Below are 72,089 nucleotides of genomic sequence, written 5' to 3'. Positions count from 1 at the left end.
AGTCGTGGCCAAAAGTTTTGAGAATGACACAAATATTAATTTTCACAAAGTCTGCTGCCTCAGTTTGTGTGATGGCAATTTGCATATACTCCAGAATGTTATGAAGAGTGATGAGATGAATTGCAATTAATTGCAAAGTCCCTCTTTGCCATGCAAATGACCTGAATCCCCCAAAAACATTTCCACTGCATTTCAGCCCTGCCACAAAAGGACCAGCTGACATCATTTCAGTGATTCTCTCGTTAACACAGGTGTGAGTGTTGACAAGGACAAGACTGGCGATCACTCTGTCATGCAGATTGAGTTCAAATAACAGTCTGGAAGCTTCAAAAGGAGGGTGGTGCTTGGAATCATTGTTCTTCCTCTGTCAACCATGGTTACCTGCAAGGAAACACGTGCTGTCATCATTGCTTTGCACAAAAAGGGCTTCACAGGCAAGGATATTGCTGCCAGTAAGATCGCACCTAAATCAACCATTTATCGGATCATCAAGAACTTCAAGGAGAGTGGTTCAATTGTTGTGAAGAAGGCTTCAGGGCGCCCAAGAAGGTCCAGCAAGCGCCAGGACCGTCTCCTGGAGTTGATTCAGCTGTGGGATCAGGGCACCACCAGTACAGAGCTTGCTCAGGAATGGCAGCAGTCTGCACGCACAGTGAGGCGAAGACCTTTGGAGGATGGCCTGGTGTCAAGAAGGGCAGCAAAGAAGCCACTTCTCTCCTGGAAAAACATCAGGGACAGAATGATATTCTGCAAAAGGTACAGGGAATGGTCTGCTGAGGACTGGGGTAAAGTCATTTTCTCTGATGAATCCCCTTTCCGATTGTTTGGGGCATCCGCAAAAAAGCTTGTCCAGAAAAGACAAGGTGAGCGCTACCATCAGTCCTGTGTCATGCCAACAGTAAAGCATCCTGAGACCATTCATGTGTGGATTTGCTTTTCAGCCAAGGGAGTGGGCTCACTCACAATTTTGCCTAACACAGCCATGAATAAAGAATGGTACCAACACATCCTCTGAGATCAACTTCTCCCAACCATCCAGGAACAGTTTGGAGATGATTAATGCCTTTTCCAGCATGATGGAGCACCTTGCCATAAGGAAAAAGTGATAACTAAGTGGCTTGGGGAACAAAACATCTATATTTTGGGTCCATGGCCAGGAAACTCCCCAGACCTTAATCCCATTGAGAATTTGTGGTCACTCCTCAAGAGGCGGGTGGACAAACAAAAACCCACAAATTCTGACAAACTCCAAGCATTGATTATGCAAGAATGGGCTGCCATCAGTCAGGATGTGGCCCAGAAGTTAATTGACAGCATGTCAGGGCGGATTGCAGAGGTCTTGAAAAAGAAGGGTCAACACTGCAAATATTGACTCTTTGCATCAACTTCATGTAATTGCCAATAAAAGCCTTTGACACTTATGAAATGCTTGTAATTATACTTCAGTATTCCATAGTAACATCTGACAAAAATATCTAAAGACACTGAAGCAGCAAACTTTGTGGAAATTAATATTTGTGTAATTCTCAAAACTTTTGGCCAAGACTGTATGTTTAGTTCGTAGATGGAAAGTGAGATTTAAAATATACACGAAAAAAAACGAAAACAGACTATTTAAAGACTAATTAACACGGGACAAGACAAACACACGTCCTACTGCTACGCCATCTTGGATTGCTGTCAGTGGAGGCTGGTGGGAGGAGTTATAGAAGGACGGGCTCATTCTAAAGGCTGGAATGGAATTAATGGAACGGTATCAAACACATCAAACATATGAAAACAACGCGTTTGACTCTGTTCCATTAATTCCATTTCAGCCATTACCATCAGACAGTCCTCCTATAACTCGTCCCACCAGCCTCCACTGATGGCTGTACTGTTGCTATAAAAGGAAGCTATAGAATTACATTTATTAATGTCTACATTCATTTTTGACATGTTTATTATATTATAGACACCTTAATGCAGACTTTTAAATTATATTATATGAGCAAAACAGTACAATAAAAAAATACATACATTTTTTTTTTTTTGAGTGTAATAATGTTACAGTGACTACTACAACAACAACAAAAAACACTTAAATATATTTAATTTTGTCTTGAAACATTTAATTAAAATACTATAGAATGCCATTCATTCCAATGGAGGACTGTTCCTACTAGGGAGTGCCAATACGGCTGACCGATTTGACCTAACAGAAGTTGATTTATAAGAGAATTACCTTGATATGCCTGGATAAAACAATGACATTATAAACGAAAGTCTCTTAAATAGTGGACTTAATGTTTTTTTGTTTTTCTTCTGATAGGAATATTTTTCATAACAGGTGCAAGGCAGGTGTGTTACCTGCTCACATAACCTGTAGCCACTTCAGGGGAAGACTGGGATAATTCGGCCCTAGAATTTTATCCACACCAGACCACATCACTGCACACGCCGCAAACTCATTATCACCGGTGCCACTAGCTTTACAGTTGGTGGCAGCAGCCCATGATTTGTTGGACCCATATCGTGAGTTGGCTCAACATCTTATAAAGTAATTCAGAAGTTGTTTCATCTAACACGTCCAAGCAGGATATTTTGACATCCGAATCCAATGATAGTCATGCATTTTGGGTTGATGTGTAGACAATAGTTGCTATATTTTACTGTCCAAATTAAGGTGACCATATTCTGGGAATTAAAATCGGATAGAAAAAATTGTCTATCTAGTAATTTTACAATCACCCAAGTTTGGTAGCCTATGCTGTTGGATGAACTTTCTGGCCATGGGCATTGTGGTTCATGCGATGGTTTGTATTGTATTACTCATCACCACACAAGCAAACGAGTTTGGTACAGGGATAGATTTTTACATGCCAAATCTCATTGGATACAGCGTTTGATTATTGAAATACTGTCTTAAAAGCAACTTCAGAGTTGCTTTTTTCCTTATGAAGGCTAATCAGGGACGTCTGGTCATCCTAGTCAAAATAGAACTCCAGAATTTCCAGATTTTTTTTGTTTCAATAGAGATTAATTACATACATCTTTATGTGCACTAACTAATATCATAGGCTAATTAATTTGGGGTTCAACACCTGAGGAAGTGGAAACTCAAAACCCATTGCTAACTTTAAATATAATACCCACTGCCAGTAGTCATGTGGCCTTTAGGGCTATGCCCTCGCAATGGCCAGTCCACATTTCACGCGCACAACTCCATATCTCAAAGCCATATCAAATATAAAATAGTTGCTATTCAGCTGAATATTGAGAAATACAAATTATACCTACAGAAAGCTGAGACCCTCATCTCTTCGACAAGGACAAGCGGGCGAAGCTTTCAAAGCTGTGTTTTCCCGTGATGACATTTTGGAATGTTAGAGGAGAGCGGCTTGCTCATCACATCAGCAGGGCCCAGCAAGGGCACAGGAGCAGGGCAGACACTTTCATTACAGGAATCATGAGGATAATGCACTTCTGTTTGACCAAATAATGGTTTTAGCCACCCAAAAAATGGGACGTTTTGAGTGAAGTCACAATGTAGAATGTGCTCTTTCTCATGTACAGTGGCTTTTGAAATTATTCATCCCCCTTAGCATTATTCCTATTTTGTTGCCTTACAACCTGGAATTAAAATGTATTTTTGGGGGGGTTGTATCATTTGATTTACACAACATGCCTACCACTTTGAAGATGCAAAATAAGTTTTATTGTGATACAAACAAGAAATAAGACAAAAAAAACTGAAATCTTGAGCGGGCATAACTATTCACCCCCCAAAGTCAATACTTTGTAGAGCCACCTTTTGCAGCAATTACAGCTGCAAGTTTCTTGGGGTATGTCTTTATAAGTATGGCACATCTAGCCACTGGGATTTTTGCCCATTCTTCAAAGCAAAACTGCTCCAGCTCCTTCAAGGTGGATGGGTTCCGCTGGTGTACAGCAATCTTTAAGTGATATGCCACAGATTCTCAATTAGATTGAGGTCTGGGCTTTGACTAGGCCATTCCAAGACATTTAAATGTTTTCCCTTAAACCACTCGAGTGTAGCTTTAGCAGTATGCTTAGGGTCATTGTCCTGCTGGAAGGTGAACCTCCGTCCCAGTCTCAAATTTCTGGAAGACTGAAACAGGTTTCCCTCAAGAATTTCCCTGTATTTAGCTCCATCCATCATTCCTTAAATTCTGACCAGTCCTTGCTGATGGAAAAACACCCTCACAGCATGATGCTGCCACCACCATGCTTTATTTAACTAATTATGTGACTTCTGAAGGTAATTGGTGGCTACAGATCGTTTTTAGCGGCTTCATAGCAAAGGCGTGAATACATATGCACGCACCATTTTTCTGTTAATTTTTTTATTTATTTTTTACCATTTTGTGTATGTCCATTACATGAAATCCAAATAAAAATCCATTTAAATTACAGGTTGTAAATCAACAAAATAGGGAAAATGCCAAGGGGGGTGAATACCTTTGCAAGGCACTGTATAGGCTACCTTTCTGTTAATTTAAAAAAAATGTACTATCCATGATGTTGTCTGTCTAACTGATGAGAGAGTCGGAGCAGGTCTCTTTGCTGATGTCGCATTTGACATTGAATCTGTCTTTGCGTGACCTCAGCTCAGCCTATCAGAAAAACCGTTCCGGCCCATCTTGGTCGGGGGGCCGGCTGTTGCCCACTGATCAGCCAAAGGCTCATTATAGATTAGTATGGCCATGTCACCTTTCTCATTATTTTATTTAGTATATCATTGTTTGTGTGTGTGTGTCAACTTTGACCAGACCACCCAACAACAAAAATGCCCAGCCCATCTGGCATTTTCCAGAATTTCCAGATGGCTAATCCGCCCCTGAGCCATTCTGATCCACTTTCACTATCAGTGACAGACTGATACTATTGATAAGACTATACAGTGGAAAGGAAGGCTGGGTTTCACTGAAACCTGTCATTGCAATGTTAAAACAGTTTGCCAATTACAACCAGACGTCCGCTTCTAGCATGGTGTTATCACCTCCCCAAACAGAAAAAAATACATTTAAAATACATTTTGTTTTTATTTATTAATTCATTAAATTTGTATTAATTTAAAATACATTTTTGGAACATACTGTATGTCAAAATGTTCCGAATTGGTCAAATAATATATTTTAAATATATTAGCATTGTATTTGTGTAAAAATGTATTTTAATTAAATATATTTAATAAGAAATACAGGGCCTTCAGAAAGTATTCAGAACCCTTGACTTTTTACACATGTTGTTACGTTACAGCCTTATTCTGAAATGAATCCTTGTAGTTAGATGTTTTAGTATTTGATATTGTTGCCGTAATTAATTGTTATAAAGTTTGCTAGTTAGCGTAGCCTCATGCTAAGCGATTGTGTAGAATTGTGTAACATTTATTTTTACACTACTATACAGGGTAATCTGTTGCTATGTGTTGGACAACACACATACAATTTGATGGTTTTACATGCTAGAATGCATACCTTTTGCACTATTTGTAAGTGAAATGCCTTTATTTTGGTACAGATACTAATTCATTGAATAGCAATATCTATATGTACTGTTAAAGAGACTGAATATAAGATATAAAAGTATGTGAATTAATATTTTTTTATGTAGATATTTCTCTATTGATAATGAGTACTGTGAATTAAAAGAATTCTACAAAACAATTGTTATGAACCAGAATTGACCCTTGACACTTGTGGATAAAACAATAAATAATAATAATAATTCTTCAAGCTCTGTCAAATTGGTTGTTGATCAGTGCTAGACAATCATTTTCAGGTTTTGATATAGATTTTCAAGCCGATTTAAGTCAAAACTGTATTCACAGTCTTCTTGGTAAGCAACTCCAGTGTAGATTTGGCCTTGCGTCTTAGGTTATTGTCCTGCTGAAAGGTGAGTTTGTCACACTCTGATCTGTTTCACCTGTCCTTGTGATTGTCTACACCCCCTCCAGGTGTCGCTTATTTTCCCCAGTGTATTTATCCCCGTGTTTCCTGTCTCTCTGTGCCAGTTTGTCTTGTATGTTCCAAGTCAACCAGTGATTTTTCCCTTACTCCTGCCTTTGCTATTGTCCTTTTTCTAGGCCAACCCGGTATTGACCCTTGACTGTTCTGGACTCTGTACCCAGCTACCTGACCATTCTGCCTGCCTTGACCTATACCTTGTCTGCCACTCTGTACCTCCTGGACGTCCTGAACTGGTTTTGACCTTTGACCTGTCCACGACCATTCTCTTTCCTACTCCTTTTTGGATTATTAAACATCTTAAACTCCAACCATCTGCCTCCTATGTCTGCATCTGGGTCTCACCTTGTGTCATAATAGACTTCATCTCCCAGTGTCTGCATCTGGGTCTCGCCTTGTGTCATAATAGACTTCATCTCCCAGTGTCTGCATCTGGGTCTCGCCTTGTGTCATAATAGACTTCATCTCCCAGTGTCTGCTAAACCAGGTTAACCTCTAGGATTTTGCCTGTGCTTAGCTCCATTTAGTTGATTTTTTATCCTGAAAACTTCCCCAGTCCTTAACGATTACAGTCATACCCATAACATGATGGAGCCACCATTATGCTTGAACATTTGGAGAGTGGAACTCAGTAATGTGTTGTATTGGATTTGTCCCAAACATAACACTTAGTATTCAGGACCAAAAGTTAATTGCTTTACCACATTTTTTGCAGTATTACTTTAGTGCCTTGTTTAAAAACAGGATGCATGTTTTAGAATATATATATTTTTGTCAATTAGGTTACTATTGTGGCATAACTACAATGTTGTTGATCTATCCTCAGTTTAAACTCAGTGACTGTTTTAATGGCACGATTGGCCTCCTGGTGAATTCCATGAGAAGTTTCCTTCCTCTCTGACATCTGCGTTAGGAAGGACGCCTGTATCTTTGTAGTGGCTGGGTGTATTGATTCACCATCCAAAGTCTAACTTCACCATGCTTAAAGGGATAATCAATGTCTGCTTTTTTTTTTACCCATCTACCAAATAGGTGCCCTTTGTGAGGCATTGGAAAACCTCCCTGGTTTTTGTGGTTGAATCTGTGTTTGAAATGCACCTTACATATGTATGCGTAAGGTACAGTATGTGTGAGTACAGAGATGAGGTAGTCTTTCAAAATCGTGTTAAACACAATTATTGCACACCGAGTGAGTGAATACAACTTATTATGTGACTTGGGTTAGGGGAAGACGCAACAAAAGCTATTCACCAGCGAAAAGACACTGAAGGCTGGTATTCAGCACAAATACAACAAAGGCCAGTCAGCAGCACAAACACAACGCAGGCTGGTCACCATTGAAAACAAAACGAAGGCTGGTCGCCATTGAAAACAAAACGAAGGCTGGTCACCATTGAAAACAAAACGAAGGCTGGTCGCCATTGAAAACAAAACGAAGGCTGGTCGCCATTGAAAACAAAACGAAGGCTGGTCGCCATTGAAAACAAAACGAAGGCTGGTCACCATTGAAAACAAAACGAAGGCTGGTCGCCATTGAAAACAAAACGAAGGCTGGTCACCATTGAAAACAAAACGAAGGCTGGTCACCAGTGAAAAGACAATGAAGCATGTTCACCAATGAAAAAACAATGAAGGCTGGTCACCAGTGAAAACAACCAAGGCGAGACACCAACGCAAATACATTGAAGGCTGATCAACATCAAAAACTAAGGCTGGTCACCAGCACAAATACAACAAAGGCTGGTTACCAGCAAAAACACAAATGCTGATCACCAACACAAACACAACGAAGGCTAGTCACCAGCAAAAACACAATGAAGTCTTGTCAACAGCGAAAACAAAACAAAGGCTGGTCACCAGCACAAACATAACAAAGACTGGTCACAGGCGAAAACACATCGAAGGCTGGTCACCAGTGAAAACAAAACGAAAGCTGGTCACCAGTGAAAACACATCGAAGGCTGGTCACCAGTGAAAACAACCAAGGCTAGTCACCAACGCAAGTACAACGAAGGCTGGTCACCAGCACAAATGCAACAAAGGCTGGTTACCAGCAAAAACACAACAAATGCTGATCACCAGCGAAAACACAATGAAGCCTGGTCACCAGTGAAAACACATTGTAGGCTGGTCACCAGTGAAAACACAATGCTGGTAACCAGCACAAACACAACAAGTGCTGATTATCAGCGAAAACACAATGAAGGCTGGTCACCAGTGAAAACACACACAATGCTGGTCACCAGCACAAACACAACAAATGCGGATCACCAGCAAAAACACAATGAAGGCTGGTCACCAGCGAAAACACAATGAAGGCTGGTCACCATCGAAAGCAAAACAAAGGTTGGTCACCAGTGAAAACACAACGAAGGCCACACACAAATCAAATCAAATGTTATTTGTCACATGCGGCGAATACGAGTGTAGACTTAACCGTGAAATGTTGCTTATGAGCCCTTCCGGTACGATGACGAATAAAAAGAAAATAATTGTTAACACAAGAGGAATAAAATACACAAGAATGGACCTATATGGGGCCTCCCGGGTGGCGCAGTGGTCTAGGGCACTGCGCCAGCTGTGCCACCAGAGACTCTGGGTTTGCGCCCAGGCTCTGTCGCAGCTGGCCGCGACAGGGAGGCACATGGGGCGACACACAATTGGCCTAGCGTCGTTAGGGAGTGTTTGGCCGGTAGGGATATCCTTGTCTCATCACGCACTAGCGACTCCTGTGGCAGGCCGGGCGCAGTGCACGCTAACCAGGTTGCCAGGTGCACAGTGTTTCCTCCGACACATTGGTGCGGCTGGCTTCCGGGTTGGATGCGCGCTGTGTTAAGAAGCAGTCCGGCTTGGTTGGGTTGTGTTTCAGAGGATGCATGGCTTTCAACCTTCGTCTCCCAAGCCCGTACGGGAGTTGTAGCGATAAGATAGTAACTACTAAAAAATTGGATACCACGAAAAGGGGGTTAACATTTTTTTTTTAAAGAATGGACCTACAGGGAGTGCCAGTACTAGATCAATGTAGAGCTATATACAGGGAGTACCAGATCAATGTAGAGCTATATACAGGGAGTACCAGATCAATGTAGAGCTATATACAGGGAATACCAGATCAATGTAGAGCTATATACAGGGAATACCAGATCAATGTAGAGCTATATACAGGGAGTACCAGATCAATGTGGGTCTATATAAAGGGAGTACCAGTACTAGATCAATGTAGAGCTATATACAGGGAGTACCAGATCAACGTAGAGCTATATACAGGGAGTACCAGATCAATGTGGGTCTATATAAAGGGAGTACCAGTACTAGATCAATGTAGAGCTATATACAGGGAGTACCAGATCAATGCGGGTCTATATAAAGGGAGTACCAGTACCAGATCAATGTGGAGTTATATATTTTTTAAGCTAGTTGAGAACAAGTTCTCATTTACAACTTTACAACTGTTTGAGGTTGTAGACAGGTGTCTTTTATACTGATAACAAGTTCAAACAGGTGCCATTAATACAGGTAACGATTGGAGGACAGAGGAGCCGCTTAAAGAAGAAGTTACAGGTCTGTGAGAGCCAGAAATCTTGCTTGTTTGTAGGTGACCAAATACTTATTTTCCACCATAATTTGCAAAGAAATTCATTAAAAATCCTACAATATGATTTTCTGGATTTTTTTTCTCATTTTGTCTGTCATAGTTGAAGTGTACCTATGATGAAAATTACAGGCCTCTCTCATCTTTTTAAGTTGGAGAACTTGCACAATTGGTGGCTGACTAAATACTTTTTTGCCCCACTGTATATACAGGAATTACCAAAACCAGATCAACGTGGAGTTATGTACAGGGAGTACCAGTACCAGATCAATGTGGAGCTATATACAGGAAGTACCAGTACCAGATAAATGTGGAGCTATGTACAGGGAGTACCAGTACCAGATCAATGTGGAGTTATATACAGGAAGTACCAATACCAGATCAATGTGGAGCTATATACAGGGAGTACCAGATCAATGGGGAGTTATATACAGGGAGTACCAGGTCAATGTGGAGGTATATACAGGGAGTACCAGATCAATGTGGTGGTATATACAGGGAGTACCAGTACCAGATCAAAGTGCAGAGGTACAATGTAATTGAGGTAGATATGTCTATGAAGGCAGGGTAAAGTGACTAGGCATCAGGGTAGATTATAATAAGAGTAAAATAAAGAACGGAGTAGCAGCAGCATGTTGAATAGTGTAAAGGTGTGTGTGTTTGTGTTGTGTCGGTATACGTATGTAGTGTATGTGTGTGGGTTTTGTGTGAGATTACCATTGTAGTGTGTGTGTGTGTCTAGTATGTATTGCATATATCATCTTGTGAGTGTGTAATTTCATTGAAATGACATAGAAACAACATTGATTCAACCTGTCTGTGCCTAGTGGGTAGGGTCAGTGCAGATAGACTGTGAAACCATTAATGAACTATTTAGCAGTATTATGGCTTGGTGGTAGAAGCTATCTTGGAGCCTGTTGTTCCGAGAGCAGATGCTCCCGTCCGTACCTTTCGTCAGATGGTAGCAAAGTGAATAGTCTATGGCTTGGGTGGCTGGATTCTTTGGCAATTTTTCAGGCCTTCCTCTGACACCGCATGATATGGAGGTCCTGAATGGCAGGGAGCTTGGCCCCAGTGACGTACTGGGCTGCCCGCACCACCCTCTGGAGCACTCGAGGGTGGTTCATTTACCATACCAAGTGGTGATACAGCCAATCAAGATGCTCTCGATGGTGCAGCTGTAGAACTTTTTGAGGATCTGAGGGCTCATGCCAAATCTTTTCAGACTCCTGAGGGGGAAGAGGCGTCGTAGTGCCCTCTACACGACTGTGTGGAATATGTTAAGTCCTAAGCTCCGTTGATATGGATGGGGGCGTCCTCATGTAGATTGTGTTTATTCACACTTTCAAAAATGAAAATACGAGTTTTCACTTCAAAGTAAAAAATGGCCTGGACTAAATTTTAAAACATGTAAATGAATTTCGTTGGAAGCAATTATTGTCCTTTACTCTGTAATGTATCTCACCTGTGGTGCCTTTCAGGTGCCTACGGGTGCCTACAGGGTCTTTCAGGTGCCTACGGTGCCTACAGGGTCTTTCAGGTGCCTACGGGTGCCTACAGGGTCTTTCAGGTGCCTACGGGTGCCTACGGTGCCTACTGGTGCCTACAGGGTCTTTCAGGTGCCTACGGGTGCCTACAGGGTCTTTCAGGTGCCTACGGGTGCCTACAGGGCCTTTCAGGTGCCTACGGGTGCCTACAGGGTCTTTCAGGTGCCTACGGGTGCCTACAGGGCCTTTCAGGTGCCTACGGGTGCCTACAGGGTCTTTCAGGTGCCTACGGGTGCCTACAGGGTCTTTCAGGTGCCTACGGGTGCCTACAGGGTCTCACCTGTGGTGCCTTTCAGGTGCCTACGGTGCCTACGGGTGCCTACAGGGTCTTTCAGGTGCCTACGGGTGCCTACAGGGTCTTTCAGGTGCCTACGGGTGCCTACAGGGTCTTTCAGGTGCCTACGGGTGCCTACGGTGCCTACGGGTGCCTACAGGGTCTTTCAGGTGCCTACGGGTGCCTACAGGGTCTTTCAGGTGCCTACGGGCACCTGTGGTGCCTTTCAGGTGCCTACGGGTGCCTACAGGGTAAAACATTGCCATTCAACCAGTTTTGAAAGAAAAAACTAAACATTCTGCTCAATTGCACTCTATTATAAAACACAAGGGTGCCAATATATCAGACCTCAACTGTATTCTCAGGCTAAAAATACTTTCAATGGAGATTCAACATTGAGCGTGCCAGTCCAGGAGTACGCTTAATCTGGGCCGTGGAAATCAACACAGACAAACATCATTCATATTATTTTTATTGGGCCATCGGGAAAAATGTTGATTTTCCATCTGAGCAATAATCGTTGCACACACACACACACACGCACACGCACACGCACACACACACACACACACACACACACACACACACACACACACACACACACACACACACACACACACACACACAGAGATCAGGGATTTGGTCAGTCTGAGAGAGCAGAGCTGCAGCTAATGAGATGACAAGATGCTAATCCATAGGGCTAATGCTAATGCTACAGCTCTAAGTCACACACACACACGGCCACCTGCTCATCTTGGGCTCAGAGAGAGAGTTAGAGAGCGAGACAGAAGAGAGGAAGTGATAGAATGAGTGTGAGAGAGGAAAGAAGGGAATGAAGGAGAGGTGTATAAGAGGAGGAGCAGTATGAAGCAGGTAGTCAGGTGCGGAAGAGAGGTGTATAAGAGGAGGAGCAGTATGAAGCAGGTAGAGTCAGGTGCGGAAGAGAAGTGTATAAGAGGAGGAGCAGTATGAAGCAAGTGGAGTCAGGTGTGGAGGAGAAGAGCAGTAGAGTACAACAGGACTCATAAAGGTAAGACACTATAGAGTATATCCCATGGTTGGGAAAGAGTGAGTTTTCGTGAGTACAGGTTGATTTCCACGGCCCAGATTAACCGTACTCCTGGACTAGATGGCACGCTCAATATTGACTCTCCATTGAAAGTATCTTAGACCAGGAATACAGTTGTGGTCAAATATTTTGACACCCTTGTATTTTAAAATGAAATGGCTCCTGAGTGGCGCAGCGGTCTGAGGCACTGCATCTCAGTGCTAGAGGCGTTACTACAGACCCTGGTTCAATTCTAGGCTATACCACAACCAGCCGTGATTGGGAGTCCCATAGGGCGGCGCACAATTGGCCCAGCGCCGTCCGGGTTAGGCAGTCATTTTAAATAAGAATTTGTTCTTAACTGACTTGCCTGGTTAAATTGAGCAGAATGTTTAGTTTTTTCTTTCAAAACTGGTTGAATGGCGGTGTTTTACCCCGTAGGCACCTGAAACGTACCACAGGTGAGACACATTACACAGTAAAGGACAATAAGTTCTTCCAAACAAATGTATTTGAATTTTTTTACATTTAGTTTGAAAGGTTTTTACTTTGAAGTGAAAAATCTTAATTTCAATTAAAAAATATATATTTTCTTGGTCCTGTGCAGTTGTAAATCAAACAAAGTTTTTAAATGTCAACTTATTTTAAAATAAATAGTGAACCAAGCAAGGGTACCAATATATTTAACCTCATCTTTAGGTTTAATCTGTGTGTGGGAAACTGGCCTAAAGCATTTGTAAGGTGAGGTCAGTTTGTGCGAGAGAGACAGGAGACAGAGGGGATGTGTGGGTTTGATTGAGGACAAATTTGGATGTGTGTTGTGTGTGTTTTTCTCTCCAATAGCAGGCAGTTTGACTGGATTTTTGAAAGCTTCTCAGCTATCTGGAAGGTTTAATACACCCACAAACACACTGTCTGGCACAGACACAGGACACAGGACACAAGACACAGGACACAGGACACAAGACACAAGACACAAGACACAAGACACAGGACACAGGACACAGGACACAGGACACAGGACAAACACTCAGTAGGCGTGGTCATGTGGCTTTGTACTTTTTCAACTCATCGCTAACTCAAATCATAGGATCCAGAGAGATAAACTTAGTTGAATTGTTTTCCATGAGCCTATTGTTATTCTCCTCTTCTGCTGGTCCATGCTGGTCAGTGCTTGTTGGATGCTGTTCAAGGTGGTTTGACTAGCATTGTTTAATGCTGGGCATACACTACACAACTTCTAAAATCTTAACTTAGACGTGCTCACATTTCCCCATTTCATTCTGTTTATCCTCAACCCCAGGACGTGGTTGCTCACATTTCCCCATTTCATTCTGTTTATCCTCAACCCCAGGACGTGGGTGCTCACATTTCCCCATTTCATTCTGTTTATCCTCAACCCCAGGACGTGGGTGCTCACATTACACAATGATTTTCTAGTTGAACCTGCCCTGCGTTTCTTGGTTGTCATGTGAACAAAAATGCAAACAGTAAGCTGCTTTATTAGTGTGCAGACATTATTATTGTGGAAAAAAAAGCTAAAACTCAACTCTGGACATGTTAGTTGGATATGAGGGTCTAGGTGGTCAAGCTGATCTGACCAGCATGGTCTAGCTGGCAGACCAGCCTTCCTTGTGTTTTTGCTGGCAGACCAGCCTTCCTTGTGTTTTTGCTGGTGACCAGCCTTCGTTGTGTTTTTGCTGGTGACTAGCCTTCACTGTGTTTTTGCTGGTGACCAGCCTTCACTGTGTTTTTGCTGGTGACCAGCCTTCACTGTGTTTTTGCTGGTGACCAGCCTTCCTTGTGTTTTTGCTGGTGACCAGCCTTCACTGTGTTTTTGCTGGTGACTAGCCTTCACTGTGTTTTTGCTGGTGACCAGCCTTCGTTGTGTTTTTGCTGGTGACTAGCCTTCACTGTGTTTTTGCTGGTGACCAGCCTTCACTGTGTTTTTGCTGGTGACCAGCCTTCCTTGTGTTTTTGCTGGTGACCAGCCTTCACTGTGTTTTTGCTGGTGACCAGCCTTCGTTGTGTTTTTGCTGGTGACTAGCCTTCACTGTGTTTTTGCTGGTGACTAGCCTTCACTGTGTTTTTGCTGGTGACCAGCTTTCCTTGTGTTTTTGCTGGTGACTAGCCTTCACTGTGTTTTGGACACTGGAGACCAGCATAAGCTAAAGAAAACCCAACATCAAGTCACAAACTGGCTAGCAAAGTGATGTATAATTACAATTGAAATCCTAAAGTGGATCTCCATAATCTGCATTTAGAATGGCTGCCACAGTTTGAAAGGTACATGAATGAGACTACCTAAACTGGAACAACCATTTCAGTAACGGGTGTAATAAATCCAACTACAGATGGGATTGGTTTAGAAAAATGTACGTTATTTATATTTTTGTGGCATAACATCCAAAGCCTTGTTTCGCCGAACAACCACCTGATTGCTTTGGTATTGGTTTCGGGTCAAATACAAAAATGCTACTCTGCGCACGTGCTATGGGGTATCATCTATAATAATTTGGCTGCTCTAAATTATTTTGACCAGCAGGTGCCACTAGCGTACACTGTGTTGATCAGTATCGAGTAATGAATCTATTTTCAACGCAATTGGTTGGAAAGCCTTAACTGTTGGAAGCTTGGCTTCCCCATCACTAGTGAATGGGCAAGAAAAAAATATTGAAGTGCCTCTGAACGAGGTAGTAAATGCCAGGCGCACCGGTTTGAGTGTGTCAAGAACTGCAATGCTGCTGTGTTTTTCATGCTCAACAGTTTCCAGTGTGTATCAAGAATGGTCCACCACCCAAGGACACCCAGCCAATTGACACAACTTGGCACAACCACAACCAAAAACACAGCGGCTAGTCACCAGCGAAAACACAACGAAGGCTGTTCCCCAGGGAAAAGACAATGAAGGGAGAGAGAGGAAGAGAGAGAGACAGAAGGGAGAGGAAGTGGCCACCTGTTAGGGCTAAATTATCTCTTAACTCTAACTCAATCCTAAATTTTACTAAATAATCTAATAATCTGGACCCTGTAATCTTATTACCGGAAGTTAATCTGTCTGTGTCTGTGTGTGTGTGTTTGTGTGTTACGAGAGAGTAAGAGAAGAGTCAGGGAGCATCTGACAGGAAGGGTTTATGAAAGAAGAGAAAGACAGGGAGTAGAGGGAAAGAAATTAAAGAAAGAAAGAATTAATCTGAGTAGAACAAACAACCAGGCCACTGCTGGAAGACGCATTGATTGATCCCTTCTTCCCATTTGTCAGTGTTGTTGCCATGGCGAGGCGCTGGCGTCCGTCGTCGGACCACTTCCCCCCTGCCAGCTGCCATTTTGGGTCAACAGGTGGATTCAGGACAAAGACAAATGAAGGGGGAGAAGAAGAGGAAGAACGCTCGCCCATCTACTCTCTCTCCAAGAGCTCCATGGACATAGTCATGGCAACCGGACACCAGCATCTGCTAGACCCGGCCTGGGCAAAACTGGAGCTGAGACATAGCGCCAGCCATAACACACAAACACCAAAGCTCATACAGCAGCAGCCATACAGACAACACACACCCTCACACACGTCTCAAAACATACACGGATCTCCCCTTGGCAACGAGCGTGTGGAGAGTTGGAGTGTGTGTAGTGGCATTGTGTGTAGTGGTGGCAGCACGCCAGAGACGGTCATGTGGAAGGGAAGGGCCTCCCGCCCCTGGATTATAACTGAGGAGAGCCCCTGCATCCCATACTTCACTCGCTGCTCCAAACTGGCGTCAGAGTCTCAGTCTTCCTCACCCCTAACTGTAACCTCACCCTTTACCTCACCCCTAAACACACCCACACACGCCACAACACTACAATCATGCCACCCCCTACAATACATACCATCACACCTAACTGTAGACACACCCCATCAGACACACACACCCTCACCTGTGTCCTCACCCCTACCTTTAATATCCTCCCTACCCACAACTCCACCTTTAACCTCACCTCTACCCTCACCCCTACCTGTAACCTCACCTCTACCCTCACCCCTACCCTCACCTGTAACCTCACCCCTACCTGTAACCTCACCCCTACCCTCACCTGTAACCTCACCCCTACCCTCACCCCTACCCTCACCTGTAACCTCACCCCTACCCTCACCTGTAACCTCACCTCTACCCTCACCCCTACCTGTAACCTCACCCCTACCTGTAACCTCACCTGTAACCTCACCCCTAGCCTCATCCCTGACACATAAAGGATGCCCACCAAATCCTTACACAGACGAGGCTCGTTCCCCCCACAAGCATTCCTCTTCCCCCTACCCCTTCCCTTCTCCTTCTTGTAGAGCTCAAGGTGAGGAAGGTCTAGTGGAGAGGGGCAACAATGAGCTGGTGTCACCCCAGCCAGGGTGCACCAGTGAGGGGACATGCTATGGAGAGAAGCCCCCTATCCTGAATGCAAAACCCAGTCCCAGTCCTAACAACAACACACATCCCCTGGGTGTTAGCCTGGGCAGCCCTGTACAGCAGCAAGATGTGGTGATGGACCCTTGGGTGTTTTTCCCGAGCCCACCATCTCACCTGGCGTTGTCATGGTTACAGAGGCGCACTTGTCCATCTGACCGAGGTCAGAGGTCGGTGGCTTTAGTCTCCTCCCTCAGTGACTCGCGATTGTACGGCTGCCACCGCTGCTGCTATAACTCTGCCCACTCAGGAGTCATGAACTTGATGACGTCATCACCCCAGGGGTCAGGGTTCAAGGATGAGGGGACGATGACATCACAGAGGGAGCTGGTTGAGGTAGGGGTGCAAGCGGGGTCACCTCTAGGGTCAAAGTTCAACTTTAGATCAAAGTCCTTCCAGAGCTCCATAAAGGATCATGGGTCGGACAGTAATCTGGGGTCCCCCCCTCGGTCCCACTCCTACATTGGCTACAACTCTTATCTAGGTTCACAGTCAATCTTGGGGTCCCCTCCAGGGTCAAGGTTGAACCTGAGGTCATCGCTTGGCTCCCACTCCAACCTGATGTTGCCTTCTTCCAGTATGTTCTGTCTGGACAGCCCTGGAGAGGAGAGTGAGGAGGAGGTGAAGTGGGAGGAGAGCAGCTCTCCCCCGCTGGGGGAGATGGGGAGGAGGAGGTCCTGTCTGAAGGTGGTGGTACAGGAGGAGGAGAGGAGGAGGAGTAGAGAGAGGGATCACAGCAAGAGGAGGAGTAGTATGAAACAGGTGCAGTGGGATGAAGATGGACTGACCTGGGATGTTTACGGAGCCTCCCTGGACCCAGAGGTGCTCAGCTCAGCCTTACAGGTGTGTGTGGGTGTGTGTGTGTGTGTGTGTGTGTGTGTGTGTGTGTGTGTTAACCCTGTGTGGTTTCCATCCCTACAGATGTATGTGTGTGTGTGTAGCTTGACTATTCAGGTGATGGTTTCTATATGTTAAAAATGTTTCTCTAATCTTATTGTGTCTTCCAGAAACACCTACAACTCCTGACCAGGACAGACAGCACAAACACAGAAACCACTTCCAAGACCAAACCCAAGTCAAGGGTTAAGATCATGTCTAAGACCAAGAACCCTCCCATGGAAACCACTACCACGTCAACCCCTGTTATGACAACCAAGCTCAAGACCGCTTCCATGGAAACCGCTACCACGTCAACCCCTGTCACTAACAAAAGAAAGGCCAGTTTCATGGCAACTTCCCCAATGGCAACCCTTGTCACACCCTTATCGATTAATAGCATGGCGACTGCTGCTATAGAGACTGAGACTGACACTAAAGGAGAGGAAGACAGAGAGGGAGATAGAAAGCAAGGAGCGGTAGAGAGAAGGAGATGTACAGAGAGAAGCAGAGGGAGAAAGAAAGGGAGAGAGAGAAGGAGAGGTAAAGAGAGGAGAGGAGGAGGGAGAAGGTAGAGAGGAGGAGGGGACACCGGTGCTGTCTCGTAAGTCGTCGTCCCGTGAGAGTGGGCGGCGCAGAAAGAAGAGTGGAGGAGTGATCAGGTCACTAAAGCGATGCATTCGCTCCTCAAACCCCAATGACTAACACTGGAAGCACACCCAGAAGGTGGACATTCTCCTATTATAAGACTAACCGATGACTGCATAGGACTAACACAGGGGGTTGGTGGGGTTCAGTCTGAAAGGGAAAAGAGCCATCGTATAGCCCCAACACTGGAGTCCATCTGTATTGCCCTAACACTGGACTACATCTGTAAATACCTAACACTGGAGTCCATCTGTAAATACCTAACACTGGACTACATCTGTAAATACCTAACACTGGAGTCCATCTGTAAATACCTAACACTGGAGTCCATCTGTATTGCCCTAACACTGGACTACATCTGTATTGCCCTAACACTGGACTACATCTGTAAATACCTAACACTGGAGTCCATCTGTATTGCCCTAACACTGGAGTCCATCTGTATTGCCCTAACACTGGACTACATCTGTAAATAACTAACACTGGAGTCCATCTGTAAATATCTAACACTGGAGTCCATCTGTATTGCCCTAACACTGGAGTCCATCTGTAAATACCTAACACTGGAGTCCATCTGTATTGCCCTAACACTGGAGTCCATCTGTATTGCCCTAACACTGGAGTCCATCTGTATTGGCCTAACACTGGAGTCCATCTGTAAATACCTAACACTGGAGTCCATCTGTATTGCCCTAACACTGGACTACATCTGTAAATACCTAACACTGGAGTCCATCTGTAAATACCTAACACTGGAGTCCATCTGTAAATACCTAACACTGGAGTCCATCTGTAAATACCTAACACTGGAGTCCATCTGTATTGCCCTAACACTGGACTACATCTGTAAATACCTAACACTGGAGTCCATCTGTAAATACCTAACACTGGAGTCCATCTGTATTGCCCTAACACTGGAGTCCATCTGTATTGCCCTAACACTGGACTAAATACCTAACACTGGAGTCCATCTGTAAATACCTAACACTGGAGTCCATCTGTATTGCCCTAACACTGGAGTCCATCTGTATTGCCCTAACACTGGACTACATCTGTAAATACCTAACACTGGAGTCCATCTGTATTGCCCTAACACTGGACTACATCTGTAAATACCTAACACTGGAGTCCATCTGTATTGCCCTAACACTGGACTACATCTGTAAATACCTAACACTGGAGTCCATCTGTATTGCCCTAACACTGGACTACATCTGTAAATACCTAACACTGGAGTCCATCTGTAAATACCTAACACTGGAGTCCATCTGTAAATACCTAACACTGGAGTCCATCTGTAAATACCTAACACTGGAGTCCATCTGTATTGCCCTAACACTGGAGTCCATCTGTATTGGCCTAACACTGGAGTCCATCTGTATTGGCCTAACACTGGAGTCCATCTGTAAATACCTAACACTGGAGTCCATCTGTAAATACCTAACACTGGAGTCCATCTGTATTGCCCTAACACTGGACTACATCTGTAAATACCTAACACTGGAGTCCATCTGTATTGCCCTAACACTGGAGTCCATCTGTAAATACCTAACACTGGAGTCCATCTGTAAATACCTAACACTGGACTACATCTGTATTGCCCTAACACTGGACTACATCTGTATTGCCCTAACACTGGACTACATCTGTAAATACCTAACACTGGAGTCCATCTGTAAATACCTAACACTGGAGTCCATCTGTATTGCCCTAACACTGGAGTCCATCTGTATTGCCCTAAAACTGGAGTCCATCTGTATTGCCCTAACACTGGAGTCCATCTGTATTGCCCTAACACTGGAGTCCATCTGTATTGCCCTAACACTGGAGTCCATCTGTATTGCCCTAACATTGGAGTCCATCTGTATAAACCTGGACTCCGTACTGATGTAGTGTAGTTTTTAGCTACTTAATATTTTTGTTGTTACCTCAAACAAAATGTATTTCTGTTGGTATTCAAATGCATCTGCCAGTAGGTAAAACAAGTTTAGGCTTTTTAATAGAAGATATACTACTTGGGTTCAGGGCTGCAATAACAGGTCCAGGATTCATTGTTTTGTTATTGATCAGTTACTGCCTAACTGCAGAGTATTACAATACGTGTGGGAATGTGAATGTATGGATGCTATGGTTGATTGTAAAGAATCTCCAATGGAAGAAAAAAACTGTCATGTATTAAATAATCTGGTCAAAACAACTATTGTCACTTTCATATGTATACTCTATGTATTCTCTATGTATTCTCTGCACTATACGTATACAGCACACTCCCTCACCCTCTCAAAATAAACACACAGGCACTCACAGACCGTGTGTAAACTTGGTGAACCATGGTGGTGTGAGTGAGTCTATACTATATATGTTCAGTTCATTCAGGCCCTGTGTAGTGCCACTGTTCAGATGAGCAGGCACATTCCCTGTCTTTCACCGTAGTGAAGGCCTGAAAACTCACCTCGCTAGCTGCTTCTACTGTTGTCATATCTCACTGTTCACGAACAAACACGGTAGTTGTATGTATCATGTAGAGTAACAAAGCTCTCGCTCTCTCTCTTTTTACATCATGCCCCCTGTGGGATGAAAGTGGTACAGTCTTTGGCCTAGTTGCAGGCCAAACTTATATAGGATGACTTCATCCATCCACAGCCCTAGGGAGGTTTGGATGACTTTAATGTAACGTATTTCCAATAAAGTGGTTTTGTATTTTATTGGATAGGTTACAGAGGTTAACTGGTGCCGATTTATAGTTAAGTAAATGTTTAGATAAGTAAAAGTAAGCCTTGTGAGGGAGATTATTTAAGCAATAAGGCCCGGGGAGATGTAGTGCATGGACAATATACCACGGCTAAAGGCTGTTCTTAGGCACGATGCAACGCGGAGTTATAAACTGGTTACCAACGTAATGAAAGCAGTAAAAATAAGTGTTTTGTCATACCCATGGTATACGGTCTAATATACCATTTCTGTCAGCCAATCAGCATTCAGGGCTCAAACCTCCCAGTTTATAATTACAAGTAATGGGGTATAATAGCTTGTAGGCATGAATGGGTAGAGTGATGATCTGATCAATTGTGTGTGTGTTTATGGGGGTAGGGGGTGGGGTTTGGAGGGGGTACAGGTAAGGTCATCTAGAGATCACCGGGTCACGTGACACAGGATCAGGGGGTGGGCTGATGGGGGAGTGATATGCGTCATGGGGTGAGTGGCGAGTACAGCTGTGTTTGACCTACATGTTTGTCCTATGTCTGCGGCCAAGGGAGCGTGTTGTGCCTGTGTGTATGTATTCATGCATGCGCATGTATGAATGTGTGTGTGTGTGCGTGAATGTGTGTGTGTGTGTTGAAAGTGCTGATGGGCCTCCCAGAAGCCCCTGGTTGCAGGAGAACAATCCAACGCTGGGGCTTTGTGGTCCTTTTTGTCCTTGGGGTAAGGGGTGTGTGTGTGTGTGTGTGTGTGTGTGTGTGTGTGTGTGTGTGTGTGTGTGTGCATATTAGTTTTGAGTGTGTGTATGTGTATATGACTGAGTTTGTCCAGTGCTGTATAAATAGTGAGCTGTGGGCACGAGGCAGTGATTCTGCTGGAGATGGTTGATGTTCCAGGACCTCCGCTCCTATCTCTGCTGCTGCTGTTGAGTGTGTCGGCTCTGCCTGCCGGCGCATACACTCTGACCCCCGGCAGACTGCCCCAGGCCCAGCACAAAGTCCTGCAACTAGGTGAGCCAGAAACACACAGTCATCTTAACAGCGACTACACCTCGCTCTCGTTTATTCAGTGTGATCTCAACCCTTTCTACTTGGGCCAATAACTAAAACGAAGTCAAACATTAAAAAATATATATAATTCTAATTGTTCTGACCTGTGATAGTCACAAAGGCTGTTTACACAAGCAGCCCAATTATGGGCAAAAGAGCCGATCTGATTGGTCAATAGACCAATTAATGGGAAAAGTATCAGAATTGGGGTGCCTGTGTAAACGCAGCCATAGTCTCTGATCTCTTATATTCTTAAACTGGCCCACAGACTTTGATGTGGCTGATCTAGGATCAGTATTAGTCTGACTGTACTGACAGTTCATGTGTATTTTATCTCCTATAGACTGGCCTAAGGACTGTGGCATGGCACACTACAAACCCAACATGGCTGAACGGATCGTCTCTGGCAACGAGGCCAGACCTCACTCCTGGCCATGGCAGGTCTCCCTACAGGTAATCAATCAACAAATCAACCAATAAATATACTTCTACCTGCTAACTTCAGGAAATCTTACTTAGGGACTAAGTGAAAATTTTACTTGAAAGTAACTAATTTCCAAATAATGTTGTTGACTAGTCCTATACTCCTATGTGGCCAAAGCAGAAATTAGAGAAAAAACCCCACCTCAAACTTCCATCTCAAACCAACGTTTCAAAAATGCTAGCTATTTCCTCTTAGAAACCAGGTAATTTGGCTCCTGGATGCTGATTGGCTTAAAGCTGTGGATTCCCCCACACGACGCAACATGGAGTGCCTGGATACAGCCCTTAGCCGTGGTATATTGGCCATATACCACAAACCCCTGAGGTGTGTTATTGCTATTAAAAACTTTTTACCAACCTAATTAGAGCAGTAAAAATAAATGTTTTGTCATACCCGTGCTATACGTTTTGATATACCACAGCTGTCAGCTAATCAGCGTTCAGGGCTCGAACCACCCAGTTTATACCACCCAGTTTACATAAACTGTGTATTTTGATCCCTGAATGCTGATAGGCTGACAGCCTTGGTATATCAGACCGTATACCACAGGTATGACAAAACATTTATTTGTACTGCCCTAATTACACTGGTAACCAGTTTATAATAGCAATAAGGCACCTTGGGGGTTTGTAGTATATGGCCAATATACCACGGCTAAGGGCTGTATCCAGGCACTCCCCATTGCATCGTGACTAAGAACACACCCACTTGGATCTTATTGCTTAAATATACCACGGGTATAATGCAAAAAGACTTGTTTACTGTTATATTTATGCTGGTAAATGGTTTATAAAAGCAATAAGGAAGCACACCTCCTCGGGCCTTGCTTAGATAGAGCATGATGTCATGTTGGCTCATTGGCTGAGCTGACCAATCAGCGGCCTACTCGCATGAATATTTTTAATGACTGGTATACGCCCACACCATTCTGTCGTCGGGGTACGCCCACACCATTCTGTCGTCGGGGTACGCCCACACCATTCTGTCGTCGGGGTACGCCCAAATCATTCTGTCGTCGGGGTACGCCCAAATCATTCTGTCGTCGGGGTACGCCCACACCATTCTGTCGTCGGGGTACGCCCACACCATTCTGTCGTCGGGGTACGCCCAAATCATTCTGTCGTCAGGGTACGCCCAAATCATTCTGTCGTCGGGGTACGCCCAAATCATTCTGTCGTCGGGGTACGCCCACACCATTCTGTCGTCGGGGTACGCCCAAATCATTCTGTCGTCGGGGTACGCCCAAATCATTCTGTCGTCGGGGTACGCCCAAATCATTCTGTCGTCGGGGTACGCCCAAATCATTCTGTCGTCGGGGTACGCCCACACCATTCTGTTGTTGGGGTACGCCCACACCATTCTGTTGTTGGGGTACGCCCACACCATTCTGTTGTTGGGGTACGCCCACACCATTCTGTTGTTGGGGTATGCACACACCATTCTGTTGTTGGGGTATGCACACACCATTCTGTTGTTGGGGTATGCACACACCATTCCAACACGGAAAGGCTGCTTTTAAAAAATACTTAATTGCCATTTTTTTGGAAGGAAGATTATTTCACTCATATTGTAATTAAATCCAGGTCATATTTCATAGAAATCTGGAAACACTGAACAGGAAGGTCTTGCTTGTGGGTTAATGGTACCTGTGTGTCTCAGGTTCGTCCCAGAGGCAGTAAGCACTACATCCACGTCTGTGGCGGAACACTCATCCACAAGAACTGGGTCCTCACCGCTGCCCACTGCTTCCAGAAGTAAGACCAGTTAGACAGTACAGACACACACCGACTCCCTAAGTAAGATTAGCCATTTCAATAATGTTGTGTGCTACCACTCATGAACCTGAGCTAGAAATAACCCCTAGGAGTGCTCTAGTCTCTAACCCCTACACTAAAACTCAGTTAAGACGAGAGTCAAAACACCTTGAGAAAACGTCAACGATTAGTAGACTACTAGATTACCTGTGTGGATTGTGACAGTTTCAGTCTGAACCCTGTGTGAACTCAGTTACCCACCATGCTGTGTGTCTCAGGGGTAAAGCCGAGGATGCTGGGAGTTGGAGGATCGTCCTGGGGAAGCATCGGCTGAAACGTTCGGAGACGCCCGAGAGGACTATCCCGGTGAAGAGGATCTACCGTCACGAGCACTTCCGTTACCCCACGCACAGCGAGCTGGACTATGACATCGCCCTGGTCAAGGCTGCCACCGACATCGTGCCCAACAACCACATACGCTACGCATGCCTGCCGCGCAAACAGATCAACCTAAAGCCTGGACAATACTGCTGGGTGACCGGTTGGGGAGACACCCGGGGTAAGGTGGAATGAGAGGGGGAGGCACTCGGGGTAAGGTGGAATGAGAAGGGGAGGCACAAGGGTGGAGGTGGGAGGCTGGAGGGAGACGATAACCACTTATGTGAGAACTAAGAGTAGTAACGAGAATGTTACTCAAAGGTAATCCTGTGGTGTTTCCCTGTCTGTGTATCAGGTGGGAAGGAGAACGTGTCTCTGGCTGAGGCTCTGAACCAGGCCCGTCTGCCTATCATCGACTTCAAGACCTGCCGTCAGAAGAAGTTCTGGGGAGACCGCGTCAGGGACTCCATGATCTGTGCCGGCTTCAGAGACACAGAAGGACCACCTGCTGCCTGCCAGGTAGAAAGGGAAGGAGGAGAGAGCAAGAGGGAGATGGGGATAGAGAGGGAGGGTGGGAGGAGAGAGCAAGAGGGAGATGGGGACAGAGGGAGGAGAGAGCAAGAGGGAGATGGGGACAGAGAGGGAGGGTGGGAGGAGAGAGCAAGAGGGAGATGGGGACAGAGGGAGGAGGGAGCAAGAGGGAGATGGGGACAGAGAGGGAGGGTAGGAGGAGGGAGCAAGAGGGAGATGGGGACAGAGAGGGAGGGTAGGAGGAGGGAGCAAGAGGGAGATGGGGACAGAGAGGGAGGGTAGGAGGAGGGAGCAAGAGGGAGATGGAGACAGAGAGGGAGGGTAGGAGGAGGGAGCAAGAGGGAGATGGGGACAGAGAGGGAGGGTGGGAGGAGGGAGCAATAGGGAGATGGGGATAGAGAGGGAGGGTAGGAGGAGGGAGCAAGAGGGAGATGGGGACAGAGAGGGAGGGTGGGAGGAGGGAGCAAGAGACAGAGGGAGGGAAGGAAAGACCCAAAAGGGAGGAAGAAATACATACTTGTACTTTGTATTAACATCGGAATGTGATCTAACAATGTCCCTACCCCCTCTCCTCTCAGGGTGACTCAGGGGGTCCTCTGCTGTGCCAGCTGGGGCGTGACAGGTGGGAGGTGCACGGTGTGGTGAGCTTCGGCCCCATTGGCTGCACCGTGGAGAACAAGCCCAGCGTGTTCACCCGCACCGCCAACTACATCCCCTGGATCGAGGCTACCCGCATCAGAGACTTCTTCCTGCACTAGACCACACTCACACATAACCTTACAACCCCTCTGCACCCATCAAACTATAGCATTGTTTTTTGGGGAGAGATACCATATTGCAGTTTGTTTCGTAATCACACTGATGTCAATGATTCAGTGTTGTTCCATGTCCATAACCTATCAATTTTGTCTCGAGCATTCTGTCCTGCTAAATGTAACATTCAGAATCATGTTATCCCATTTTAAATGGTGCATATTTGCAATTTGTATGGCACTTATGACACCTTGACCACCACCCTGTCCCCAACCACTGCTCCACTTCCTGGTTGTACTCTTTCCTGACTACATTTCCCGCCATGCACCCAATAAAATGTGCAGAAAAAGCAGAACATTGTGAAGCTCTTCTTTCTGATGTAGAACACTGTGGTTATTAGTTTAGCTTACTGACCGATAGTGTGGCTGAGTTTGTGGCAGGTGAATTCAAACCCAGTCAGACAGAATGGCATATCCCTCCCCTACAGGCTTTCACCATGTAAACAGCATGAGCACAACTGACAAAGAGCCAGGGCAACACATTCGCATTTCCAATGTTTGTTGTATTGTTCTTACAGTGGGATTAACAGGCAAGGCGACACAGATAATACACACTTCCAGTACTGTTTGGAGGCAACTTATTAAACAGGCCAGCATCAAGCACAACTAACAGGAAAATAGCACTCACTATGAATAGCTGCATTAGAACAGTACTGATTGTAAGGCCTTGGCAGGGTGTGTGTTGGGAAAGTTTCTCATTGCTCTTTAGTTTGAAGAGTCTTGTGATTTGTATCTGAAGGACGACAACCAACATCAAGAGACAGGACTACATTCATGGTTTCCAGCAGCTTTCTGATCAGGTCTAAGACCAGTGTGGCAGAGGTGGTTCAATGAACCATGCTTAGATGGTGATTAACCTTGCCTGAGAAGACTTGCTTTAGCTCTCTGTACTAACCACCAGGCTTTACAATAGGGAGCTAATAGTCATTACATCTTAAAGGGCTAATTCCACCGCTTTTCAACCTCCTATCCATCATCAAAACAATGTCTACATATGTGAAAACAGTGTTTCTAGGATCTGTGGTTTCAAAGAACGTCCTAAAAAAGCAGACATCACAGGGTAAGATTAAAACCTACAGGTTTCTAGTCCAAGGCAGGCTATGTTCCTGCTCCCCAAGTCACTGCAAATCTGTGTTTGAAAATCACTTTTGATGTTATCAGGTAGAACTTTTTAAACTTCACATTTCTTTTCTACAAAACGTAGAAATGCGCCGTTTTCACAAAACGTTGACACGTATTGTGTTGGAGAAAATGAAAATTAGCTTGAAAAGTGGAGGAGTTGCCCTTTAAATACCCGGTCGGTAACACCAGCAGAGGTCTTCAAATACATCCATCATTCCTTCGCCCCTCCTCGAAGTAATCACTGATCGGACATTTAATTTTTTATATTTATCCTTTATTTAACCAGGTAAGTCCGTTAAGAACAAGTTTTTATTTGCAATGATGGCCTACCCCCGGGCCAATCCTGGACGACGCTGGGCCAATTGTGCACCGCCCTATGGGACTCCCAATCCCGGCCAGATGTGATACAGCCTAGATTCAAACCAGGGACTGTAGTGACGCCTCTTGCACTGAGATGCAGTACCTTAGACCGCTGCACCACTCGGGAGGGCGTGACTGTATAGGTGTAAACAGATTTGCATTGTTTCCATCGCTCCAGTCATGTCAGATCAGTGACTACTTCACAGGGAGGGAGGAGGCATGTAAAAAGTATTACAACAGGGCCCCAGTCTCCCTCTGCTTAGTAAATACTCTTAACATGTCTCTCTCTCTCTCTTCCCGGCTACTAGACGCAGCATTCAATAATATAACAAAAGATACATTTCTAAAATCAGTTCCCAATACAATAACACATGAACCCCTTGGAAATAGCTTTTCAGATCTATGGGGGGTGAGAGGGGAGGTACCCCAAAGGGACTGGGCTGTCACCGGGTGGGCGGGGCAGCAGGGGAAGTTGTGACAGAGAGACAGAGGGGTGTTTCTCAGAGGTCATTTTGTCCATGGTTTACCGACACCTCAGTCCTTCTTCCAATATCCCAGAACCCCTTATAAAAAAAAAAATGTTAAAAAAAATTGGGAAGTGAACAGGGGGCTGTTGATATGTGTGGGAGGGGTTTGACTACTGGCACACTATTCCCTGAGGATCTGGAGGGAGGGAAGAGGGTGCCATTTTGGATGAAACCAAACAGACAGGGACGTGTTCAGTAGAGACTTGAAGAGGAGCCGCCTCTGATATGGTCCCAGTTGCTGTAGAGAGCATAGGCACCGGACAAGGCTAACCCCACCAGACCACCACGCGCCACTCCCTTCAGCCCTCCTGAAACACAACACACAATAAGATGAGTGAGACAGACCATGGTGTTTACACGGCTCTATATCAGCACACAAGACACACGAACGTAGACTAATCACAGACAGGGCACACACACACCTACCTGTGGATTTGAAGAGCATGCCTGTGAGTGTCCCAGCAGCCACAGTGTTGATATCATCCTCTGCTCCTCTAGCCTTCTCTATGGCAACGCCAAATACACTGTACAACAATGCTGCACACACACACACACACACACAATGGTTAATACAACAATACTAAGGACAGAAGACCCTGACACCTGGATAGCATGGTGATGAAGAAGAGATGAGGAGGAGAGAGGAAGATGTGAGTGCTCACCAACAGAGCCCAGTGTGTTGGCCCACGATGCACCTTGTCTGGTCACCATGTTGAGAATCCTGCGGTCAAGGTCAATCAGAGAGCAGTATATAGAGCACCATTTTATTATTTTACCTTTATTTAACTAGGCAAGAACAAATTCTTATTTTCAATGACGGCCTAGGAACAGTGGGTTAACTGTCTGTTCAGGGGCAGAACAAAAGATTTGTACCTTGTCAGCTCAGGAATTTGAACTTTCGGTTACTAGTCCAACACTCTAACCACAAGGCTACCCTGCCGCCACCATACGATATAGCATTTCTATTAGCATGACTAAGACCCGCCTCCAACGTGATAACACTAAAGTCACATACTACTGGAGGAACATAGTGGTGCTTACTGGACGTTGCGAGGTTTAGTCCAGCCCATTTCTCTTGTATCCTTCAACCCCATCCTCAGACCATTCACTGTCCCAAACGCAGCTCCTAGAGACGGAGAGAATCAGATACGAGCCGAACCAGCAGACAACATAACTTAATCTGGGAGAGGGAGGTGAAAGGGACAGAGAGGGGAGTGAAAGGGACCGAAAGAAGAGATGAAAGAGGGAGAGACAGAGAAACGGGGGGAGGGAGTATGCATCTCACCTGTGATGCAGCAGCCCCCAATGGTGAAAAAGGCCAGTTCAAACCTCCCCCTGGTTTTGCTGGCCCCGGTGGGCAGAATGAACTCATCTGTGTCCTGGAACAAACACAGGTTAACATCTGTGATCTTAGTCTACATGTCATTGGGAATGTCACAATTCAATTCTACATTTATTGATTGAGGTCAAATGTATGCTACTAGCTAACTAGAATATCTTACCTGTACGAGGTAGCGGGGGTCGACATTGAGATAAGGTGACAGGGGGCTCATTCCGGTCACTGTGTAGAAAATTGGACAATTCAACAGTTGCATGTTCAACATAAACCTTAACCAACTCTGTGATGTCAACTTGTCTAGCTAACACTAGTTAGCATGCTAGCTAGGTACATGCATAAATTGGTAAGAGCACTTACATGGGACACCGGCGAGTTCTGTGTTGGAGTATTCGCTTCCGCCAAAGAGACTCCCGAAGCCACCTTTCCCTCCCGATCCGGGGGCATTGTTGTCCATATCTGGGGAAGATCTGGAGACTCACCCGGCAAATGCTTCGGACTGGAGATGCTGGTTGGGTGAGCTAGCTAGCTAGCCTAGCAGACCAAACGGTGTGATGCAAGCCGAGGGACCGACAGTTCTCGTTGGAAAAGCTATATAGCGATATTTCCTGGTATCTACAACGCAGTAATATGTTTACGTTTCAATAGGTTTGTACACTGTCTTGCTGTAAGTAGTCAGGTATTGAACTGATCAGCTTTTTGTAATGGATGGTTGGGTTCGCCTTTTCATCATGTTTCTCTGACCTCCACGCTCTGCCGTAAAGCGACCAAACAGGTGATTACGTAAAAAAAAAAGTAAACACAGCATTGAGGTCAATAACTAAACGTAAAACGGGTGAAATAAAGCAATGATTGCATTTGATACGGGGCTATAAACATATCGAAATACATTTGAGATGACTGAAATGACAAAAGCCATACATTCAGATGTAAATGAAGCGTAAAAGGTCCGATAATTTTTGCGACAGTTCATGACATCACAGGGTCAGTTAAAGTACTAATATATTGCGCTAGATGGAAGCAAAGTAACATTAGATCGCTCAACGCCAGTTCGTCTGTAACCGAAAGACCAGACCCCAAAGATTATAATAACTAACTCCTTTCATCTTCCCTTTAATTCCCATGTCATCTGTGACCAGAATATGGAGACCGCCAGTACTCTCTTTGATTAGACTTTAGTGTGTGTTAAGTCTTTGTTCCCTCTAAATCTGTTTTGCTTTGCATAGACACACCCACACACACAAATGTTTTGGCTTGCGCCCTCCTTAGTGTGCCTACACAGTCCAGCCATCTGTTGTGGGTCAGAGAGATACTGAATACAGTTATTGTGATAAAAAAAAACACACCCACAAATAACAACTGTCTTATTTAGATGCAGCCACTGTAGCTGCCTTGTGTTATTGTGTATTCAGCCCAGTCCAAGTGGAGCGATGAAGATTGTCATTGTTGCTGTGTGTGTGTGTGTGTGTGTGTGTGTGTGTGTGTGTGTGTGTGTGTGTGTGTGTGTGTGTGTGTGTGTGTGTGTGTTCAAGCTGCCTGGCACAGTCTGAGTAACTGTTGTCTCCGTATGGGAGATATGTGAACCCGCTGGCCTCATACAATACCCTATTCAGTCTCACTCACTCACACACACACACACACGCACGCACGCACGCACACACACACACACACGCACACACACACACACACACACACACTGGCCAAGAGGCTAGCTCATCCTCAGCCAATCACCAGGAGGGAGGAGGGGGCACAGCCCATAAAATGGTGTATGTGAGAAAAATAGCTGTGATGTCATCTTTAATCTTCTTCTTCTTCTCTCTCCCACATGCACACTTGTTACTAGATCTCTCTCTCTCAATCTTTGCTATCTCCACCCTCTCTCTTTTTTCTCTCAGCTGAACTAAAGCTGAACTAAACCAGTACAGAAAAAGGGGCCTCAACAGGACCCTTGTGTGTGTGCTTGTTGTCACAGAGACAAGAAGAGAACATTGTGGCTCTTTAAACAGGCTCAGTGCAGTGTGTTTTACCATTTTATTTGATATAGCCTTTTTTTATCCAGGTTAGTCTCATTGATATCAAATCTATTTTTCAAGTGAGACCTGGTCCAAACAAGACAGAGGGGGCATGTTTCAGACAAATATCAGGCATAGACACACAATTAACAACATTTATACGTTACAACTACAGAAACATTCAAATGTCGTAGATAAAAATCAACCATATGTACCACCGCATAAAGTCCTAATAACAATCACATTCCTCAGTAACATGTGAGTCAAGCAAACTTTTAAACTCCAAGGAATCAAGATTCTGGTGTTTCAAGCTGTGGTCTGGTAGTAGGTGCCAGGCACATTGTTTTGTGTCAAGAGCTGCAACACTGCTACGCTTCTGGATTTTTCACGCTTCAACAGTTTCTTATGTGTAGTGTCACCCACCCAAAGGACATCAAGCCAACTTGACAACTGTGGGAAGATTTGGAGTCAACATGGGCCAGTATCCCTGTGGAACGCTTTCCACACCTTGTAGATTCCATGCCCTGACGAATTGAGGCTGTTCTGAGAGCAAAAGTGTGGGGGTGGGGGTGGGGGGTGGGGGGGGGGGGTGCAACCCAATGTCAGGAAGGTGTTCTTAATGTTTGTATATTCAGTGTAGATCATAGTATACCAAATATTTAAGCCTATGTGGAGTCAAAGAAGACCAGCCAACAGCACTATAGAGATCACAGTGATGTGTGAGACGCATTTGGTTGGTGGCAATCTTAAAGGCTGCATGCTACACAGAATCAAGTGTCTTCAGGGTAGAACTTGAGGTTTGCATGTAAATGACATCCCTGTAGTCCAACACAGACAGGAATGAATACCGTATCAGCACTTTTCTGGCTCCAAAGAAAAACAAGCCTTATGAAAGGTAACAAAAACCTATTCTCAACATGAGCTTCTTCTTTTTTTTTACCACTTTCTCTCCCCATTTTCGTGATATCCAATTGGTAGTTACAGTCTTGTGTCATCGCTGCAACTCCCCTATGGACTCGGGAAAGGCGAAGGTCCAGAACCATGTGTCCTCCGAAACACGACCCTGCCAAGCCGCACTGCTTCTTGACACTGCTCGCTTAAGCCGGGAAGCCAGCCGCACCAATGTGTTGGAGGAAACACCGTCCAGCTGGCGACCCAGGTCAGCTTACAGGCTCCCGGTCCTCCACAAGGAGTCGCTAGAGCGTGATGGGACAAGGAAATCCTGGCCAGCCAAACACTCCCCTAACCCGGACGACGCTGGGCCAATTGTGTGCACAGCCTGGGATCGAACCAGGGTCTGTAGTGACGCCTTAGACCGCCACGCCACTCGGGAGGCCCAACTTGAGCTTCTTTACCAGCTTCTCAACATGATTAGTGAAGCTCAGCTTCTCATTCACTCAAAACTCCCAGATATTGGTGCGTTTTGACTTGCTATATGGAATTTCCTTTCAAAGTAGCAATGACATGGTTATCCGAGTGTTGGAAGCTGTGGGCTAGCATTGTCTGTAGGTTAGATTAGACAGAGAGGAGAGGAGCTTACCACATGGTCTGGCGATGGTCTGAGAGATCCTGGCAGTGGTGTTAAGTACTTAAGATAAATACTTTTACTATTTATGTTGATAAACTTTTACTTCACTACATTCGTTAAGAAAAAAATGTACATTTACCCTGACACCCAAAAGTACTCGTTACATTTGGAATGCTTAGCAGGACAGGAAAATGGTCCAATTCACACACTTATCAAGAGAATATCCCTGATCATCTCTACTGTCTCGGATCGGGCTGACTAACTAAACATAAATGCTTCGTTTGTAAATGATGTCTGAGTGTAGGTGTGCCCCTGGCTATCCAGGTTTGATTAATATAAGGAATTTGAATTGATTTATACTTTTACTTTTGATACCCAAGTATATTTTAGCAATTACATTTACTTTTGATACTTAAGTATATTTAAAACAAAATACTTTGACTTTTACTCAAGTAGTATTTTACTGGGTTACTTTCTCTTGAGTAATTTTCTATTAAGGTACTTTTTCCACCACTGGATCCTGGACTGAACATCATAAAACTAGACAAAACAGGAACAGCCAAAATCGAGAGCACACACACACACACACACACACACACACTGTTCTAGATGTTTCTGACAGGTGCATCTGCCTCAAACCCCAAATGGGAGAATGACGCAGTAGGAAAAGGGAGCACATGGGGAAAGGCAAACCTTTTATCTTCTCTTCCTTCGCATTTCTTCTTCTCCCTCGCACTCATTCTCAATCTTTCTCTTTTAGCCCACTCTCCTTCCATAGGAATGTCATATTGATGTTCTTGCTCCCACACTCTAGTCCAGCGGGTTGCCAGATCATACTCCTTCTCCCCCAACAGCTGCAGGGGCAGTATCCGGAACACAGGCCCAGAGCCAAGCCTGGGGCTCAATTACCTCAATTACACCCAGAGAGGGTGCAGGAAGGGCAAGGAGAGAACAACCCACTGACAGCCCTGTCAAAGAAATATTTTATAGGTCTATATACTGTATGTGTGCTTGGGTGCAGTCTTCGAGACAGAGAATGTACAGCAGTTAAAATATGACACATGGCTGTAATTAACTGTGGAATGAGAGAGATACTATACGTTAGGGAGAGCCACAGTGTTCCAGTATAGTTCGCTCAGCAGATGTGTTTGCATGTTTGTGTGTGGGTAGGTAGGTGTGAGTGAGTGAGTGAGTGAGTGAGGTTAGGTTGCACAATCGATTTGCTTCAGATTGCCCATCACCTTGGAATCTCCTTTTTAAAATCTGTCTAGCTGTTTGAGTGGGAGAGAGCCAGAGAGATGATGGGGAAGGGGGAACAAGTATGTCTGGCCTACTTTCTTTCTAAAGTATATACGTGTATTCCAATAGTATCTGCAGTGTGTCTAAGATTAGTACGCAGAAAGGAAGCTCTGAGGAAACTTTAGATGCTACAGAGAAAAAGTGACAAAGTTTGTTAGTTTTTTTTAAAACTACCAGTTTAATAATATGTTATCGTTTTCCCAGTACAAAGAGTTATTATTATTATTTTTACCAGCTTTTAAAACGTTAAACATTAACAACACTTTTTAATGATCTGATTCACACAGTTTATATTTGAAAAGAAACCAAAGCAGAGACAGATATGAGTAAAGAGGTTAACAGTACAGGACGGGTCAGTTAGTACAAAGATTAATATTCAGTACTACAGAGTTAATCCTCCTTTACACACAGAAGTTACAGAAGGTAAGCAACACTGAGATTATCTTGAAAAACAAGAATCTTCCAGAACATTTGAAGGTTTTCAGTATATCAGGACTTTAAAAACACTCCGGACACTTTGTGAATGGCACATTGGTTGGAGGCAATATTAGCTCTTAAACTGAATGAAAAAATATATTCATAGTAAGGTATACTGTTCTTATCTGAAAACATAATTTAATGTTATTTCTCACATAAAAAATATAATATAAAATTGCATTATAAAACAGATGTTACAGATGTTGTACAGTATTGTCCCTGTTTTGTCTTGAAGGAGACGGTTTGTGTGGAGTAAAAACAACCGCTTGGCAAGAGGCTAGTTAGGGGCTCAAATATGTAACACACACATCTAATAACACAACACTATACGATAGAGTGTGTTCTCAAAGGCAGACACACACACACACACACAAATACATAAACGCCACTCCCCAAAATAAAATAAACACACAACATTAATACTGTTCTGAGAAGGTCCTACTGCACAGACGGAAGGAACAAACCCTTTGGCACTTCACTCTAAACCCAGAAGACATGTGGGTTTATGTTAAATCACAACATTGAGATGGTGTCTGTAAAATGCACATCTCTTTCACTGTGTTGAGAGATAGAAAAGATGGCGTCAGGTTATTCCTCTTTCATGGAGGTTAGAAAGCCTTCATAAAAAGGCTGGCCTGTAACAGATCTATTTAAATAACTAAAAGGCACTTGGTTCTCCGCATTTCTATAATACTGTGACGTTGTGGTTGAGAGTATACCTGGAGAGCTTAGATCTTACACATCAGATAGGCTCAGCTCACTGTCGAAAGGCAGGCATGGTGCAACAGTCGAGACTCTAGTCTTAGAGAGGACATCGTGTGAAACTGGTGTGACCTGGTAAAACCCGATCTAAGTAACGTTTTGTGTGACAGTGACGTTTTGAGAACAGGGACAGTCAGACTAGTGGCCGTGGAGGGTCAGTGTGCTCGACAAGTATAATTATGATCACACATATGACTGTTATGATTTGGATTATTGAATTATTATAATATTATAGCTCCACATCGACTCAGTGCAGGGCAAGGAATAGAGCCAGGTTATCTGACCAGTGCAGATTGGGGAGATTTGGTTAAAGGGGGTTGTGGTTGGGGGGTTTGGCTGTGGGGTTTCCTTTAAAAGGGGCACATGGCTTGATAGTGTAGTGTTTGGGTGGGTGTGGCTGGTGACTGGGTCTTGATTGGGTCCTGAAGGTTCGTTACCATGGCCGCTGGTCTCTGGTTGGTTAGGCAGAGGTGACTCTGGGGGAGGGGCGTGGCTGCTGTCCAGAGCATGGCAACGAGCGAGGCACGGGCGGAGACGGGTGGGTCATCAGTGGGCAGAGGTCAGGGATTAGTTGCCGTGGCAGCTGGGGGGGGGGGGTTAGGAGACAGACGGACATACACAAAGAAATGAGAACATAAAAAAGACACACAGAAAAAGATAGAAAGAGATTAGTGTCAGCTAGTGGTGTCAAGATGACCACATGAAAGATCTACTCCAGTCACACAAACACACAACACCTTCACTACATTGACAGTTACAAGTCAGTAGCCGCAGGTTGACATAAGGTCTGGCATCTGCATGAAGTGACACAATGTGAGATGCCAACCAGTGACTGCTGACATAGGTACTTATGAATGCTTATGTACTGCTAATGAAGGCATGGTAAAAGAGCCTTTGTAGAAGGTTTGAACACTGTTACAGTGAGGCTAGCTGCATTACAGACTGAGAAACCATGGAGAGAGCAGAGGGTATGGTTTCTTGTGAGGGTGTGACATTGTCACGGACGTCTAAGGCTGCTCTGACGCACCCAGTGTGTTTCTCAACCCAGTCGACTTGTGTGGACCACAAGTGGTCTCACATAATCTAGTTCTAATCATCAATGCCTTGATGGACTAGATCAGACATGTGAAATGACCACTAGGTCCTTGAGGTTGGGTTCAGCAGTGGTTAGCAGTAGTCACGGTGTAACGTTATGGTGTCTTCACAGAAAAGACCAAATGCAATGATGACCAATTAATTGATTAAAAATGATCTGGCGATGATTTCCAGACTGCTGTTAAGCATTAGAGAAGAAACGAGGCCTGCAGTTAACAGAGAGCCAAGACATGCTATGAGATGTGGTTTTTTAGAAGGAATTAAGAACAGATATTTTTAACAGATATTTTCAAATTATAATAATTTACATTGGTTTTCAGATTATTATAATATTTTTTTTTGGTTTGGTTCTCTATGTACACCAGTTGAACTATAGCTTACACACAGCAAGGCAAGTCCTACTGTTACCAAAGTGACACCAAGAATACACCAATATCACTTTAACACACAAAGTCATACCCGAAACAACCCTTGAACCGTTTGCTTCATAAATATGAATTAGAGCTTCAAGTCTACAGTCTAAACTCTATAGAAAACATCCATTTATTTTTGGAAAGCACAAGAGCAAAAACGACAATTATCTCAAAAAGAACAGGCTACGCACAATGAGATGACAACGGAATGTCTATCTAAATTCTCTCTCATGTAAACCCATCCCTACCCCGAAGGTCCAGTACTGCTTACTTTACACACACACTACGGAAATCTCCTAATAGAGATTTCAGTAGTCGTTTTGAAATATAGGGTCATATACTACACAGTATAGGATCATATGGAGTACGGCTATGAGGTGGCTGTTTCAGCTTCAAGTACTGTATGTCTCTGATCCATGAGATCCACAAAACAATCATTATAAAACCACATCAATAAATAAAAGACTCAATCAAATGAAAGGAATGGTGTAATTTAAGACAATATAAAAACAGATGACTACTTGTCTCTAAGGTTGAACAGTAGTGAAATAACCAGGAAAGAGAGAGAGAGAGAGAGAGAGAGAGAGAGACAGACAGAGAGAGAGAGAGAGAGAGAGAGAGAGAGAGAGAGAGAGAGAGAGAGAGAGAGAGAGAGGAAGCAAGGGACACACCTTCTCATTCAAGGGTTTTTCTTTATTTGTACTATTTTCTACATTGTATAATAATAAAGACATCAAAACTTTGAAATAACACATATGGAATCATGTAGTAGCTAAAAAAGTGTTCAACAAATTAAAATATATGTTATATTTGAGATTCTTCAAAGTAGCCACCATTTGCCTTGATGACAGCTTTGCACACTCTTGGCATTCTCTCAACCAGCTTCATGAGGTAGTCACCTGGAATGCATTTAAATTAACAGGTGTGCCTTTGTGGAATTTCTTTCCTTCTTAATGCGTTTGACCAAGATCAAGTCCATATAAGCAAAGAGAAATGACAGTCCATCATGACTTTAAGACATGAAGGTCAGTCAATCTGGAACATTTCAAGAATTTTGAACGTTTCCTCAAGTGCAGTAGCCAAAACCATCCAGAGCTATGATGAAACTGGCTCTTATGAGGACCGCCAAAGGAAAGGAAGACCCAGAGTTACCTCTGCTGCAAAGGATAAGTTCATTAGAGTTAACTGCACTTCAGATTGCAGCCCAAATAAATGCTTCACAGAGTTCAAGTAACAGACACATCCCAACCTCAACTCTTCAGAGGAGACTGCGTGAATCAGGCCTTCACGGTCAAATTTCTGCAAAGAAACCACTACTAAAGGACACCAATAAGAAGAAGAGACTTGCTTGAGCCACGAAACACGAGCAATGTACATTAGCTGGTGGAAATCTGTCCTTTGGTCTGATGAATCCAAATGTAAGATTTTTGGTTCCAACCGCTGTCTTTGTGAGATGCAGAGTAAGTGAATGGATGATCTCTGCATGTGTGGTTCCCACCATGAAGCATGGAGGAGGAGGTGGTGTGATGGTGATTTGCTGGTGACACTGTCTGTTATTTATTTAGAATTCAATGCACACTTAACCAGTATGGCTACCACAGCATTCACCATCCCATCTGGTTTGAGCTTAGTGGGACTGTCATTTGTTTTTCAACAGGACAATGACCCAAAACACACCTCCATTCTGTGTAAGGGTTATTTGACCAAGAAGAAGAGTGATGGTCCTAACCCAACTGAGATGGATTGGTATGAGTTGGACAGAGTGAGGGAAAAGCAGCCAACAAGTACTCAGCATATGTGGGAACTCCTTCAAGACTGTTGGAAAAGCATTCCTCATGAAGCAGGTTGAGAGAATGCCAAGAGTGTGCAAAGCTGTCATCAAGGCAAAGGGTGTCTATTTTGAGAAATCTCAAATATATTTTTATTTGTTTAACAATTTTTTCTAACTACATGATTCCATATGTGTTATTTCATAGTTTTGATGTCTTCACTATTATTCTACAATGTAGAAAATAGTACAAATAAAGAAAAACCCTTGAATGAGTAGGTGTGTCCAAACTTTTGACTGGTTCTGTATGTATGTATGTATGTATATACAGTTGAAGTTGCAAGTTTACATACACTTAGGTTAGAGTCATTAAAACTTGTTTTTCAACCACTTCACAAATTTCTTGTTAACAAACTATAGTTTTGGCAAGTCGGTTAGGACATCTACTTTGTGCATGAAACAAGTAATTTTTCCAACAATTGTTTACAGACAGATTATTTCACTTATATCATACTGTATCACAATTCCAGTGGGTCAGAATTTTACATACACTAAGTTGACTGTGCCTTTAAACAGCTTGGAAAATTCCAGAAAATTATGTCATGGCTTTAGAAGCTTCTGATAGGCTAATTGACATAATTTGAGTCAATTGGAGGTGTACATTGGAGGTACCTTCAAACTCAGTGCCTATTTGCTTGGGAAAATCAAAAGAAATCAGCCAAGACCTCAGCAAAAAAAATTGTAGACCTCCACAAGTCTGGTTCATCCTTGGGAGCAATTTCCAAACGCCTGAAGGAGCCACATTCATCTGTACAAAAAAATAGTAGGAAGGAGGAAGGAGACGCGTTCTGTCTCCTAGAGATGAACGTACCTTGGTGCAAAAAGTGCAAATCAATCCCAGAACAACAACAAAGGACCTTGTGAAGATGCTGGAGGAAACAGGTACAAAAGTATCTATATCTACAGTAAAACAATTCCTATATCGATATAACCTGAAAGGACGCTCAGCAAGGAAGAAGCCACTGCTCCACAACCACCATAAAAAAGCCAGACTTTTGGTTTGCAACTGCACATGGGGACAAAGATCGTACTTTTTGGAGAAATGTCCTCTGGTCTGATGAAACAAAAATAGAACTGTTTGGCCATAATGACCATCGTTATATTTGGAGGAAAAAGGGGGAGGCTTGCAAGCCGAAGAATATCATCCCAACCGTGAAGCACTGGGGTGGCAACATCATGTGGTGCTTTGCTGCAGAAGGGACTGGTGCACTTCACAAAATAGATGGCATCATGATGAGGGAAAATGATATGGATATATTGAAGCAACATCTCAAGACATCAGTCAGGAAGTTAAAGCTTGGTCGCAAATGGGTCTTCCAAATGGACAATGACCTCAAGCATACTTCCAAAGTTGTGGCAAAATGGCTTAAGGACAACAAAGTCAAGGTATTGGAGTGGTCATCACAAAGCCCTGACCTCAATTCTATAGAACATTTGTGGGCAGAACTGAAAAAGCGTGTGCGAGCAAGGAGGCCTAAAAACCCGACTCAGTTACACCAGCTCTGTCAGGAGGAATGGGCTAAAATTCACCCAAGTAAAACAATGTAAAGGCAATGTTACTAAATACTAATTGAGTGTATGTAAACAGGGAATGTGATGAAAGAAATAAAAGCTGAAATAAATCATTCTCTCTACTATTATTCTGACATTTCGTCATTCTTAAAATAAAGTGGTGATCCTAACTGACCTAAGACAGGGATTTTTGTTTAGGATTAAATGTCAGGAATTGTGAAAAACTGAGTTTAAATCTATTTGGCTAAGGTGTATGTATGTAAACTTCCATCTTGAACTGTGTGTGTGTGTGTGTGTGTGTGTGTGTGTGTGTATGTATGTATGTATATATATATATATATATATATATATATATATATAAAGGAGGGGGAGAGATGGAGAGGGGAGAGAGAGGAGGACAGAGAGAGAAGGACAGAGAGAGAGAGGAGAGGGGAGAGGAGAGAAAGAGTAGAGAGAGAAGGACAGAGAGAGAGAGGAGAGGGGAGAGGGGAGAGGAGAGAAAGAGTAGAGAGGAGAGACAGTGAGAAAGAGAGTGAGAAACATAGTATGTAAAGAGAGCTCTCAGAACTCTGAGAATCACAAGGTCACAGTCAGATGGAGGAAAGGTCCATTCTAAAAGCAGGGGACAACAGACTGTTGTTAGACATTTACACACAGCCCCACTGTTTGACTTTCCTCTCATTCCTCTCTTAGCAGGCGGCACACATAGGTCAACTGACGGACACACACACACTGTCGGGCAAACACAATCAAAACCACTCACGAATGCGTATTCCCACTCACACAGTCTGGTGATCTAACTGACCTCTGTCGGTGTTCACTACTCTTTGGTAAGGATGGGCTCTCATATTGTGGCGTTGCACCTGAGCCGTCATCGCTCCTGCTCACCGCGCAACCACATCACCAAAACACAGGAGGTTAACAGTGACACCATCAAACAGTGACATCATCAAACAGTGACATAATCATTAAGAAGACAGGCAAGAGTCCCATTTCAGATAAGCCTGTCCAGTGTGTGTGTGTGTGTGTGTGTGTGTGTGTGTGTGTGTGTGTGTGTGTGTGTGTGTGTGTGTGTGTGTGCGTGTGTGTATGTGTGCGTGTGTGAGAGGTCCATGTGTAGGAGAGAGTTGATCTCTCAGCCTTTGGTTTGGAAAGCCATACCTGGAGACAGAGAGAGAAATAGAACAAGGTCACAACACAACAACACAACCCTCATGCCCAAATCAACTTGATCTGTGTGTGTGTGTGTGTGAGCTGAACAGAGCGAAACCTATCTGGGAACACCTAAGTGAGGAACTTCATGTTCTCATCACAGTGGAAGACTCACACAATAGAGCTCAGATCAAACTACAAAGAGCTACCGCAGAGGTCAAGAAACTGCTCGTACCAGCTGTGAGTACCAGGAGTTTCATGCTATAATTGTCTGTCTGTATCAGTGTATCAGTGTATCTGTGTTTACCTAGTACACCAGTAGTGTCCATGGGGTATTCTAGTATAGATGGAGTTAGGGTGTAGGGGGAATATTCGTAGGGAGCGTAGAAGAACCCTCCTGATTCAGGTGATTGCTGCATCAGTGCTGCGTGCTGATTGGCTCCTTGCATGAGGGCCTGCTGACTCTGGATCTGTCGAATCAGGTGAGGCATGAGGTTGGGCTGTTGACCAGGGGCGGGGCTCCGCATAGCCTGCTGCATGACAGGGGAGGGGCTGGAGATGAGCCGAGGCTGCTGAGAGGAGGCTAGGGAGAAGGCCATAGTGGCTACACACATCATGCACCCACACACACACAGACACACCCACAGACACAGCCACACCCACAGACACACCCACAGACACACACCCACAGAAACATAGAGAGAGAGAGACCGAGAGAAAGAACAAATAGACAATCCATTACTAAATGGAAAAAACACCTCCCTCAAAAAGTCAGTTTCAGGACAGGCGCTTCATGATGATGTCATCCTTACGTTGCTTGATGTTGGCGTCTCTGTAGGTTCCGTTGAGAATGGCGAGCTCCATTAGCTGCATCTTTTTTAGGCTGTCCTCTCCATCAGCCTACACACACACACACACACACACACACACACACACACACACACACACACACACACACACACACACACACACACACAGTTGGTTGAAGATTGGATTATGCTGCGCTCTGGCCAACAGATTGTGAGGGATGTACAGCTAGGTCAGGTTAAACTAACAGATACAGTTGAAGTCGGAAGTTTACATATACCTTAGCCAAATACATTTAAACTCAGTTTTTCAATTCCTGACATTTAATCCTAGTAAAAATTCCCTGTTTTACGTCAGTTAGGATCACCACTTTATTTTAATAATGTGAAATGTCAGAATAGCAGTAGAGAGAATTATTTATTTCAGCTTTTATTTCTTTCATCACATTCCCAGTGGGTCAGAAGTTTACATACACTCAATTAGTATTTAGTAGCATTGTCTTTCCTCGCTCACACACGCTTTTTCAGTTCTGCCCACAAATGTTTGATGGGATTGAGGTCAGGGCTCTGTGATGGCCACTCCAATACCTTGACCTTGTTGTCCTTAAGCCATTTTGCCACAACTTTGGAAGTATGCTTGGGGTCATTGTCCATTTGGAAAACCCATTTGCCACCAAGCTTTAACTTCCTGACTGATGTCTTGAAATGTTGCTTCAATATATCCACATAATTTTCCTACCTCATGATGCCATCTATTTTGTGAAGTGCACCAGTCCCTCCTGCAGCAAAGCACACCCACAACATGATGCTGCCACCCCCGTGCTTCAAGGATGGGATGGTGTTCTCGGCTTGCAAGCCTCCCCTTTTTCCTCCAAACATAACGATGGTCATTATGGCCAAACGGTTTTGGAGCAGTGGCTTCTTCCTTGCTGAGCGGCCTTTCAGGTTATGTCGATATAGGACTCGTTTTACTGTGGATATAGATACTTTTGTACCGGTTTCCTCCAGCATCTTCACAAGGTTCTTTGCTGTTGTTCTGGGAATGATTTGCACTTTTCGCACCAAAGTACGTTCATCTATAGGAGACGCTCCTTCCTGAGCAGTATGATGGCTGCGTGGTCCCACTGTGTTTATACTTGCGTACTATTGTTTGTACAGTTGAATGTGGTACCTTCAGGCGTTTGGAAATTGCTCCTAAGGATGAACCAGACTTGTGGAGGTCTACAATTTTGCTGAGGTCTTGACTGATATCTTTGGATTTTTCCATGATGTCAAGCAAAGAGGCACTGAGTTTGAAGGTAGGCCTTGAAATACATCCACAAGTACACCTCTAATTGACTTAAATGATGTCAATGACATAATTTTCTGGAATTTTCCAAGCTGTTTAAAGGCACAGTCAACTTAGTGTATGTAAACTTCTGACCCACTGAAATTGTGATACAGTTAATTATAAGTGAAATAATCTGTCTGTAAACAACTGTTGGAAAAATTACTTGTGTCATGCACAAATTAGGTGTCCTAACCGACATGCAAAACTATAGTTTGTTAAAATAAATTTGTGGAGTGGTTGAAAAACGAGTTTTAATGACTCCATCCTAAGTGTATGTAAACTTCCGACTTCAACTGTATCATTAACCCATACCCACACACTCTGATTTTCTGTGTTAAGTTAAAGGCCAAAAATGTGATTTTCCTGTGTTTTATATATATTTCCACACTATGAGGTTGGAACAATACTGTTAAATTGTGAAAATTCTGATAATGCATTTTTAGTGTAAGAGCTGCTTGAAAAGTTTTGGTGGGATGGAGTTTTGGCCTTCCATGACCTTCCACGACCTTCCATGCAGTAAATTAGTTAATAGATCGAAAAACCTCTCAGCCAATAACAGTTAGTTTTAAGTTTCCCCTGCAAAACTCTTGTTTGAGAAATGGCTCTTTCCTAAGAAGCTATTTTTGTAAATGTTTTACAATTCTAATTTTAAAACAATCACATTAAGGTACTTAATTGTCACCCAGAAATAATTTGATATTGAGATAAAAACGGCTGCAATGGACCTTTAACATGTATCATTATAACCTCTCTGGTATTGATACTGCGACCTGATTGGACAATTTAAGAGACAGGGGCGGGACAGAATAAGTTCACAGGGGGCATTAGTTATATTACTGTAAATCAATGCAGTGTGATCTGAGAGTTTGTTTGGGGGTTCATAACTACTCTATTCAAAGTTGAATTTCAGTAGAGCAACATTGTTAGCAATAATGTGTCTGTGTGAGGTGTGGGGAGAGGGTAGGAGGCTAAGAGAATGGGAGAAATGTTGAGGACACATGGAAAGAGTTGATGTGAGAAAATAGAGAGAGAGAGAGAGGAAGAGGGAATTCATTAAGTGTGAGGAGTGAAAGGAGTGATAGAGTGAAGAGAAAGTGTGAACAGTCTCTCCATTCATCCCCTAATTTCACATGCATTACCATGGTTACGCCTTTATACATGCTGCCTGGCGAATTACCCAACTCCCCAACACACACACAGACACACAGACACACACACACACAGACACACACACACACACACACACACACACACACACACACACACACACACACACACACACACACACACACACACACACACACACACACACACACACACACACACACACACACACACACACACACACACACACACACACACACACACACACACACACACACACACTTATAGCATGAAACTCCTGGTACTCACAGCTGGTACGAGCAGTTTCTTGACCTCTGCGGTAGCTCTTTGTAGTTTGATCTGAGCTCTGTTGTGTGAGTCTTCCACTGTGATGAGAACATGAAGTTCCTCACTTAGGTGTTCCCAGTTAGGTTTCCCTCTGTTCAGCTCTTCCTGATACACATACAAAACAAGAATATTACGGTGTTGTGTGTGTAGTGTGTATGTGAGCATCTTCCTTCATCCATAAAACATGTTTCCGTTTCCCAGAAGACTGTCCACATTGGCTTCAGTTCTGTAATGACACAGTACACTGTAAGACCAGAAACATGTGACACACTCATAAACTAAATGTCAGTGTTTAAAACTCAACCATTAGGTATTTAGATTTGCCATTGAGGCTAGATTAAACATGATAGTCATCTTTTTCCTGTCGCTTTCCAACCAGGAGAACACCTATATCTCCTAAGTGTTCAGATTTTTAAACAATAGCGTTTACTTTCCTACTGTCCTGTGGTCCTAAAAAAAATGTATGCCTTTTATTCAGATCAGTGTTACGAATGTCTGTCACCTTACCTACATATAACTGAACAGGACATTTGATTCAATCATTATTTTCAAATCGTTGAGTGCTCTTGTTACTCGACTGTGTAGAGTTCCTTTCCTTGAAGTCTCTCAGAGTGAAACAGACGCGGTAGTGGCCTCATTATCATATTTCCCAGCGTCCATTGTTTCAGGTTTATTTTTTTCTTGTTTGTGATCAAATATTCAAATTCTTGGATATCTTCCCTCTGGCTGGATTTCGATAGGAATTACTAATCACTTCACAAACCAGCGTACTGTTAATTGCAGGTCTGATGTGGCCCATTATTTTCAGACCAAAATGTCAAGGATAACGAGGCCATAACTAAAGGCCTTATGAAATGTATAATATGAGGTCATAAAGGGTTTAGTTTTAATTCAAAAACATTCACTTAAGCAATCACTTAGTGAAGGCTTCAAGAATAGATGTAATTGAACACAAGAACCATGTCTCTGTCACTAACAAGCAGAGTCATTAGTGGGTATCTCTCACATTCACTCGAAAGGCATGCTGGGAAATAGGAAATTACGGCTTCACACCCAGTGTTTAGCGGTTAAAACCTGAACGTCTTGTGCTGAATAAATGTATTCATGTGTTTAAAACGTGTCACAAGGATTAAACACGTTCTGGTGTTTACAATATAAACACTGTGATGCAGTTTCATTGGCATTCTAAATGCCTTGAGGTGTTTAAAACGTGCTACAGAAAAGCGTTTAGTTATGTGTTCAGATCCTAAACACTTGGTTTTACAGTGTAGCCATTTCATTGAATAATCCCCCTCATGAAGGTCAGAATGTCTACCAGGGATGAAACGTTTAGTCGGTTTCACGATAAATCACGGTATTACCCGTTTCAAATTTGAATCATCATTAAAACTGTGTTTGATTACCACGGTTTGAAAAACTCACGGTAAATAGTGTCCAGCATCAACCACAGTTAGAAACAGTCCGACGCAGGCGCAGCGTGGGTTTGGTTTTGTGTGAACACGACACGTTGTTCTGCTGCTGTATGCGTCATGTGTCTGCAGACTATTTGTCCATTAAACACGATAACAAGGTTAGATAGTTTAGTCACCCAACCAACATATTTCGTTCATTTAAAATCAGGCAGTCGTCAACTTGGTTGTAAAAGTGTTTCAACAGGAGAAACACTATAGACTCCTATACAAGACTCCTCTACCAGACTCCTCTACCAAACTCCTCTACCAGACTACAAGACTCCTGTATTTATGTCAAGTGTTGGGCTCATTGCAATTACTATCACTGTCTTAAGACTCATTTGTATTAATGTAAATTGTGCATGGGGTCATGCTCAAATGCAACACAGAAGATAGACTGTGTCTGTGTGTGTGAATAATAATAATAATAATAATAATACATGTGTTATTCCCTTGTTTACAGAGATGGGCGTGCAGCAGGCAAACCCAGTGGATGCTACTGGTCCCTCCTCATCTACAGTTGTGACACAGACACTCCAGCAACCATTTAAAAGGCAGGCTGCTTATGCACCCACATCAAAACATACTCAAGACCTCGCTGTACCCCTTTCCTATTACATTGCAAAGGACATGATGCCATTTCACATTGTTGAGAGGCCTGGCTTTCTGAGGCTGATGAAGGTTGCCGTGACTCACTACAAAGTGTCATCACAAACATTATTTTCCATGACTGAAATCCCAAACCTGTACAACCAGGTTAAAACTGATGTTGGAAAAAGTTTGGCTCAAGGCACACGGCTTGCTGCAACTACTGACCTCTGGACCAGTGAAAGCAGGGGTGGTCAACCCTACATCAGCTTCACTATCCATCACCTCACCCCAGACTGGTAACTGGAATCAAACTGTCTGGAAACACAGTTCTTCCCAGAAGATCACTCGGCTCACAACATCAGAGAGTTTTTGAGAATATGCTGGAAGAGTGGGGGATCAACAAGAAAGACCTGCCTGCATAACCACAGACAACGCAACAAACATGACCAGGGCTTTTGAAGAGTTCCCAGTTCTGTGGCTTGGGTACTTTGGCCATCATTTGAACCTGGCCATCTCAAAGGCTCTGAAAATTCAGAGAGTTGACACAGCAGTCAAGGCCTGCGTCATCTGGTCCAAGGCTTCTCACGGAGCTGGAAGAGAAGGAGAAAACTGAGAGAAAAGCAAGGCTGCCCTCAACATGCCACAGAAGGCTCTGATCCATGATGTGGTGACCCGATGGGGATCTACACACAAGATGCTTGAGCGTTTCCTCAGCCAACAGCAGCCGGTCTGTGCGACACTGGCTGGAGAAAGAGGAATATGGCATCTGATGCCCAAGGATGCCGACATAAGTGTCATGGAGCAACTGTGCCAGCTACTTGAACCTCTGAGACAGTTTACAGGTGCACTTGCCTCCGAGACATGAGTGACACTGTCAGCCACAAGCCTGTCCTGGACCACATCACCTGTGATTTTCTGGTGGAAAAGGATACGGAGCCATCCCTGACCAAGGAGATGAAAAGGATATGGAGCCATCCCTGACCAAGGAGATGAAAAGGATATGGAGCCATCCCTGACCAAGGAGATGAAAAGGATATGGAACCATCCCCGACCAAGGAGATGATATGGAGCCATCCCTGACCAAGGAGATGAAAAGGATATGGAGCCATCCCTGACCAGGGAGATGAAAAGGATATGGAGCCATCCCTGACCAAGGAGATGAAAAGGATATGGAACCATCCCCGACCAAGGAGATGATATGGAGCCATCCCTGACCAAGGAGATGATAAGGATACGGAGCCATCACTGACCAAGGAGATGATAAGGATACGGAGCCATCACTGACCAAGGAGATGATAAGGATACTGAGCCATCCCCGACCAAGGAGATGATAAGGATACGGAGCCATCCCCGACCAAGGAGATGATAAGAATACGGAGCCATCACTGACCAGGGAGATGAAAAGGATATGGAGCCATCCCTGATCAAGGAGATGATAAGAATACGGAGCCATCACTGACCAGGGAGATGAAAAGGATATGGAGCCATCCCTGACCAAGGAGATGATAAGGATACGGAGCCATCACTGACCAGGGAGATGAGAGAAGACCTTAACAACAGATGCAAAGAGAGTCATGCACATGGCTTGTTTCATTGACCCCCGCTTCAAAAAGGAGCTTTGTAGATGAGCCTGAGGCTGCCAAAGTTGACACTGACAGCTGTGTCCAGGAGGCCTTGAAGCTGGCAGCTGCACAAGTCAGGGAAGAACCACAAAGCACCAGCAGCACCTCCACCACCAACACCCCCACAGCGGCATCGGAGGGGAAGGCCTGGCTGGGTTGCTGAGGAAGATCACCTCTCTGCTGCCTTGTTGAGGTAAAGAGGATCAGATTCCGACCACCCCAGAAGACAGAGTGAAAGAAGAGATCAAGATCTACCCGTCTCTGCCACCCATTCCAGCAGACGAGGATCCACTGGTGTGGTGGAGGGGCCCTGCATCAGAGCTGCCTCACCTTGCCAGGGTTGCCAGGAAGCTTTTGTGCATCCCAGCAGCCAGCGTGACATCAGAGAGAGTGTTCAGTGCTAGCGGGCACATTGCCTGCCCTCGCAGATCACTACTTAAACCGGACAAAGTAAATATAATGCCATTTTTACATTTCAATCTCATGTGAACAAAGATGCATACATACAGGATGTTAGGCCAGCAGCACCTTGTTTCTTCATGAAGGAGAGAACAGACATACAATCAGCGCTGTTCATTTGATTTGTTTACATATTGTGTGTTGTTATTTTAATGTCAACACCTGCACATTGGATTTGTTTACATATGGTTGTATTGTTCTTGCATTCAAAATGCAAAATGCATAGTGCTGCTAAAGTCATTGTTATTTGTTGGTTTTCAATATAGAACTTGGTGAAATGATTTCAGTCTGTATCAGTACTTTTTGAACATTTCCAGCACATTAACAATACCGCGATAATACTGATAATACTGATTATACTGATAATACTGATTACTGTGATCATTTTGGTCACTATAATCGTGATATATAATTTCCATACCGTTTCATCTCTAATGTCTACCCACTCTTTCAACTAATTTCCACATCTCTCCATCCCTCCCTCTTTGTTTCTCTGAGGTATGGAATGGGTGTATTCTCATGAGAGGTGGATGGAATGCCGGCTGCGCTCCACCTGCCTTTAGCTTCTCCACTGTACGGCTGACCAGAGAACCTAAACCAGCAGAGAAACATACGGACCCAGCTCTATTCACCTCTACTCCACTCGTTAGACTCTACTACCAAAAAGAAATACACATGCTGTGTGTGTGCGCGCATGCTTTTGTTTGTGTGTTCGGGCTTGCATCTGTGTGTGAGCGTGTGTGTGTACACATACCTTCTTCTTGTCTCTCATGGATCCTTTTCCTCGTACCATGATCTTACAGCCCATCTCTGCCTCCAGCTGTTTGGCTGTTAGGCCCCTTGGACCCAGTATCCTACCTACAAAGTTAAACTAAACACACACACACACACACACACACACACACACACACACACACACACACACACACACACACACACACACACACACACACAGAGAGACATTTTAAGAAGAAGAAGAAGGGCCAGGAGTTGGTCTAAGTTGTTCTTTCCATGAAACACTCCTGGACCTGGTTGGTAATTTGGGTCTAAATTGGCCTGGCCATGAAATACTCCTGAGCCTATGACGGACATCGCTCATCCATATATTTATATGTACATATTCTTATTCATTCCTATACACTTGTGTGTATACATTTTTATGCTGATGATACTGTTATTTACTGTTGTGCCTCGTCTCTTACAAAATCTTTCCAGAACATGCAAACTGCTTTTTATACTGTTCAACATACCTTGTGTCAATTGAAGCTTATCCTCAATACTGACAAAACTAAACTAATGGTGTTTTCTAATGCAATAAATAGACCTCTGAACATTTCACCTATTACTACCTGTCAGGGCAAGGAGATTGAGGTTGTAACCTCATATAAATATCTTGGAATTTTAATTGATGACGGCCTCTCTTTTAAATTGCATATTCAAGAACTTACAAAAAAATTGAAGCTGAAATTGGGATTTTATTTTAGGAATAAGGCCTGTTTTTCTTTTGAAGCCAGAAGGAGGCTAGTATCAGCTACATTTATGCCTTTACTAGACTATGGGGATATTTTATATATGAATGCTTCCGCTCAGTGTTTGAGATCAATTGACACTCTTTACCATGGCACTTTGAGATTTATTTTAAACTGCAAAACCCTTACGCACCACTGCACTTTGTATACCAGGGTTGGCTGGCCTTCTTTAATCACTCGTAGGCTCAGTCACTGGTATACTTTTATTTACAAAGCCATTTTGGATTTACTACCTTTTCATTTGTGCATTTTTATTGTTCAGAAATGTGGTGGGTACTCTCTTCGTTCGCTGGACTTTATCCTGCTAACTGTTCCAAATGTCCCAACTGAATTTGGTAAAAGGGCTTTTATGTCCTCTGCGCCATCGTCTTGGAACACCTTATAAAATACTTTTAAACTGGAAGAACTTGTCCCGATTGGTGTTTTTAAATCAATGATGAAGGATTTTGAGGCTGATTCCCTGACCTGTCAATGTTTTTAATTTGCTGTTTTATACTCTTGTGAATTCAATGGTTTTTACTAGATTACTTGTAGTTTTTCATGTTGTCTGTCTGTAATTTTTTTGTAATTAGATTTTTATTTTTTTATTTTACCCCTTTTTCTCCCCAATTTCATGGTATCCAATTGTTTTAGTAGCTACTATCTTGTCTCATCGCTACAACTCCCGTGCGGGCTCGGGAGAGAAGAAGGTTGAAAGTCATGCTTCCTCCGATACACAACCCAACCAAGCCGCACTGCTTCTTAACACAGCGCGCATCCAACCCGGAAGCCAACCGCACCAATGTGTCAGAGGAAACACCGTGCACCTGGCAACCTTGGTTAGCGCGCACTGCGCCCGGCCCGCAACAGGAGTCGCTGGTGCGCGATGAGACAAGGATATCCCTACCGGCCAAACCCTCCCTAACCCAGACGACGCTAGACCAATTGTGCGTCGCCCCATGGACCTCCCGATCGCGGCCGGTTACGACAGAGCCTGGGCGCAAACCCAGAGTCTCTGATGGCACAGCTGGCGCTGCAGTACAGCGCCCTTAACCACTGCGCAACCCGGGAGGCCGAAAAATAGATTTTAATCTCAATGAGCCCTTCCTGGTTAAATAAAGGTTAAATCAAATAAATAAAAATAAAATAATGTAGTTGTGAAATTGTTAAATTACGTGTTAGATATTACAGCACGGTCGGAACAAGAAGCACAAGCATTTCTCTACACTCGCATTAACGTCTGCTAACCATGTGTATGTGACCAATAAAATTGTATTTTATTTTATTTGGCCTGGTTGGTAACTTGGTCTAAGTTGGCCTGGCCATGGAATACTCCTGGACCTGGTTGGTAACTTGGTCTCAGTTGGCCTGGCCATGAAATACTCCTGGACCTGGTTGGTAACTTGGTCTAAGTTGGCCTGGCCATGAAATACTCCTGGACCTGGTTGGTAACTTGGTCTCAGTTGGCCTGGCCATGAAATACTCCTGGACCTGGTTGGTAACTTGGTCTCAGTTGGGCTGGCCATGAAATACTCCTGGACCTGGTTGGTAACTTGGTCTCAGTTGGCCTGGCCATGAAATACTCCTGGACCTGGTTGGTAACTTGGTCGCAGTTGGCCTGGCCATGAAATACTCCTGGACCTGGTTGGTAACTTGGTCTCGGTTGGCCTGGCCATGAAATACTCCTGGACCTGGTTGGTAACTTGGTCTCGGTTGGCCTGGCCACTTGGTCTCGGTTGGCCTGGCCATGAAATAATCCTGGACCTGATTGGTAACTTGGTCTCGGTTGGCCTGGCCATGAAATACTCCATGACATTTTTAATTGGTAGCACTGGTGCTCCCAACTTAAAGTTATGAGCACCACATGAAAGAGCGCCAGAAAATATGATTTACCGTTGTTGAGATACATCCTTTATTGGGCCTATATTCAAACTACTTTGCAGCACATGTTGTGCTCTAAAAACGAATATGTAAAACTGCAAACACTTTAGTATATTACCAAAGCTCAAATGTTGTTACGAATACACAGTATTGACGAGTCATTTGTGTAATATTAGTTTTCTATATTGTGTAAAATCACTATTTGTGGAAAAAGTACCTAATTGTCATACTACAATAGAAAATTACTCAAGTAAAAGTTATCCAGTAAAATACTACATGAGTAAAAGTCAAAGTATTTGGTTTTAAATATACTTAAGCATCAAAAGTAAATGTAATTGCTAAAATATACTTAAGGTTCAAAAGTAACAAATAATTTAAAATTCCTTATATTAGGCAAACTAGACAGCACCATTATTTTTATTTTTTTACGGATAGCCAGGGGCACACTCCAACACTCAGACCTCATTTACAAACAAAGCACTTGTGTTTAATGAGTCCACCAGATCAGAGGCAGTAGGGATGTTCTCTTTATAAGTGTGTGAACAAGTGTGTGAACTTGACCATTTTCCTGTCCGGCTAAGCATTCAGAATGTAACAAGTACTTTTAGGTGACAGGGAAAATGTATGGACTAAAAAGTACGAAAAGTGAACGAGAGAAAACAGATGCGTCATAGCGTGTCAAATTAGAAAGCAAGTCTATTTTTATTGTGTCTCCGCGGAGCAATGCTTATAAAATAATCAGATCAATTGCATGGGTTGTTTGTAGAAAAGGGTTTGAGGAATTGTTATGATCTTCCCGATGCTAAGAAGTCTAAAGATGTAGTTTAACATTTATTTGGGCTGTAAGTTAAGGTTTCTCAGTGAAATCAGCTAAACATTTTTGAAAACAATCGCAGCCTACCTGGTTTGACTTCGATCGTAGGAATATAGCCTAGGAAAGGCTATGGCTGGAAAACTCAAGAAACGAGACTAGCAAAATTCTTCAGAAACTGCTCCGGTGTACAGTGTTGCCAACTTAACGACTTTGTCGCTATATTTAGGGAGTATTCAGACCTCTCTAGCGACACATTTTTTAAAAAGCGACTAGCGACAAATCTAGCGACTTTTTCTGGTGTTATTGGAGACTCTGACGTGAAAGCAAGTATCGTACTCTTCTCAATGAGCAGCGGGTGTTGCCGTGGGCCCCACCTCCGTCCTAAAGCACTCGCAGGCAGCCCAGTCCTCACGCAGCAGTCCCTCCCAGCTGCAGTCAGAGCAGGAGATGTTCACCCCTCACGTCCAGACTGCAAATGAATCGCACATGCGGGGAGCCGCCGCTGGCTGATCCCGCCCTGGATCCCGCCCTGGCATCCCCAGGGCGGGATGTAAATGTAAAAAACTCAAATAAAAAACTAAAAAATGTAATAAAAAACTAAGTAACTCTGCCAGAGTGTCTCTTTTGGGTCACTTTAGCCGGTCCCAAACCCGGATAAAGGAGGAGGGTTGGAATTGTGACATAAAAAAAAACAAGAATCGACAGAAGAAAGTTCATTTGTAGTTCTAAACATATTTAGGGTGTTTTTTACTCCCTTTTTGTCTCTCCCAAGATGTTATTCCCCTCTCCTACAGCGTCCATCACAAATTACATGCACATGGCCAAGTATGCAAATTAGGTGATGACGTCATTTAGCGACTTCTAGCGAGTTTTAGGACAGCCAATAGCTACTTTCCTTATTGAGGAGTTGGCAACACTGCGGTGTATTAGCTACAACTGTCCTCGCGTTCGTAAGCTAACATAACTGTTTAGCACAGGCGGGTAAGGTGGCTCCAGTAGAACATATAAGGGAGTCAAAAGTAACAAACAATAATAGCGAACTTAAAAATTACAACTGTTTACAATATATTATCCTTACAATTAAGTGTGTATACACTGCGCAGTGTGTGAATTAACGTTTCCACTATAGTAATGGCACAACCATGACGCTAATGAGACTGCATTCGCTTTTTTCCCTCTAAGGCACACGGAACAAAACTGTACAGTGAAGCCTTATCATTACAACAATTATCTGGGAGATATTTTTCATAGTTGCAGTGCTCCCAAAATAAAACTCCTGTTGGCGCATGAAAATATTTTGTTGCACTTTAGAGCGCGTGAGTCAGGAATAGGTCATTGTTTGTTTTGGCAGGTGGTGGTGAGGCCAGGCTCTCTTAACCTTATCTGTCACTGGAGCTGAGAGATTAACAAGACAGCTGCCTCTCTTCTCGCTCTCCTCTCTCACACCCGTTGTGTCTGTCTTTATTTGTTTCTCTGACCCCCACACTTTTATACGGATGTGAATGCATTCTCTTCCTTCCCAAAATAACCCCTTTAAAGCGCACACACACACAGGGGATATTCTAATGTATTTTTAGCCCTGATCTCATCTGTTCCAACGGTTTGTGTGTCCTTCTGTGTGTTTGCATGTGTCTGTTACCAGTGGTTACACTGTCCATGCTATTTGGGATCCTTGGACGTCCCATCTCAGACGTTACCCCATTGAAGTTGAAATTTAAAATGGTCATTGTAAAAGTTAAGGTCGGGACTTCCAAATGATCCCGGATAGCACTAACCGCGGTTATATTGTCATTTTATCATGTGAAGGAAGAGAAGCTTCTGTCATTGAAGTTTGCAGCAAATTAGAAATTTGACTTTGGAGAAAAATAATGATACTGAGCAGAACTGGTCAACCCAGGGCGTCAAAACACTTCTGAAATTTGACGTTTGGAGCAACTTTGACATTTAACATTGGAGTAACGTGGATAAACGTCTAATTCTGCAGTGAGACTGTGAGAGCTTGTTGGTCGTCACCCCTATCTGATGTCCTCAGCCATACATTCTAACCCACTTTTATAAGGGCTGGGAGCTTAGAAAGCAGCCCTTTACCCTTTACTGCTACCCCCATCTATGTTAACCAATCTGGATGGACCAGACATGAGTAAGCAACATGGTGATGGCTCTACCATAGAAATAGAGGTCAATGATGGCATAATGGTTGGACTGGTGGCCCTTGCAAGTATACCCATAGGAGCAGAGCTACATTGAAGATGTCGATGGCTAAGACAATTCTTTTCAACAATTGGAGCAGCTGGTAAGGAGCAAAGTTAGGTCGAAAATATACAGCTCAAGACAACATTGTCAAAAATCTGGGACCAGAGCTGTTACTAACTACCATCCCATTGTTGCAAAGAGTTATGGGATATTAGAATGCGGTTGTCTTAACATCTTTGACATCTTCAACCTAGGAGCAAAGCAGGAAGTAAAATCAGGAAGTGTACCCATCAATCTGTGTGGTGATTTGTTGAATCAGCACAACTGACATTACATAAAATATATTCATTGCATGAGCCACATCAGTTAGCATCATTTGAACAAAAATGATACCTAACCATGGAAAATATTGCATCACAATACCAGGCAGCCATTGTGAGTGTACTCATGAGTTTACCAGTGAAATTGCAAGGGTTAAAGGTTCCAAGCCCATTCTATTCATATCGGCTTTACCTTACCCTCCAATGGGCTGGACGTTTCTGTTATGGAAAGCGATAGATATTCAGTTATTAATTTAGACACTGACATAAAGACATCTATAACGGTTGAAAAAAGGTTTGTCTACTCACGTCGGGGTACTCTTTAACGGGCACATAGAGCTTCTCCTGCAGCTGAGCAACTGGACCAATCCCATCAGGCAGCTCCTCTGAGTCCCGCCCCTCGGCAGCCACACCGCCATTCATTGAGTCGTTATACATGTCCTTGCGCACTCTACCTATCTCTGATGGAGGGAGAAAGAGGGCGAAGAGAGATTGGGAGAGAGAGAAAGAGATTGAGAGAAGGGAAGAGAGAGAGAGAGAAAGAAAAAGAGGGAAGGAGGGAGAGCAAGAGGGAGGGAGAGAAACAGAAAATAAATGAATTAAGTCAAGCACTACAAAATAAAGACGGAGACAGTGTGTGTTTGTTTAAAGCTGTCTGACTCAGACTTTCAATATTGTTGCATGATGCATTACTAACAGCATGCCAACCACTATAATAACCTGCTAGGCTAGACGCACACACACACACACCACACACATACCCCTGTGAAATAACTATGGCCTGACGGAAGCTGAGTGATAACTAAGTGTGAACATAGTTATAATAACTGAAACTATAATTATCTAAAGCTATATTCACAACAGCTATACGCCACTAATAACACACCTGACCTCACACGTAAACCTGGTTACACACACACACACACACACACACACACACACACACACACACACACACACACACACACACACACACACACACACACACACACACACACACAGGGCTCTAAAGTGCGACCAATTTGGGAGAGGGAAAGGGGATGCTTAGTCAGTTGCACAATTGAACTGCATTCAACCGAAAGGTGTCTTCCACATTTTACCAACGCCTCTGAATCAGAGAGGTGCGAGTGGCTGCCTTAATCGACGTAAACATTATCGGTGCCAGGGGAGCAGTTGTTGTTGGGGGCACAGTGCAACTAGGAAAAATATATTCCAGATAATAATTGTTTTAATGATTAGGCTGTGCCGTACTGTTGTTTCCGAGTGCCCTAGAGAAAAGAGTGCAGATTTGATAGTGTCATGGTTGCACCATTACTACAGTGGAAACGGCTTGCTTGTGACCCAACCAGGTAAAAAAATAACATACCAGTGCAACATTTTTATCTTCCTCGCCGGGACCTCATTTTAGATTCATAAACCAGGTCGTGGGCAGTTCTAGTGTAGCTCAGTTGGTGGAGCATGGCGGTGCAGCGCCAGGGTTGTGGGTTCAACTCCCATGGGGGACCAGTATGAAAAATAATTTTAAAAATGTATGCACTCACTACTGTAAGTCGGTCTGGATAAAATGTAAAACTGCTCATGTGTCGTTAACCATTTGTTTACACTTTGTTCAGTTTTGTTACCTCGTTGGCTAGCTAACAACCTGGCAAGTTTATATCCAAACATTTTGGGGAACAGAAAAAAAGTAAGCGATAGCTTCTTCAGGAGATCAACGACAGAGCGAAAGAGGCGAAGCGAGAGGGATAACTGGGCCCAAACTCTGTCTTCTCCAGCAGATGGCGTTTTTCACCACAGACCAAGAGAGGAGTTTTTGTATGGAGGTCAGGGAGAGTGTAAAATTTGGTTAACAAAAAAATGATTGGCTTATTTGCTACGTGTGGCTTAGTTGATTGAATAGAAGTTTTGTAATGATTAGGGTTTTACGAGTGTACTGATATAACTAAGAGATGTGACATACTGGAAACTGAGAAAAAACACGTGCCTGGTCGTCACTAGTTACCTCAGCCACAAAGTTATAAACCCCACCTATTTCCACAATTTATCTTCTTAAAATGTGATTTTAAAGCTAACCTTAACCACACTGCTAACCTTATGCCTAGCCCTAAACTTAAATTAAGACCAAAAAGCAACAAAAAAACATGCATTTTTACTATATAGCCAATTTAGACTGTGTTTGTGGTAACTATTGGAAACCGTTGTTCACAAGCTTATCTGCCCTCTCATTGGCTAGAGTGGTCCCACCTAGGGGTGTTACGGTGACCATATTAGCGCCACAGCGGCAGTCATGAGTCATGACCACCATAAAACAGAGTTTGATGGCCTCTATTAAAAAGAGGAGGATCCCTCTATACACTAGGCCTACTATATTTACTTATCAACTTTACTACTATTAAGCACATATTAAGCACATATAGCTTACCTGCCTGGCATGCAAATGAACCACGGGAAAAGCATCCTCCATTCTCTATTTAAGTGCATAAATTACATGTATTTTGTATCAAAACTTATTTTACACATAAACTAAATAATGTATGTAAAGACAAGATTAAATCAAGAATAGTCTGGTGGGTAACAATATTATCGTTTGTGAATGATGTATTATCACTTGTGGATGATGCATTATCGCTTGTGAATGATGCATTATCGCTTGTGAATGATGCATCATCGCTTGTGAATGATGCATTATCGCTTGTGAATGATGCATTATCGCTTGTGAATGATGCCCAGTGTGTGCAGTAAGGCAGGAAACTGTGCATGCCTATTTTTTGTGACTTATAAATTATAGTCACACACCTCATGTAGCCTAGCCCATAGGCCTATATGTTGATAAGGTTTGCATCACAACTAAAGTGGCTAAATAACTTCAAAAAATTAAGTTAAGTTTGGGAAGACAATTTTCACCATAAAAATGCACCTTTATAATAATGCATTACATGCATAATCACATTTGTGGTCATTTTGAGAATGGTGTTTTCCCGCTAATTGATTGCATTTTGGAACATTTGCTCTTACTGCCGTGTGCGCATTGCTGCGCTTACTCATCTTGTTGGCTGATGAAAAGTAAATGTGGACAGTTCTTTTAACATCTTCAATATGTGCCCCGGAATTCGATTAGAAGGACACACGCAGTTGCGTCTCTGATGTGTCTGTTTTCACTTGTAGTCTACTTTAGAGCTGAGATACCTGTGAGAAGGATCCGATCATGTGACTGGCATTGGCTAATAAAAATTGCGATATCTGAGAGAGCCATGTGAGTGAGAGGTGCTTCGGAGCACGGCGATTGGCAGTCAGGAGAAGGGAATTATAATATTCAGCTCAAGGGAACAAAGTGCCACTTTGGCCGCAAAAGGCATGGATTATTTTAGGGGGCATTACAGCTACACAAGTGGGATGCCGCCAGGAAATTCGAGGATCGGTGAGAATATTATCAAGTGCTTGTCAAATTGTGAATGAGAGACTGATGAAGTGTGTGCAGCCTGCTCGAAATCAAAGCAGAGTTCATGCCTTTCATGTGACTCTTTACAAATCATAATTAAAGTCACATCATCATCAGCCTTAGAATGTTTTAAAAATCAAAACATATAGCCTAGCGTTTGAATCACAACTAAAGTTGCATAAATAACTCTTAATTAAGCATATAGGAGAACTTGTTTCTTTGTTAACGCACTCTTTTTGTTAATAGATACCCTCAGAAAATATAAAATAATGTCAAGGAATTCTAAGCAAATTGTCTGCTAAATGAACTAGTGTAGCACACAAGCATATGGCATAGCCAGAGGGACAACTCAGAGTATGATATTCTGTTCTTCTGAAATAGACTAGATTTACTTCATATCATGTTTCTTTAGACCTTTTTAAAATAAATAATGGATTTATTGTGATGGTGTAGGCTATATTAAATGTATTTATTAAATTGTAGATGTTCCACTGGTCTGCATCAGTGGCTTGTAGTCTACGCGAGGAAGCCGGGAGATGCTAAACGTATTTATGTTAATTAATGGTAAATTACCATGAGACCGGCAATTATTTGCTTGACAATCACCAGCTGACACAGCCCTAGTCCCACCTGATCTTGCCTCCTCCCGACTGCCTTCCATTTTTGAAGACATTTATTTTCAAAGTTAGAGCAGCCACTAGAGCGTCTGGTCAATATAATCTGTGTCAATGATCATAGCAATGAATGAACAGCAGATCTTTTGCATTTCGTCATCACAAACCTGACATTCTTAAAGAGAGTATAATATGTTCAATGCAATGCATATAGGAAAATAGTGAGGCGCATACCGACAAAACTGTGGTTATATGTAGAAACAATCAAGCCTCAACTTGATAAATCAACATATTCCCAAGCAACTGGGAGAGGGTGAGCAATCCATTTTGTACAACAGTGAACCAATCAGTTTGTAAACAGTGAACCAATCAGTTTGTAAACAGTGCAGCAACACGAACCCAACAGATCATGGCCTCCGTCAAAGGAAAAGACAAAGGGCAACTTGGAATGTAAAATGAGAGTAATGAACAGTTAAATGCTCTCCGGGAAAACAATACTAAAGTTCACAGTGCCCACCAAAACGAACAAACTGCTACAATCTGTTGTTAAAAAAAGTAGATTGACAAAGTACTGAGTAAAGGGTCCGAATATCTACCTAAAATGTGATATTTCTGACATTTGCAAAAAAAAAAATTAAAACCTGTTTTTGACTTGTCATTATGGGGTATTGTGTGTAGATTGATGAGCGGGGAAAACTATTTAATCCATTTTAGAATAAAGCTGTAAATGGTGGAACAGTGGCCTAGGGCACTGCATCACAGTGCTAGCTGTGCCCCCAGAGACCCGCGGTTCGAGCCCAGGCTCTGTCGCAGCCAGCCGCGACCGGGAGGTCCATGGGGTGACACACAAATGGCCTATCGTCATCCGGGTTAGGGAGGGTTTGGCCGATAAGGATATCCTTGTCTCATCGTGCACTAGCGAATCCTGTGGCGGGCCAGGCGCAGTGCGCGCCAACCAGGTCGCCAGGTGCACTGTGTTTCCTCCGACACATTGGTGCGGCTGGCTTCCAGGTTGGATGCGCGCTGTGTTAAGGTTGGGTTGTGTTTCGGAGGACACATGGCTTTCGACCTTCGTCTCTCCCGAGCCCGTACGGGAGTAGTAGCAATGAGACAAGATATTAACTACTAACAATTGGATACCACGAAATTGGGGAGAAAAGGGGGTCAAATTTCTATAAAAAATAAAATAAATAAATAAAAATAAAGCTGTAACGTAACAGAATGTGGAAAAAGTCGAGGGGCCTGAATACTTTCTGAATTTGTATTATTCCTTGTAAACATAGTTAAGATCCAACAGTGGTTATTATGTGTGGTGCTTCCACTCATCTCACTTAGGTCTCTCAGTGCACCCAATAGAGACCCACCAAGCACTATACTTTAATCTAGTAACTCCCCATCCCGGGTCCGGGAGCGTAATCATCGACTGACACTAATAATCATCACCCTGACCAAGGCCCTTCTCCCCCGATTGCTCAGTTTGACGGAGGAAAAGAGGAAGCAGATCAGGCTGCCTTTGAGAATCCTTAGGCGAGCGAGTAAACTCCCACTGCCATCAATTGTACTTGCTAACATACAATCATTGGAAAATAAAATTGATGACCTACGATTACGATTATACTACCAATGAGACATTAAGAAGAGTAATATCTTATGTTTCACCGAGTTGTGTCTGAACGACGACAAAGATAATATAGAGCTGGAGGGATTTTCCATGCACCAGCAGAACAGAGAAGCTACATCTGGTAAGACGAGGGGTGGGGGTGTGTCTTTTTGTCAATAACAGCTGGTGGTCGATGTTTAATATTATAGAAGTCTTGAAGTATTGCTCGCCTGAGGTAGAGTACCTTATGATAAGCTGTAGACCACACTATCTACTAAGAGAGTTCTCATTTGTATTATTCGTAGCCGTCTATTTACCATCACAGACCGATGCTGGCACTAAGACTGCACTCAACCAACTCTATAAGGCCATAAGCAAACAAGAAAATGCTCCCCCAGAAGCAGCGCTCCTAGTGGCCGAGGACTTTAAAGCGGGCAAACTTAAATCAGTTTTACCAAATTTTTACCAGCATGTCACATGTGCAACAAGAGGAAAAACAACACTTGACCACATTTACTCCACACACAGAGATGCATACAAAGCTCTCCCCCACCCTCCATTTGGCAAATCTGACCATAATTCTATCCTCCTGATTCCTGCTTAGAAGCAAAAACTAAAGCAGGTAGTACCAGTGACTCGGTCAATATGGAAGTGGTCAGATGACGCGGATGCTACGCTACAGGACTGTTTTGCAAGCACAGACTGGAACATGTTCCGGGATTCATCCAATGACATTGAGGATTATTCCACCTCAGTCATTGGCTTCATCAATAAGTGCATGGACGACGTCGTCCCCACAGTGACCTTATGCACATATCCCAACCAGAAGCCATGGATTACAGGCAACATCCGCATCGAGCTAAAGGCTAGAGCTGCCGCTTTCAAGGAGCGGGACACTAATCCAGACACCTATAAAAAATCCTGCTATGCCATCAGATGATCCATCAAAAAAGCAAAGCGTCAATACAGGATGAAGATTGAATCCTACTACACCGGCTCTGACACTCGTTGGATGTGGCAGGGCTTGAAAACTTTTACAAACTACAAAGGGATACCCAGACGCGAGCTGCCCAGTGACGCGAGCCTACCAGACGAGCTAAATGCCTTGAACAACAATGGCCTCCCGGGTGGTGCAGTGGTTAAGGGTGCTGTACTGCAGCGCCAGCTGTGCCATCAGAGTCTCTGGGTTCGCGCCCAGGCTCTGTCGTAACCGGCCGCGACCAGGAACAATTGGCCTAGCGTTGTCTGGGTTAGGGAGGGCTTGGTCGGTAGGGGTGTCCTTGTCTCATCGCGCACCAGCGACTCCTGTGGCGGACCGGGCGCAGTGCGCGCTAACCACGCATTGGTGCGGCTGGCTTCCGGGTTGGATGCGCGCTGTGTTAAGAAGCAGTGCGGCTTGGTTGGGTTGTGTATCGGAGGACGCATGACTTTCAACTTTCGTCTCTCCCGAGCCCGTACGGGAGCTGTAGCGACGAGACAAGATAGTAGCTACTACAACAATTGGATACCACGAAATTGGGGAGAAAAAAGGGGTAAAATAAAAAATAAAAAATAAAAAAAGACTGCTGAACAATGAATCAAATGGCCACCGGACTATTACATTGACCCCCACCCCATTTGTTGTGTAACCTTCTGTTTATTATTTATGCATAGTCACTTCACTCCTACCTACATGTACCCCCGCACACTGACTCAGTTCTGGTACCCCCTTTATACTCGATAGTGTGTTAATTTTTATTTTCGTTTATTTGGTAAATATTTTCTTAACTCTTCTTGAACTGCACTGTTGATTTAGGACTTGTAAGTAAGCATTTCACGGTAATACCTGTTGTATTTGGCACATGTGACAAATAAAGTTGGATTTGATTTGAGACAGGGTTGTCCTTTCTCCCCCCTCATGTTTGCACTGGCAATTGAACTGCTTGCAGATAGAATTAAACAGGCCTCAAAATGTTACAGGTATCAGTATTGGCAAACAGGAATACAAACGTAACTTATTTGCTAAAAATCTCCTGATATGACTCACTAATATTGAAAACTCAATGTCCCCCTTGTTAAAAATATTTTTGGAATACTCTAAAATCTCAGGATATAAAATGAACGTGGAATTTTTTTAATAAGGGCAATAGGAAAAATAACTCTTGATTTACAGCAGTGGACAACAAAAAATATGAAATACTTTGGAAGCTTAATAAGTGACAACAAACAACAAATATATAAAGATAATGTTGTTGAGTAATGAAATAAAGTTAAGGCAGATCTAATTAAATGGAAAAATCTCCTCGTAAATCTTACAAGTAGAATAAACATCTTTAGAATGACATAGCTCCGAAGGTTTCTATATTTTTTTTCAGTAATACCAATTACCCCACCGAAGACATTCTTTAAAAAAGTATACATGTCCCTAAATCTGAGGGTGGTTTTAACCTCCCAGATTTGGAGTTGTATCAACTCACAACCCAAGGCTTTTACTTACAACGTATAGTTAAATGCACTAAAGAGGAAGAATGGGTTCATATTGAAGAGGTGCATGCTTTTCCCCAGAATTTTTTCACGTGTCTGTTTTCAAAGGATGGAGTGAAGCACATTAACAACTTCATAGTTAAGAACACTATAACAACTTCATAGTTAAGAACACTATAACAACTTCATAGTTAAGAACACTATAACAACTTCATAGTTAAGAACACTATAACAACTTCATAGTTAAGAACACTATAGCAACTTCATGTTTAAGAACACTATAACAACGTCATAGTTAAGAACACTATAACAACTTCCTAGTTAAGAACACTATAACAACTTCATAGTTAAGAACACTATAACAACTTCATGTTTAAGAACACTATAACAACTTCATAGTTAAGAACACTATAACAACTTCATGTTTAAGAACACTATAGCAACTTCATGTTTAAGAACACTATAGCAACTTCATAGTTAAGAACACTATAACAACTTCATGTTTAAGAACACTATAACAACTTCATGTTTAAGAACACTATAGCAACTTCCTAGTTAAGAACACTATAGCAACTTCATGTTTAAGAACACTATAACAACTTCATAGTTAAGAACACTATAGCAACTTCACAGTTAAGAACACTATAACAACTTCATAGTTAAGAACACATTAACAACTTCATAGTTAAGAACACATTAACATCTTCATAGTTAAGAACACTATAACAACTTGATAGTTAAGAACACTATAGCAACTTCCTAGTTAAAAACACTATACCAACTTCATAGTTAAGAACACTATAGCAACTTCATGTTTAAGAACACTATAACAACTTCATAGTTAAGAACACTATAGCAACTTCACAGTTAAGAACACTATAACAACTTCATAGTTAAGAACACATTAACAACTTCATAGTTAAGAACACATTAACAACTTCATAGTTAAGAACACTATAACAACTTCATAGTTAAGAACACTATAGCAACTTCCTAGTTAAGAACACTATACCAACTTCATAGTTAAGAACACTATAGCAACTTCATGTTTAAGAACACTATTACAACTTCATAGTTAAGAACACTATAGCAACTTCATGTTTAAGAACACTATAACAACTTCATAGTTAAGAACACTACAACAACTTCATAGTTAAGAACACTATAGCAACTTCATGTTTAAGAACACTATAACAACTTCATAGTTAAGAACACTATAACAACTTCATAGTTAAGAACACTATAGCAACTTCATGTTTAAGAACACTATAACAACTTCATTGTTAAGAACACTATAACAACTTCATAGTTAAGAACACTATACCATGGAAGAAAATTAAACGGATCCTACAAGAACCAATATCACTCTCTAAAAACACACCCCTATGGAACAATCCTTGGCTTTTCAGAATTCACCGACAAATTGTCCCACATGGAAAACTAAAGGCATAGAAACCGTAAATGATGTGGTAATAGGAAATACAATTAATTCCATGACAGAATTAAAAAGCAATTTTGGACTGACCAACGTAGACATTTTCAAATATTTGCAACTTAAGTTTTATATTACAACATTTTGACCTGAAAGCTTTTGGACATCAGAGCAATCCTTTTTGAGACAGAAAAATATACTAAGATGATAGGTAATGTCTAACTGACAATGTCTTCGAAAAAAATATAAACTATTGGAACCAAGACATAGAAAATGACACAGTTAACTCAAATGTACGCTTAATCCAGTATAAACTAATGTATAAAATGTATTATACAAATTCTATAGCAAAACTTCAGAGTCATGTCTTAAGTGTAAAACTAACAGTGACTCAATGACACATGCCTTCTGGGAGAACTATAAAGTCCAAAAGTTTTAGGCAGAGTTAGAAAGTGGCTGTCAGAAGCTTTACAATATACATTTACTTTTAATCCATCTATCTGCGCATTTCAAGACATGGCATATGAGGGTGCCGTGAGATACTCAATGGGTTGGACAATATTATTTTTAGCGCTTATATTGAAAAAGCTATTACTTAAATACTGGACCAATCAAATGCTTTATTATTATTTTTGAAACTGGCTACAGACAGAAACGTCATAACACAATTTGAAGTCAGAGTGTTACAAGCATTAGAAAACAACATTTGGATGTGGGCACGATTGGAACGTAGGTCTGAGCAAGTGTGACGTCATTAATGTTGGTGGAAATGCATGCATGTAAATATTGGTAGAATCAAATGTTTTATCATTAACATATTTGTTTAGAAATCTGGCTACAGACAGAAACAACATAATGTTGGTGGAAATGTATGTCAATGTTAAGTAGGTTTATTGTGTTTTTGTTTGTCAACAAAAAAAGAAAAGTGAAATAAAACATTACAAAAACAAAAAGTAAAATAGCGTTTTTACACAATGTAGAAACCTAATATTCCACTAATGACTTTGTAATTTCAATGACAGGTATTCGTAGCAACATCTTAGCTTTTATAACAAACTGTCTTTACCGTGTTGCATATTAGTTTCTGGGGCACAACATGTGTTTTAAAAGTAGCTAGATTTCATATTGGCTGTATCGCAAATCAATAAAATAAAAATCGTATTTTCTGGTGCTCCTAAATTGTGCTCCCAATGAAAATAAATAATTTAGAGCCCTGCGTACATATCACACACACACACACACACACACACACACACACACACACACACACACACACACACACACACACACACACACACACACACACACACACACACACACACACACACACACACGAGAAATGTGTCTTGGATGAGACGGCCACAGTAGTTAAAATTGGCACAATAAGAATAATGCGGCTGCAGATTGGAAAGAGAGCTGGTGCATGAGTGTCAGTGAGTATGTGCAGTCTATATATATATATATACAGAGAGAAATCTAGATAGTGTAATGGCAGGTTGAAGTGTAGAGATAAAGCCAAGCACAAATACCTCCCCGGCCTCTCCCCCTCTTGTCTTTCTCCCGTTGTCTTCCTCTCAGTCATTTTTACGTTATTTCTCCCCCTCTCCTTGTCCTTTGTCAAAATCAATATAATCTGATCATTAATTCCACAGGACATCTCATTGTTTGTTACGATGTCGTTTGACCTGCTTGGAGTGTTTTTGGTTGTTGTGATGGGGGTCCTCTTCAAAGACTACAATCAATCAATCAATCAGCCATACTGTACACACACACAGAGAGAGTTTACTGGCTCTCTATTCACATACATCGAGTCTAAGCACGTCCTCCAAAGTCAAGTATTTTCAGGTTGACATCCCGTTGACCGAGTACTGAGCCTCGTGACTAACCGGGGATGGGCCGCCACATTCACACCGCCTTGCACAATAGGTCACCGACCCAGACTAACAACTGTCCGTTTGTTCACATCACCAACTGCCTGGTGTGTCTCTCTTAATGTCTATGGTGTGTCTGTTTATTAATGTGTGTCACAGTATCTCACCAAACAACATAGTTGAAATATCAACCAACTAATTATCAGTGGAGTAAAGTACTTAAGTAGAAATACTTTAAAGTACTAAGTTGTTTTGGGGGTATCCGTACTTTACTATTCATATTTTTTGACAACTTTAACTTCACTACATTCCTAAAGAAAATGATGTCATTTTTACTCCATACATACTCCGTTACATTTTCAATGCTTAGCAGGACAATAAAATGGTATAATTCACAAACTTATCAAGAGAACATCCCTGGTCATCCCTACTGCCCCTGATCTGGTGGACTCACTAAACACATGCTTCGTTTGTAAATTATTTCTGAGTTGGAGCATGCCCCTTGCTATCTGTAAATACATTTAAAAAAATAGAAAATGTGGCCATCTACTTTGCTTAATATAAGGAATTAGACATTAATTATACTTGTACTTTTACTTTTGATACTTAAATAAATGTAATTGCTAAAATGTACTTTTGATACTTAAGTATATTTAAAACTAAATAATTTCTGACATTTACTCAATAAGTATTTTACTGGATGACTTTCACTTGAGTAATTTTCTATTAAGGTATCTTTACTTTTACTCAAGAATGACAATTTGCTACTTTTTTTACCACTGCTAATTATAGACCTATCATATTTTTTTGTAAATCTTTAAAAAAATATATGCATTGTAGCCTAAGCACTTACCTTCGTCTAAGAGCCGCTCCAGGTGAGTGAAGATGCCAGTGAAGTTGGGCAGCGAGCTCATCACCTTCCGGTCTGTCATCAACTGCATCAGGTAGTCCGGGCTGGGCCTTGGTCTGGGTCTTTCCCGGACCTGCTCATTCAACTCACCGACCATTGTCAAACTAACAACTCAAGTTTACCAGCCAAAATCAGGGCTGACGCTCTAGAATGACGCTTAACAAAAAAAAAAGTATAACTTTAAAATAAAAGTATGTCCAAACTGCTTCCTCAAGCCCCAGCCTCCTCCGATTCTGAGATTTGGGCACACACCGCTCAGAAAAGGAGAAAGCAATAACACGATGCGATTTGTAAATATATATATATATTTTAACTTCGCTGTGTTGGATATGCCTAAACTATAGTCAAAGTTAGTTAGTTAGTGTCCCCCGTTGCTTTAAACTAATTTTCTTCTCCGCAGTTTCAGTCAGATAGGCGTTCCCCAGTAACCGCTCACGCTCTCTCAGTGTCCGCGACACACACTTAGCCACTTGTTTTCTCCGGTTTACGCCTCCTCGCTCATGTCGAGTGTGTTGGTATTCAGACCCTGTCATATGACCACACATCACACTGCAAGAGAAGGAGAAATAAGGAGAGAGAGACCGAAATGGGGAAGGGGGTGGTACCAGAGAGAGCTGCGCGTCCCCGAAGATTGGATTCAGATTTAGAAAATCTATGGAGGAGAGACAGCGTGTTTGTCATCTCGCGTCTGTCTCTGTCTCTCCTCCCCCACATCTCTCTCTCTCTCTCTCTCTCTCTCTTTCTCTCTCACACACACACACACACACACACACATAGCGATAGTGCCTTCAGAAAGTATTCGCACCACTTTACTTTTTCCACATGTTGTTGTGTTACAGCCTGAATATAAAATTAAATTGAGATGTTATGTCACTGGCCTACACACAATACCCAGTAGTGTTGTTTTTTGAAATGTTGACATATATATATAAGACATTTCAAGCTGAAATGATAAGTAGTCACACCCTTTGTTATAGCAAGCTTAAATAAGTTCTGCAGTAACATTTTGCTAAACAAGTCACATAACAATAGTGTTTAACATGCTAAATGACTATCTCATCTCTGTACCCCACACATACAATTATCTGTATGGTCACTCAGTCGAGCAGTGAATTTCAAACACAGATTCAACCACAAAGACCATGGAGGTTTTCCAATGCCTCACAAAGAAGGGCACCCATTGGTAGATGGGTAAAAAAAAAGTAGACATTGAATAGCCCTTTGAGCCCAGTGAATATATTAATTACACTTTGGATGGTGTATCAATACACCCAGTCAATACAAAGATACAGGCATCCTTCCTAACTCAGTTGCCAGAGAGGACGGAAACCGCTCAGGGATTTCACTATGAGGCCAATGGTGATTTAAATACAGTTACAGAGTTTAATGGCTGTGATAGAAGAAAATTGAGGATGGATAAACAGTATTGTAGTTACTCCACAATACTAACCTAAATGACAGAATGAAAAGAAGGAAGACAGTACAAGCTGTTAGCAACAAGGCACTAAAGTAACACTGCAAATAACTTGGCAGAGCAATTCACTTTTTGTCCTGAATACAAAGTGTTATGTTTGGGACAAATCCAATACAACAGATTATTTTCAAACATAGTGGTGGCTACATCATGTTATGGGAATGCTTGTAGTCGTTAAGGACTGGGGAGATTTTCAGGATAAAAAAGAAACGGATTGGAACTAAGCACAGGCAAAATCCTAGAGGAAAACCTGGTTCAGTCTGCTTTCCACCAGACACTGGGAGATTAATTCATCTTTCAGCAGGACAATAACTTAAAACACAAGGCCAAATCTACACTGGAGTTGCTTACCAAGAAGACAGTGAATCAAATCAAATCAAATTTTATTGGTCACACACATGGTTAGCAGATGTTATTGCGAGGGTTGCGAAATGCTTGTGCTTCTAGTTCTGACAGTGCAGTAATATCTAACAGCAATCTAACAATTCCACAGCAACTACCTAATACACACACATCTAAGTAAAGGGATGGAATAAGAATATATACATATAAATATATAGATGAGCGATGACCGAGCGGCACAGGCAAGACGCAATAGATGGTATAAAATATAGTATATACATATGAGATGAGTAATGAAAGATATGTGAACATGATTAAAGTGGCATTATTAAAGTGTCTAGTGATCCATTTATTAAAGTCCTTTCTAAGTCAGTTGAATGTTCCTGATTGGCCGAGTTACAGTTTTGACTTAAATCTGCTTGACCTGAAAATGGTTGTATAGCAAAGATCAACAACCAATTTGACAGAGCTTGAATAATTTTGAAAAGATGAATGGCAAATGTTGCACAATCCAGGTGTGGAAAGCTCTTAGAGACGTACCCAGAAAGAGTCACAGCTGTAATCACTTCCAGGAGTGTTTCTACAAACTATTGACTCAACATGTTTTTGCTATGTCATTATGAGGTACTGTGGGTAGATGGATGACAACAAAAATATTACATCCATGTTGAATTCAGGCTGTAACACAACAACATGTGGAATAAGTCAAGGGGCATGAATACTTTCTGAAGGCACTGTATGTCTTACTATACTTGTGAGGACTTTTTGGGGACAATTGATTCCCATTCAAAATCCTATTTTCCCTAACCCTTAATTAACCCTAACCTTAACCCTAACCTTAACCTCCAAACCTAACCACTAACCCCTATCCCTAATTCTAACCCTAAACCTAACCCTTAAGACTAAAATGTCTTTTTTACAAGTGAGGACCGGCAAAATGTCCTCACTTCACTGAATTCTAGTTGTACACAAACACACACACACACACACATGCACACACAAACACACACATACACACAGACTTAGAGGACGAGCTGTGAACAAATTTCCTTTAGATTTGTTTGGGGACTATCTGTTGTTCCATGTAGTGAATCTGTTGTTCAATGTGATTGGATTGGCTGATAGCAGTAACAATGTCAACAATGCTGTTTGTCAATGTTCCTTCAGAGGTTTGTACACCTGTTTTACCTCACTCTCTGTCACTCTGGGGGATCTCTGGATGTGTGTGTGGCATTCAAGTGGTCTCTCTCTTCTCTCTCTCTCTCGCTCTCTCTCTCTCTCTCTCTCTCTCTCTCTCTCTCTCTCTCTCTCTCTCTCTCTCTCTCTCTCTCTCACACACACACTTTTCTTTGAATAAAATGCTAAATTAATGTATAGTTTGAATAATAATGCCTTGTTATTGGCAAGGCTGTATGTGTGTGTGTGTTCTGACTCTGTGGACTAGCTGTTCTGACTCCAGTCTTTGTCAGCCACAGCTGTCTCACACTGTTGTCCCACTGTTCACTGCCACCACAGACATGGAGCAGAGAGAATATTCATCTGACACAAACACACACTACACAGACAGAATATTCATCTCAGATTCAGCTCCCATCCCCCCCCCCCCCCCCCCCCCCCCCCATCTCCACCCACCAAGCACCACATCTCATTCCTCCAAACAATCAGATGTGTGTATTTAACCTTCAACACAACGATGGTCTTATACGCCTGATGGGGTAGGGGACAATGTGTGTGTGTGTGTGTGTGTGTGTGTGTGTGTGTGTGTGTGTGTGTGTGTGTGTGTGTGGGTGCATGCGTTTGTGCGACTGTGTGTATATATGTGTGTACTGTATATGTGTGTATGTACAGTTGAAGTCTGAAGTTTACATACACCTTAGCCAAATACATTTAAACTCAGTTTTTCACAATTCCTGACATTTAATCCTAGTAAAAATTCCAGCTAGGATCACCACTTTATTTTAATAATGTGAAATATCAGAATAATAGTAGAGTGAATTAT

General features: G+C 42.9%; 3 protein-coding genes across 8 annotated transcripts; 1 reads left to right on the top strand and 2 right to left on the bottom strand.

The window, feature by feature from the left end:
* Nucleotides 1–21,945: 21,945 nt before the first annotated feature.
* On the top strand, nt 21,946–26,377 carry LOC139367445 (chymotrypsin-like elastase family member 2A). Its single transcript, XM_071105653.1, has 6 exons — nt 21,946–22,100; nt 22,483–22,592; nt 24,283–24,377; nt 24,656–24,936; nt 25,111–25,274; nt 25,865–26,377. Exons 1-6 carry the CDS (start codon nt 21,971–21,973, stop codon nt 26,042–26,044), a joined length of 960 nt encoding a protein of 319 aa, XP_070961754.1. The 5' UTR covers nt 21,946–21,970; the 3' UTR covers nt 26,045–26,377.
* A 203-nt stretch (nt 26,378–26,580) lies between these two features.
* On the bottom strand, nt 26,581–30,216 carry LOC139367942 (translocase of inner mitochondrial membrane 23 homolog a (yeast)). Its single transcript, XM_071106345.1, has 7 exons — nt 29,804–30,216; nt 29,610–29,668; nt 29,393–29,486; nt 29,149–29,233; nt 28,770–28,828; nt 28,534–28,644; nt 26,581–28,415 (listed from the first exon to the last, which is right to left on the bottom strand). Exons 1-7 carry the CDS (start codon nt 29,898–29,900, stop codon nt 28,300–28,302), a joined length of 621 nt encoding a protein of 206 aa, XP_070962446.1. The 5' UTR covers nt 29,901–30,216; the 3' UTR covers nt 26,581–28,299.
* Nucleotides 30,217–34,440: 4,224 nt separating this feature from the next.
* On the bottom strand, nt 34,441–68,964 carry LOC139367941 (protein quaking-B-like). Of its 6 annotated transcripts, XM_071106339.1 has the most exons (9): nt 68,218–68,734; nt 56,258–56,409; nt 56,147–56,167; nt 49,987–50,103; nt 45,071–45,214; nt 42,334–42,421; nt 41,829–42,125; nt 41,175–41,249; nt 34,441–36,104 (listed from the first exon to the last, which is right to left on the bottom strand). In XM_071106339.1, the coding sequence occupies exons 1-9, from the start codon at nt 68,369–68,371 to the stop codon at nt 36,082–36,084; spliced, it is 1,071 nt and encodes a 356-aa protein (XP_070962440.1). In that variant the 5' UTR covers nt 68,372–68,734; the 3' UTR covers nt 34,441–36,081. The 6 variants fall into 6 exon arrangements, with proteins under 6 accessions (XP_070962440.1, XP_070962443.1, XP_070962439.1 ...); XM_071106342.1 differs by lacking the exon at nt 56,147–56,167 and having other exon boundaries at nt 68,218–68,964; XM_071106338.1 differs by lacking the exon at nt 34,441–36,104 and having other exon boundaries at nt 40,919–41,249; nt 68,218–68,619.
* Nucleotides 68,965–72,089: the final 3,125 nt, after the last annotated feature.

Source organism: Oncorhynchus clarkii, chromosome 16, assembly GCF_045791955.1.
Source record: "Oncorhynchus clarkii lewisi isolate Uvic-CL-2024 chromosome 16, UVic_Ocla_1.0, whole genome shotgun sequence".
In the NCBI taxonomy this organism is placed as follows: Eukaryota; Metazoa; Chordata; class Actinopteri; order Salmoniformes; family Salmonidae; genus Oncorhynchus; species Oncorhynchus clarkii.
The sequence above is the reverse complement of the archived record's forward strand: the minus strand, read 5'-3'. Positions and strand labels throughout refer to the sequence as shown.

Coding starts and splice junctions, on each gene's coding strand:
- LOC139367445 (XM_071105653.1), top strand. CDS start 21,971: ATGGTTGATGTTCCAGGACCTCCGCTCCTATCTCTGCTGCTGCTGTTG. Junction 22,593..24,282: donor CATGGCAGGTCTCCCTACAG/GTAATCAATCAA, acceptor TGTGTGTCTCAG/GTTCGTCCCAGAGGCAGTAA. Junction 24,378..24,655: donor GCTGCCCACTGCTTCCAGAA/GTAAGACCAGTT, acceptor TGTGTGTCTCAG/GGGTAAAGCCGAGGATGCTG.
- LOC139367942 (XM_071106345.1), bottom strand. CDS start 29,900: ATGGACAACAATGCCCCCGGATCGGGAGGGAAAGGTGGCTTCGGGAGT. Junction 29,234..29,392: donor TGGGGGCTGCTGCATCACAG/GTGAGATGCATA, acceptor CTCCGTCTCTAG/GAGCTGCGTTTGGGACAGTG. Junction 28,416..28,533: donor CATGCTCTTCAAATCCACAG/GTAGGTGTGTGT, acceptor GTTGTGTTTCAG/GAGGGCTGAAGGGAGTGGCG.
- LOC139367941 (XM_071106338.1), bottom strand. CDS start 68,371: ATGGTCGGTGAGTTGAATGAGCAGGTCCGGGAAAGACCCAGACCAAGG. Junction 56,410..68,217: donor GGAGCGGCTCTTAGACGAAG/GTAAGTGCTTAG, acceptor TCCCTCCATCAG/AGATAGGTAGAGTGCGCAAG. Junction 42,422..45,070: donor AGAAACTGCTCGTACCAGCT/GTGAGTACCAGG, acceptor GTGTGTGTGTAG/GCTGATGGAGAGGACAGCCT.